General features: G+C 47.7%; 1 long non-coding RNA gene across 1 annotated transcript in view; it reads left to right on the forward strand.

Annotated features, from left to right (window-relative positions):
* Positions 1 to 70,364: 70,364 nt before the first annotated feature.
* LOC127673383 (uncharacterized) overlaps positions 70,365 to 72,089 on the forward strand; it is a 4,646-nt gene continuing 2,921 nt past the window's right edge. Inside the window, exons 1-2 of the long non-coding RNA XR_007975148.1 lie at positions 70,365 to 70,454; positions 72,031 to 72,089. The exon at positions 72,031 to 72,089 is cut by the window's right edge and continues 744 nt beyond it. This is a non-coding gene — a long non-coding RNA (uncharacterized LOC127673383). The remainder of the gene's footprint in view (positions 70,455 to 72,030) is intronic.

A 72,089-nucleotide genomic window follows, 5' to 3' on the forward strand; every position in this document is an offset into this window, starting at 1 on the left:
TATACTGAAATAATAAACTCAAAGGCACATATATACATGTGTACATATACATATGTGTGTGTGTATATATACATATATACACATTGTCCCATCATGTGTTGTTTTATATATCAACATGTTTTTATATGTATCATCATGTTTATATATAGATATAGATATCTCCTTTAAAACATTTGCATAGATGACTGTTTTCACCAATACTTGTTAGACAAGTCCACGAGTGGCCCTTTCTGTGTGTGTATGTGTTTTTTGTTTTGTTTTTTTCTCGAGACGGGGTTTCTCTGTGTAGCCCTGGCTGTCCTGGAACTCACTCTGTAGACCAGGCTAGCCTCGAACTCAGAAATCCAGCTGCCTCTGCTTCCCAAGTGCTGGGATTAAAGGTGTGTGCCCCCACCGCCCGGCTCCTTTCTATGTTTTTTGTCTTTGGTCTGGCTTCTTAACATATGGTAACTTGGGGATATGTTCATGTCATTCACAATTTTAATGTAAAAAAAAAAAACCTTATGGTAGCATATACAATCTGCAGATAAAATTGTTTTGTTTGTTTTTTGGTTTGAAATTACGTAAACAAAAAAGCTAAACAATCCCTTGATCCCATAGTCATTTTTGTGTTTTTGTGACAGTAACGTGCAGGGATTGTGTGCAGATTTTTATGTAAAGATAAAGTTTTGGAAAAGACAATTCAGTTTTCTTTTAACCCTTAGAAGAAATAATACAAGACTGTATTTTCACTTGACAGAGCAAACTCACAAGCAAGAGAGGGAGAGGGGCCGGGCGGTGGTGGCGCACGCCTCTAATCCCAGCACTCTGGGAGGCAGAGGCAGGAGGATTTCTGAGTTCAAGGCCAGCCTGGTCTACAGAGTGAGTTCCAGGACAGCCAGGGCTATACAGAGAAACCCTGTCTTGAAACCTCCTCCCCCCAAGAAGAAAAGAAACTGATTTCAAATCTGTGAGTTTCAGTTTAAAAAAAAACAAAACAAAACAAAAAAAACCAAACAAACAACAACAACAACAACAAAAAAAAAACAAATCCAAAAAAAAAAAAAAAGAGAGAGAAAGAGGGAGAGGAAGAAGGAGAGGGAGAGGGATGTTGAGGTTTGTTCTGCTGTTGTGTATTGAAATGCTAAATACTGGCCCCCAAGGTCTGGTTGCCCCCAGGGACCAGGAATTCCTCAGGTGCACCAAGTGATGCTATGCGACCTTGCTCCTTAAGACTGTTGGTTAGATAAAGATGTCTACAGCCTAGAGCTGAGCAGAAGACAGGTAGGTGGAGTGCATTGGCTGGTTTTGTGTGTCAACTTGACACAGGCTGGAGTTATCACAGAGAAAGGAGCTTCAGGTGAGGAAATGCCTCCATGAGATCCAGCTGTAAGGCATTTTCTCAATTAGTGATCAAGGGGGGAGGGCCCCTTGTGGGTGGTACCATCCCGGGTTCTATAAGAGAGCAGGCTGAGCAAGCCAGGGGAAGCAAGCCAGTAAGGAACATCCCTCCATGGCCTCTGCATCAGCTCCTGCTTCCTGACCTGCTTGAGTTCCAGTCCTGACTTCCTTTAGTGATGAACAGCAATGCAGAACTGTAAGCTGAATAAACCCTTTCCTCCCCAACTTGCTTCTTGGTCATGACATTTTGTGTAGGAATAGAAACCCTGCCTAAGACAGTGGAGTTTCAGTGCCTGGGCTTGGGGTTGAAGGTTAAACCATGAGAGAGAAGAGAAAGAAGGTGGAGAGAGGAGAGGACACCATGAGGTAGGGGGGTCATGAGAGCGTGGTCATAAGGGCTGACCAATTGAAGTAAGAGTGGCCTAGGCTGAACATGGCAAATCATATCTCGGGGTTATTGGCAGGGAAGTAGACATGCTAGCATAGGGGTAGACATCTAGCCAGCTCTAGAACTGTCTAAGACTTGTTATAAATATAAAGAGTTTGTGTCTTTTATCTGGGAACTGAATGATCGAAGACAGAGTAAAAACCCTCACTTGAGATTTAATATTTGTAACAGTGGAGGAGGGGTGCAGGGGAGAGCACAAAGGCTGCAAAACAGACATTTGCTGCAGCCATAAAGTTCCAGGGGTGTGTGCATCCTTGTAAGGTCCCAGGGGTGTGTGCATCCTTGTAAGGCCCCAGGAGTGTGTGCATCCTTGTAAGGCCCCAGGGGTGTGTGCATCCTTGTAAGGCCCCAGGAGTGTGTGCATCATCCTTCTAAGGCTCCAGGGGTGTGTGCATCCTTGTAAGGCTCCAGGAGTGTGTGCATCATCCTTCTAAGGCTCCAGGGGTGTGTGCATCCTTGTAAGGTCCCAGGGGTGTGTGTATCCATGTAAGGTCCCGGGGTGTGTGCAGCCTGTAAGGTTCCAGGGGTGTGTGCAGCCTTGTAAGGTCCCAGGGGTGTGTGCAGCCTTCTGTGGTCCCAGGGGTGTGTGCATCCTTGTAAGGCTTCAGGGCTGTGTGCAGCCTTCTGTGGTCCCAGGGGTGTGTGCAGCCTTCTGTGGTCCCAGGGCTGTGTGCAGCCTTCTGTGGTCCCAGGGCTGTGTGCAGCCTTCTGTGGTCCCAGGGCTGTGTGCAGCCTTCTGTGGTCTCATGGGTGTGTGCAGCCTTCTGTGGTCCCAGGGCTGTGTGCAGCCTCCTGTGGTCCCAGGGCTGTGTGCAGCCTCCTGTGGTCCCAGGGCTGTGTGCAGCCTCCTGTGGTCCCAGGAGTGTTTGCAGCCTCCTGTGGTCCCAGGGCTGTGTGCAGCCTTTTGCTTGCCTCACTGGAGTGGCAGCTAGCATTAGTGACATCTCAGTGTTCTGTGCTCCCTCTTCCTCTTGGTGTGCACAGAGTACCTACATGCGTACACAAGACATACATGTAGTGCATGTGCATGCACATAGCATGCATGCATGCGTGTGGGCTCATGGGTGCATGCATACGACATGGATTATAGTGACACTTCTTTTTTTTGTTTTTTTGTTTTTTGTTTTTTGGATTTGGTTTTTTCGAGACAGGGCTTCTCTGTATAGCCCTGGCTGTCCTGGATCTCACTCTGCAGACCAGGCTATCCTTGAACTCAGAGATCCACCTGCCTCTGCCTCCCAGAGTGCTGGGATTACAGGCATGTGCCACCAGTGCCCGGCGACACTTCTTTTTTTTTTTAAGATTAATTTTGTGTTTAATCATGTGTTTGTGTGTTCTGTGCAGGTGCAAGTGGGATCCAGGAGAGGGGATTGGAGCCCTGAAGTGGAGTTACAGGTATCATGAGCCCTCTGCTGCAGGTGCTGGGAACTGAACTTGGGATCTTGGGAAGGGCAGCCTGTGCTCCTAGCCTTTGAGCCCCACCCTGAACCCTGTATATCCACTTCTTATGAACATTCACAGATCCGGGTTTCTCAGTCTTTGCTGATAAGGCATGTGAGAGAGACAGACAGATGACAGGTGATTGACAGCCAGAATGGCATTGTTACAGCACCCAGGATCCTTTGCAGGAGCCATGGCCCTTTGGAAGTACGGGCCACCCTAAAGCAAAAACAAACCTACCAAGGTCCATCTGCCTGCCTCACTGGATCCTTGGTGATTGTCCCAGTTTATGGCCAGCAACCCGCCATAGGAATCAGAGAGCATAGAATCTCGGCCTTCCTGTACTGCAGTGGAGAATAAACGTGATCAGGTAATTCATAGAAATAGAATTTCATTCTCACAGGCTTAAACTTGGGAAATTTAAAATCAAAGTCCAAGCAGTTTGGATGTTTAGAAGATTTGGTCTCTGTCTAGGATTGGGGCTCGGATTTAAGTCTTTCCCAGGAGGCCACCTCCTAACACTATTGCCTCAAGAGCTGAGTTACAAAGTAGGTCCTCCGTCTCCACACTTCTGCTGTTTGCGGCTCAATCCTCCCTGTCTGGAATATGCAGTATTCGAGCAGCCATCTTGGAAATGGAGCTCTTAAACACCAGATACCAGAACTTCTTCCATCATGGGAGGAAGCGGAGTGCCCAGCAGGGAGCTGGAGGAACTAGTTACCCCCACACCAGTCCGTCCAGGGGAGACGGTTGCCTCCGGATGGCCTTCCATCTCCTGTTGACATTGACACCACCAGCCCTTCAGCAACAACCACGTTCCTCATCTCTGCAGAATCCAGTAGGGGTGAACTCTACACAGACAATCTATGTCTGACATGTGATGACCATACTAAAATGAGCAGACTGTCACGGTGGGGCAGTAGGGACACTAAAGATGACCAGAGGAGAGGTATAGTCTAGAGCCCCTGCAACACAGCACACCCCTAGTTCAAAGATGCAAGGTTCTACCAGAAAAGTCATCGGTACTGTGACTGCTCTCTGGGGATGAGACTGCTGAAAAACATTAAAAAACAAAACAAAACAGGTTTATTTGTAGATGTGGCCGAGGCCCCACAACATTTCTAGGTATAGTGTTCATTTTCCACTGGACCTATGTAAAATCTAGAATCCTGAAGAAGTAAAGTAAAATTCCCACGTGCCAAAAATTCCCTGCTGGCTCTTGGTTCTAGGCTCTCCTACTGCTCCATGCAAGGAGATTGATTCCAAAGACTGATCTGTCTACACAAATCCATTCTCAGTAGCTGCTCAGCAGATTCTATGTACAAGTGTAGGGACAGCTCATTAGGGACTTGGAGGAAGCTAACTTCACATTAGACTAGAGCCCATGCTCCACGATGTCCCTCCTTGTCACCCGGTCCACCATGGATTCTGCCAGTCAGAATTTGATTTAGGAACATGTTGTCTTGGCTCCATGTTCAGCCTCACAACGAATGCAAACTAGTGATGGATGCCGAGTGAGGCACACCACACGTGCTTGAGAGACCAGTGCCGGGGCTGTGGGCAAATGAAGCATCAGTGGTCAAAGCCACCAGCTCTGTGAGTTACCACCTTCCCGTGAGTGCCATCTTAGGTCCAAGGCCCCTGATCCAATGCTTTAGTGTTTAAGTCATTAGCTGACATTTCCAGAGGCTTCCATACAGGCTGCTCCCTCTTGGTGGACTGTTTAGGTGTTGTGATAATTTTTAAAAAATCAATTCACGCTACAGTGATTATGGAAATAATCTGGCTGATACAAAATCCCCAAATTGTTATCTGTCAGTGTTCTCAAGAGAAACGGGACAGACCAAGGAGTTATCGGACTGGCTTCAGGATGTGGTCCAACAATGGCTGCTTCACACTGGAGAGGTGTGAATCTGATCATAGCTTGGCCGCGACGTGCCAGCACTCCCAAGCTGGTGGCGAAGGCTCAGAAGACTCCTGGTGGTCTTCAGTCTACGTTGGAAGCCCAAGGACGTTGGTTCTGTTATCAGGAACAGGATGGATGAACCTGCCAGCGAGAGAGAGAGAGAGAGAGAGAGAGAGAGAGAGAGAGAGAGAGAGAGAGAGAGCAAGCAGGCAAACAGCAAAGCTTCCTTCTGTCTGTTTATGAGGACTGCCTGCAGCGACCAAGCCCGCTCAGTCAGTCAACAGGTCCTCCAGCGCAGGAACGAGGGCTGAAAAGAGAGTCAACTAGACACTGCTGCAGCAGGACCCCAGTCAATTCTGAGACGTTTAATTTTTTCCAATCTGCTTTTATACCATTTTAATTACATGCAAGTACTCAGGGCAATAGTAGTGCAATGAGGATCAAGCCAGACCGTAAACACAAATACTCAAGGCAATAAGCAAACTCCTGTCACTCCACAGTGTTACTCCACAGTGACAGTTGTTTCCAAGGGTATGTAAGAATGACCAAAATACCTGAGCCCACCTCCTTGTCCAAGTCCAAAATCTTGCCTGAAGTCCACTTCCTTTGTTCCACTCTAAGATTAAAATTCCTACCTTAACCTACTTCCGTAGTATAGCATAAAGTTAGATTCTTGCCTGAACTTACTTCCCTGTCATGTCATGGCCTAAAGTCAGATTCCTGCCTGAAGCCCATTTCTTTGTCCTTGGCCAATGCCCGATTCCTGCCAAGCAATACCCCAAAAAGGCTCTCCACAGATAAAGTGGATCTTCCTGCTTCAAATAATCGAAGTCCCTCACAGGAGTGGCCAGAAGCTATGTTTTAGTTGATTCCAGACTGAGTCAAGTTGACAACCAAGATTAGCCATCGAGATGTGTCAGGGAGGGAACTCTGCCCCTCTCCCAACCCTGTTGGCATCCTAACTGGCTTCCACCATTTCTGGGCCCTTTCTGGGCACCGAGGCTGTCAATCAGGTGACTATGACCATCCCATCTCCTGCTGATGCCCCAGAGAGAGCAGGACAGATGTGGGAGGCAGGACAGCCCAGTGCTGACAAACAAAAGTAAAAGAAATGGGACTCTCGTGTTCTGTCTGACTTGTATGGGATATCAGGAGAGCCTTCCTCACCTGTGGAGATTCCTTAGAATAAAATAAACGAGAATCAGCGGGCTGCTTCCCTGCATGAATTCTTGCTGTTTCTTTGTTTCTCAGTGTTCACTGCCAGACCCAGAAACTAGACTGAACAAGTTTATAATAATAATAATAATTACAACAACAACCATTACAACCACCACCACCACCATCATCATCACCACCACCACCACCACCATCATCATCATCATCAATAGCTGGGGCATGATAATGCTTTGCACTTACAGAGCATATTTCACCTTTAGTACTCCATAAATATCAAGTAACGAATCCCCTTAGTAACCAAGTACTTACTTTGCTTCTAGACAAGGAGAAGCAGTGTGGCCTGAAAGTTGAATCTCCCTGGGGAACAATTTCACCTGTTTATTTGCGAGATGTTTCTCTCTGTCTAACCCTCAAGCCTGAAATCGCTGTTCCAGAATGAGGGAACCGCCAATCTATCCTTGCGTTAGCCTCCTTTCCTGGGGGCAGGGCATGTTCCAGCCTTGACTTTCAACTAAGGCTCTCTGGAAATCTGCCCGGCCCTAGGTGCGAATCATCTCTGATGATTCAGATAGAAAATTCCAGAAACAAATGTGTTTGATTCTGTTGGTGAGTCTGTGACGATACCAACACCGATGTGGCTGTTCCCATCTCGGGCATGCTTTTCCTTTCTACTTACTGTTCTTCTCAGATCCACAGAGGTGTAAAGACTGCAGGTAAAATATTAGCTCCCTCCCTGGTCCACCCTCACCCTGTCTCTCTGAAGAGGAGTCACTGTGGGTTTACATCTAGCATCCCTGCAATAACATAGTTATCACAGAACAGACAGAACAAACAAACAGAACCTTGGAAAACCTGGAAGACGGTAACTGCATAGAGCACACACATACAAGGGAAAGCCACTTGGTTCCAAGGTAGTGGCTTTTATGATTCGATTAACCATGCCCTGCACACTCTGAGGCTCAGTTTTATATCAACCACATGTTGGCTTGTCAATGCATGGAGAAGCTATTGATTGGGGTGGGGGGGCGGATAAGAATATGTTTTCTACTCCTGCATATGTAGCTACCAGAATCAAACCATTATTCTATGTTACAACCGCCTAATAGAAATTCCTTCCTAGAACCTATAAGACTGTGAAGAAATAGAATGAGTTAAAGTTTGACTGAGGTGTATTGGTTTCTGTCTGTTTGATAAAGTTCCTACTCTTGCCTGAAACTGGAAACTACGTTTATGAATTATGGCAACAATCTGGATGAAGGTCACACTATAGACCTTAGACAAGAAAATCTAAGTCTATGGTCTTAGATTTTTCAACACCTGCTTTAATAAGGTTTCTCAAATGTTTCAACCCCTCTTTCTAGCCCACTGTCCAAAGGTAGGGGAGAAAAGATGGTAAATAGGACAAGGGGCTGTAGACCCGTTTTAGAAGTAGTTTTAGGGGTGATTCCATTCTCCTTTGTCAGGATACCAGCAGTCCAGTTCAGTAGTGTCAGGATACCAAACATGAACCAGCAGTGGCAGCAGAAACAGCCAGGCCTCAGCACAAGTCAGTGGGAATGACCAGAACCAGCCGGAAAGCCAGAAGTTCTCCACCGGGCCTCTCTCAGTGAAGTGAAGATCAGCAAAGATGCGAGACCAACGGAGCATCGCATGGTTAGCTAGGCAAGCACACTGTCACTTGGGTCCTACAAATACTCTCCCCAAACATCACATGTCCTCTCATGGGTCTTGCTTCAGCAAAGCATGACTCTGCATCATATGACACAACCAGAAATTTCCACTTCACCTGTCTGCTAAGAAAGGAATCCTTTAGTCTGCCAAAGTCTGTCTGACTTAATAGTTACTAGCAAGCATGAGTTGCCTGCAAAGCATCTACCTGGATAACATTTATTCCTACAAATTCTGTTTCTGTGAACATAACAGCCATTCCTTTTAATGAGCATAGGGCTCCTGACCTGTAAAAACTCTAAAATATAGTGGTGTGGTGCTGGACTAGTTCAGAGCATTAACTTAGGTTTCTAGCCTGCACACTAACAGGAAGTTTTCTCTGTCTCTGATGTAGGTTTGAATTCTTGATTATTGGAATGTTTTCCACAACACTGAGTTTATGTGTACCATGTGTGTGCATGCACTACCTGTGGAAGCCAGAAGAGGGCGTTTGATCCCCTTGGAAGTGAAGTTACAGAGGGTAGTGAGCTACCATATGGGTGCTGGGAACTGAACCTGGGTCCTCTGGAAGAGTAACCAGGGCTCTTAGCTACTGAGCCATGTCTCCAGGCTCCGTGTTTGTGTGTGTGTGTGTGTGTGTGTGTGTGTGTGTGTGTGTGTGTGTGAGAGAGAGAGAGAGAGAGAGAGAGAGAGAGAGAGAGAAGCATTTTCTCTGGACTTCTTTCTCTTCCAATCCCCACCATTTACTTCTCACTCATAATGTCTGCCACACCTCCTGCCCACCTCAGCTGCTTGTGATGCTCCCTGGCTACCTGCCCTGGGTCTATTCCACAGACTTCCTTTAGAGTACCTATTGTAGCTCACATCCTTTGGGGCTGATAGGAAAGATAATCCCCAATGCTTCCTAGTTAGAACAGACTCCTATCACCCAACATTTCTAGTTGTGATCCATAGTTATGACCCAAGCAACCCAGTGGGCATTGGATGGATCTAATCCATCCAGGATTAGAGCCAGGCTCAACTCCAATGTCAAGATGTCCCATAGATCAGTAAGGAGAAGTGTCTAGTTGGAAAATGTCTAGTTCTCAAAGAGGTTTCTCAGATCCAGGCTCTATAGCATCTTTGGAGGTACTGGGAAGTAATGTTTCAGGAAAAACAGAAAAGGGTGAGGGGTGGTGCCTTTGGGAAGACTTATGCCTTGGGGTTTCCATTGCTGTGAAGAGACACCACGACCAAGGCAACTCTTAGAAGGACAACATTTAATTGGGAGTGGCTTACAGGTTCAGAGGTTCAGTCCATTATCATCATGGAAGATGGCAGCATCCAGGCAGGCATGGTGCTGGAAGAGCTGAGAGTTCTACATCTTGTTCCAAAGGCAAATAGGAGACTGGCATCCTCAGGCAGCTAGGAGGAAGCTCTCAAAGCCCACCACCATAGTGACACACTTCTTCCATAAGGCCACACCTACTCTAACAAGGCCACACCTCCAAATAGCACCACTCCCTGGGCCAAGCACATTCAAACCACCACAGCCTCTTCACTTCAGATACAAGTTGGTTAGTAAGGCCAGTTATAAGCAGGCTTTCCCCACTCCACGTCCAGACAGTCTCATGTCCAAAGTGATCTTCCAGGAAGTCATGGTCTTCTGTGGCTTCTGTGCCATCCTGCCAGAAAGCCCCGCAGGCCACATTTGTTCTGTAACTCTCTGTCCTGCGTGTTGGCTGCTGCAGGAAGGGCAGACAGACGCCTGTCTCAGATGTGACTTAATGGCCTCTCCCTCAACAGTCCTTCAGATCTGGGCGTGGGCAGCCCATTCTCATATCCCGGAGGATGTTGTTGGTACCCAATGAACTATTTATGGACGGTCTCAGTATTTTTTATTTCATCTTATGGATCCATCTCCTACCTTCTCTCCCTGGCCTTGTGCCCCAGAGGCTGGATCTAAAGATCTAGACTCCCCAGGCCCCAAAGTTCTCAGACTGTTGGCTGTATTGGGTCCATGGAGATGCCAATGGGTCACAGGAAGGTAGGAGAGGAGATGCTAGGGCATTCATTCCCTTCCAGATGTTCAGGCTGCAGGCTCTGAACATCTGCAGCAGGGTGGGCCTCAACCTCCCCCACAGTCGCTGCCAACTGAAGCAATGACCACCTCTGTTTCTCACTAGTTCTGTGGAAGTAGTGTCTCCATTAGACCATGTCCTGAGAGTGCCCCCAGAGAAGATCTGATCACCTCAAGGTCCACTCTGGAACTGTGCCACTATTTTCTTGCTAACACTGACTGATTCCCTTTTTAGGCCGGAGAATGTGCAAGCCTGGAGAATCTGGCCTGGAACACAGGGACTCAATTTCTTGAGTTGCTGGAACTACAGGTGGGTTCCGCGGTACCAGGTAGAGTCCGGTGGGCTTTTACAAATGATCTGTACCTCATATTGTATCCTGTCCTGGCGCTTCAATGTGGTGACTGGTTTAGAACTGGAGCCACAGCCTGACATGGTGACACCAGCCTATATAGCCCCACCTTCTCGGGAGGTTGAGGCAAAAGGGTTGCAAGTTCAAGGCCAGCATGGGATAAATAGCATGCATTAATAGGCAGCCTAGGCCACTGGAAGGAGCCATTGCTGTGGCTAAGAGGTCAAGCACTTGCCTATATGTGATGAACTACAGACATTCTCTTACTTATAGTGAGGGGCTTACAGATCCTTACTGTCACAGCAAAGGAATGGTTCCACACTGTCCTCCTGTCTCTTGCTGGCCTCCATGTGGTCTGTGAAACCCAACGCCTGCCATGCTTCTGGAGCTGATGTGTGTTGACAACTTCTAGGTCCACCAGAGAGTCTCCCTCCCCCCCCCCCTTCTTGGCCTAAGAGCCAACATACCATTACTTAGCCTGAAGTAGGTAACGCTGACACCTTAGGGAGCCATGACATCGTGGCATTTCTCCCGCTGCAGGTCTTGCTTGCTCGGCAAGCTTTTGGGCCAAGCTAAGGTGTCCTGGCATCTCAGGGGTGGCATCTTCCAGATGTCCTTGGGAAGCTAGAGTCTGCTCGGTGTGGGGAGGTGGGGACTGGACTAGTACTCCAGTTTCCCGTGGCTTTCTGTGCCCACTTCTTTCTTCCCACCTGCCCTGACCCCTGACGCTGTAACTGGAAGTCTGTTTGTAATAAAATTCTATTTCTTCAAAGGGTTTATTCTCAGACAGTGCCTGCCTCCACCCTTGTCACACGTAGGGGACAGTATTGTCAAGCCCAAGTATCTCTGAGCCCTTCATTCAAACTGAAGCTAAGGCCCAGCTCCTTCCAGAACCCAGGCATCGCTTGGAGACAGATGTAGCTTTGGGTAGGAAAGGACAAAGGGTGTTCTGTGTCACACCCCTAACAACACTTCTTACTGATCTATGGGACATCTTGACATTGGAGTTGAGCCTGGCTCTAATCCTGGATGGATTAGATCCATCCAATGCCCACTGGGTTGCTTGGGCCATAACTATGGATCACAACTAGAAATGTAAAACCAGGCTGCTAGCACGGGAACCAGCTACTGGCCTTTTCTGAGCCTCAGTTTTATCATCTGGAAAGTGGGCTAAGAACTTAGACCTTGTGGCGTTCTATGTCCTTAGAAGGATGCGAGGACTCTCTGTATCCCAAGAGCTCAGCTTATCACTTAGTCAATATAAACGCTTCTCAGGGTGGGGTCAAGGTTGAAAATCTTCCGGATGGAGAACACATTGTAGCCACCTGGCCTCTGGAGCTCCTTAGCTCAGCAGTAAAGCTCACGGCAGAGACAGCTGTGCTCAGCCTTGTGAGAAAGGACCAGATGGGCAGTGCAGTCTGCGAGCAGAGCGAAGTGTGATTCTGAACTCCCACTGCTACTGAAGACATACACCACTCCCGTACCACTGTAAGGTTGAAAAGTCTTAAGTCTACAAAAATAAAAACCACTACTGGAGTCGCTATCATAACCAAGACTGAGACGTCCCATCTAGCTTCTTTATAGGAATGTTGGCCAAGCTCCTACCCTGCAGACCTACCAGGAGAGGGGACCTTGGGAAGATTCCACAGAGCCTCGTCACCAGCCCAGGTGCAGTGAGGTCTCACCCACACCCTCTCTGTTCAAACACATTCTATTTACCAACGGGTGTAGTACGCCACAGCCTTGTTGCCACAGACGACTGCCTGTCACCCGTTAGGGAAAATACCGCCAGCCATGTCCTTACCCCACAACAGAGAGAAAGGAGAATGTTGTAACGGAGACTGGGTATAAAGCCTCCCAGACCTCCGGACATCCTGAAGAACAAACCAGAACAGTACTCTACCCCCCAAGGAAGCATATTCAGGCCAGAGGAGCAAATGGCCCAGGTTAGCCAGCGGGCCACAGTTCCCATCCCTTCTTTCCAAGCTTGGGAATGTACCGGGAGGTTGAGGTGGAGGTTGAGGTTGCAGAAATTCAGAAGGAGGCTGGCAGCACCCAGAGCCTGCCTGTCTTAGCTAGGTTTCTACTGCGCTGATAAAAACACCATGACCATAACCAGCTTGGGGAGGCAATGGGTTTTCTCAGTTTGCAACTCTCTGGGTCACAGTCGGTTGCTGAGGGAAGTGGAGGCAGGAGGCTGGAGGCAGCAGCTGATGCAGATGCCGTAGGGAACGTTACTTTCTGGCTTACCCTTCATGGCTTGCTCAGCCTACTATTTTATAGAACCCAGGGCCACCAGCTCAGAGATAGCACCGCCCACAGTGAGCAGGGTCGGCTCACAGCAAACACGGGCCAGCAAAATGCCCCCACAGGCTTGCCCACAAGCCAGTATGGTGGGGACAGTTTTTCTCACATGGGGCAATGGTAACTTTTACCTTCAGTATTGGATAGTTCACATAAGAGAAATGGGTCTAGCGGAGATCTCGTGGTAAGGACTCAGGCATTGCCTGTTTGAAATGTAGTATGCTGTCAGTTTTTTTCAACTTGACACAAGCTAGAACATGTTGAGAAGAAAATGACCCCTTCCCATATCCCAGGGTAGCTCACTCACCAGGTCAAGTCTCCTTTGAAGGCTGGTCCCAGACATCACACAGCTGGGCAAGGGGGAAGATGGCGTTCCTTGGGTAGAATTTGGCTAGCGGGTACATCAAACCAAGGTCAGGGCCCGGACATCAGACAGATGGGAGCTATCCTAAGTCAGGCTGCACAGATGCCAATTGCAAATAGGGTTGTGTATTCAGGATTTGGGCCAGTGTCTACCCCAGATGCTGAGTAAACCCAGGACATTGTGTCCTGCTTCAGAGGGACCAAGGAGAAGAGGCCATGATGTAAGTGAGTGAGGAGAATTCGGCTGTCTGTTTTTGTCTTTTTTTTTTTTCCCCAAGGCATGGTTTCTCTGTGTAGTTCTGGCTATCCTAGAACTTGTACTGTAGACCAGGCTGGCTTTGAACTCAAGAGATACACTTGCCTCTGCCTCCCAAGTGCTGGGATTAAAGGTGTGCGCCACCACTCAGAACACAGCATACTCTCTTATTAACTCCTCCACACTCACCCAACAAGGTGATTTTCCTTCACTTTAGCAAGCTCAGAAATAGAGTGAAAAAAACCTCTGGGTCAGGCTTCACATGTGTATCCTAAAGTGGGGAAAGAAAGCAGGGACTGCGGGTGTGGGATAGATGGCACCAGCTGGGGGTCACACCTGCAGTCTAAGTCTGCCTGAAAGGTCACTTAAGGGCAGAGGAACCAAACAGTGGCCTGGCTGCTGGGGTAGGCTGTGGGTTAGGCCCATGTGGACAAAGGTGTGGCTTGCCTGTGTTTGGATCCCGTGGCTTTCCCAGGGGCCCTGAACACAGGAGTTGCCATGGAGACTCATAGCTGGACTTTGGCTACTTTGTAAGTTCTTCTTTCTTCCACCCTTCTGTACAGAGCCATATTGGGGCAGTCATGCACTTGGTTTGAATTTGACTTTGGTCAAGGACAATCCCTGGCTTCGGGCAGGAATCTGCCTTTAGGACATAATAGGGAAGTAGGTTAAAGCAGGAATTTTTATCCTTGGGTGGAGTGCTAAGAGTGTACCCGACTACGGTCAAGGTTAACTTCTCCCAGATAGCCAGGATCCTGCTCCGCCTAGGGTGGAGTGCTTGAAGTAAAGGTTAAGTTCATTGTTCCTCCAGGTCTAGGAATTCCTGAATTAAGCAGGTGACCCACCCAGCTGCTGGAGCAGTCAAGACGAGGACCTCCAAGAGAAGCTAGACAACTTCCACCGGAACTCTGCCTGGAGTCTGGGGGGAAGGGTTTGCCCAAACTGTTAAAAGGTCTGGCGGCATTAAAGTTTCCGGCCTCCATCAGTGAAACATTGTCCTGGCCCTTATTTCTTTTCGCACCTTCCCTATCTATCCCTCAGCTTCTGTTCCAGCTAACCACTTCGTAATAGCTACAGGCAGCTATGGAATCCAACACCCTTCTCCATCCTATTTCTTCCCTTTCAACCTCCTAACACTAGAGGAAAAAAAACGATAGAAAGGAAATGGGGTGACATCTTTAGACTGCTTCCTGCTGATTAGAGATGTTGAGTTCCTTGAAGGCAAATTTCATGTTCACTGTCAGGATATCTAATTTCTTCTTCTTTGTGGCAGGACTACTTAACAAACCGCAACTAACAACGAACAACAGGAACCGACCACTAGCCAACAGCCTGCACAACTTCTCAGGGACCGCGTATTTATACACCCTTTGAAAAGTCCTCAGAATTCCAAAGTCACAGAATCTCAGAAGCTACTCGACACCGACAAAATGCACGACTGCTAGAGCACGAGGCAAATCATAGTCAGCTGCTTTGGACAAGCTAAAGCAGCCCAAATCTCATGCTCGGGACAAAAACAAAAACATATTCTTATAATACTTCTCTTGTTTTGTAAAGAAACCAGAAGTCACCAGGCATTGGTGGTGCATGCCTTTTTTTTTTGGGGGGGGGGGGTTGGTTTTTTTGAGACAGGGTTTCTCTGTATAACCCTGGCTGTCCTGGAGCTCACTCTGTAGACCAGGCTGGCCTCAAACTCAGAAATCTGCCTGCCTCTGCCTCCCAGAGTGCTGGGATTACAGGTGCATGCCTTTAGGGAGGCAGAGGCAGGCAGATTTCTGAGTTCGAGGCCAGCCTGGTCTACAAAGTGAGTTCCAGGACAGTCAGGGCTACACAGAGAAACCCTGTTTCAAGAAAAAAATGTCCAAAATTGTCATTACAGAGAATGTCCTCGCTGTTGTAGTGACAAGGGCACTCCTGTGCTGTTCGGAGGAGGATGCAACACCACTAGAGATGGTGTATGGTGTGTGTATGGAAGGAGTACAGGCAGCCATGAGGAATGAATGCACACAGCATGTTTGGGGGTGTCAGATTTGAGAAAGGGAACACAGGTAGAAATCAGAGCTTCGGATTGAAAAGGACCAAAAGCCACCTCCCCCAAGCCCCAACAATTAGCACCAGAAGGAGTTCTACTTCAAACCACATTTAATCTGTGTACTGGTGAACCCAAGGTTAAATGTAAGTGGGGATAAACACGCCTTCTTCGCTGTGAACAAAGAGTGAGTCTAGCAGTACTGTTAGATGTGTCAGTTCTGCACGCCTGCTGCCATTGCTTCATATGTTACCTAAATGTCACTGTGTGTGTTACATGTTTGCAGTTATCCCGATGAAAACAAACAACAGCTACATCCACCTAGACCTTATCTTATGCTTGAAAGTATCAAATTTCAAAATTAGATATTTAAGCCTGGGCATGGCGGTACACACCTGTGGCCCTGGCACCTGGAGCTGGAACAGAAAAATCAAGGGTTCAATCGAGGCCAGCATTGGCGGTGTAATGAGAGACTGTCTTAAAGAGCAACTACACATTTGAAGAGAAAGTTGTCATTTTGGGTAAAGTGGTTCACAGGCTCAAGTTTTGCCCCTTGGCAGAGGATCAGTTCAGAACCCAGTGTGTGGGATCTTGTTCAAACTTTGCTGTCTCTTCCCTAAACATCTTCCTCTTTTAAAAAATGTCAGTTGACAACTGACTCCTCTTAGAATGGGGTTTACCTAGCACCCTACTTATCCTGTAGTTGACACATGTTTCTTTTAAAGATCCCTTTAATTTTTTGTGTATGAGTGTTTGCCTGAATGTATATATGTGCACTGTGAGTGTGCAGTACCAGTGGGGGCCGGCAGAGGGCGTCATATTCCCTGTAACTGGAGTTGCAGATGGTTATGAGCTAGGAACCAAGTCCTGTTAGAGCAGCCAAGTGCTCTTAATCTCCAAGCTGATTTCTTTAGTATCTTTCTATCATATGAGACCACCTTCCAATAAATATTATCAGGCAGCTACTGGAAGTCTCATTAGGATTCCAGCAGCCTTGATTTAGGATTTCCTTGGCAGCAACATCTAGTGTTGTTGTTGTTGTTGTGTGTGTGTGTATCTCCAAATCTATGTTTTCCTCACAGCTCTGTGTGTTCAATGTCTTTCTCTTTTCTGTTCCTAAAGTGATGTGTAGATTGCAGATTCAGGAGCCAGGAAGTCTGACCATGAGCACCCAAAGGCACTGATGGACAAACCTACAGGAGAACCCCAAGCAGGACCAGTGACCATGGCCTGTGTCAGAGGGAGGGATAGGTTTGGCTTTTATTGGGGCCCTAAGCTCTGTTGTTCATGGAATGCATCTCTCCTGTCAAAGGGGACAAGGAGAAGTTTACTCCTGAGATAAATACGCATGGCAGAGGCCTGGGAGCAGGATAAGGGTTACCCCAAATAAAATGTTTCAACACAGAAATAATTTCATTGGGTTGTCATAATTCAGAATAAAAGAAAGTCAGACATAAATCAAGGCATTCCCCAGATCTATTCATGGGAACATCAGGTAGGTGGGTTAGAACAAAGGAAGGAAATCTGCTATGGGTGTCTGGTGTGATCTGATGACATCCTTAGCATTGGATTTGTGGAAGCAAGGGTCTTGTCTTAATTCACTTTCCATTGGCATGATACAACACCATTACCAAAAGCAACTTGTGAGAGTTTATTTCAGCTCACAGCTCATTGTCCATCCCTGAGGGAAGTCAGGGCAAGAATTCTGTCAGGAACCTGGAGGCAGGAACCCAAGCCGAGGTCGCCGAGGAGTGCTGCTTGCTGCCTGGATTCCCTTGAATTGATTCCTCAGTTAACTTTTTCATATTGCCCAGGACCGCCTATCTCAGGGTTGCAGAAGGCTGGACCCTTCCACACCAATGACTAAGTAAATGTCCCCAGTCTTTCCTACAGACCAGCCTGATAGAGGCATTTAACAAAAAACTTGAGGCTCCCTCTTCCCAGATGACCCTAACGTGTGTCAAGTTGACAAATACGTAAAGAAATGCAATCTAAAGCCTGAGGGTCACACAGTGTTGCACAAGATAATATGGACAATGTCTGTAACATTTCTGCTCTGCACCACTGGGAAGTTCTAATCAGCCCATCTCCTTGCAGAATCTTTAACATGGATGTGGTGTTTTTTGTCTTGCAGCGTTGCTCTGACTTTTCAGAGGGCGTGATATAAGTACTTAGCAAACCAATGTAAGGTCTCAGATGGGATTGGTAGGGGTTCAGGATTGAGGGGTGGGGAGACCTGGGATCCTTAGAAGCCGACGAGATTGAAAGAGGCCTGAGGGATGCCATGCATGTTGGCCAGGCGTCTCTCCTAATGACACCATGGCTTTAAACTTCACCCAAACTCAAAGGTTCAGAGAAGTCACCCCAAGACTTACTCTCTGTCCCTGGAGCTGGAGATGAATCATCTGTCCTTCCATTTTTAAAATAACTGTGTGAGTAATAGTGTTAATATTTTCCATTTTAAGAGAAACCCAGAAAGGGAAAGGAGATTGTTTTTCCTTAAGCTACGTAGATGCCAATGTAATAAAAATCTTTTACATACATGTGTGCACAGAGCAGGCAAAGCATGTCCCAGTGAGTTCACCCGGGTCACACGGAAGGACACCAGGCTTTCTGACCAGGGTCATTTAAGTATCTGAGAGAAAGACAGGGGTTTAGTCTTCCCTAAACTACTGAATGCCACAGTAATAACTGGCTGCCAGGGCACTGGAAACCGGTAGGATGGGTGGCTACACAAAGCCTGCATCTGCTGGCTGCCCTTCTGTGAGGATGCAGGAGGCGGATGTGGGGGGAACCAGCTCTCTGTGGCTGCAGACCTGCACCCTGCCTTCCCTCCCCAGCTGCCAGTTTGAAGGGCATGTGGGTTGTGTGATCCCTTTGTTCCTTTGAAAGAGAAGAGAAATGTGCTTGGTGTAAAAATAGGGTTTAAAAGGCTTTAAAAACCAATCATGCCACATCAGTATGGGTGACAGAGGAGAGAGTGCTTCCTGCGGTGGCACCTGCAGGGACCCCTCCCCCCAGGTATCTCTGCCCGCCTGCCTGCTTCCCCTCTGCGCCACAGCTTGGCTGCTCACAGGATCCCATCTACTCGAGTCACTTGCTTTTGGGGTTTAAAGAGAGTTCATTCACACACTAGAGGCAGGAGACAAAGCTGGGTTTGGGACCACAACCTGAAAATGTACTTCAGCTCCCCAGTTCCCTTTCTGGCCCCCTTAATTTTACTTAAGAACTATGGGCTTTTCCATTAGAGTTCCCAGATCTTCCTCCACAAGCCTTTCTATATTTTTAGCGCCACAGTCTCTCTTATCTGGATGTGATAACCCCTTAAAGACTTTGAGGGCCATCCAAGAAGATATCCAGAGTTGTTTCTTCTTCTTCTTCTTCTTCTTCTTCTTCTTCTTCTTCTTCTTCTTCTTCTTCTTCTTCTTCTTCTTCTTTTTCTTCTTCTTGGGGGCGGGGGGGGGGGGGGGGAAGCAAAGTTTTGAGACAGGGTTTCTCTGTGTAGTCCTGGCTGTCCTGGAACTCACTTTGTAGACCAGGCTGGCCTCGAACTCAGAAATCTGCCTGCCTCTGCCTCCCAAATGCTGGGATTAAAGGTGTGAGCTCTTAAAGAGCTCTGCCCTTTAAGAAGTATCTTCTTAAAGGGCAGAGCGCCACGACCCAGCCAGGGTATCTTCTTAAAGGGCAGAGCGCCAAAGGCATTGTGCCTTACCTCGCTGGACCCTGCATCACCATTTTCTTCCTTTAAGGACTTTATTTACTCTTTAAGGGCAAGACCTGGGTCTTAGGTCACCTAAAGATCTACTCCATAAAATACAATTAAGTCCCTGGCACTCTGTAGGGATCTCTGTACACAACCAGCCGGCATGGCTCCTTCCTTGACATGACAGACTCAGTCAGGGGCTGAGGCTTATAGCTCAGCCTGCAATCAGTTGGTCTTCCCTGCTGGCCTCGAGCAATAAAAATATCATCTGCCGTGCCCGGAAGGGAGTCTTTAGAGTACTTCCACCTGCCTGGCTGGTACCCAAGGCCCCACACTGCTATGTCAGTGCCCCCTAGCCCCCACCTTGCCATCACTGTTTTACGCAGGGTGGGGGTGGGGTGCGCTCAGCCCTTTGGCATCAGACCTTCATCTAGCCTTCAATCTCAGCTCTGCCAGTGACTCTGGGCAAGCAATTAATGAGTCACTTTCCTCTGGAAAGTGGAGTTAATGGCACTTCCTTTATTTGTACAGAGAAGGCTTTTGAGCATATGTGAGATGCCTGGTGACTTGGAACAAGAGAGCTTCCCTTCTGTGTTCGCCACTGTGATTTATCAGGAAAATTACCATAACCAACCCATGGTGCTGGGCGTGGTCTGACTGGCATCTCCCTGACGGACGGATGCAGCCCTCTGAGTAGTGTGCTAGGAAGGACCCTGAAATTCCGTGTGCCCAAAGCTCGTGCTGATTGCCAAGGTGGCCTCCTTTGTCCCATTAGTCTCCTGGGACTCTTGGGATGACAGAGAGACTGGGAACCACCCACCCCCACCCTCTTTACCAGCTCTCCTATCTTCAGAACACATTCCCGGGGTCCAGAGAGATGGCTCAGCAGTTAAGAGCAGGTACTGCTCTCGAAGAGGATCTAAGTTTGATCCTGTATTAGATAACTCACAAACAACCAACCAACCACCTGTGACCCTCACTGCAAGGGATCCAATACCCTCTTCAGGCCTCTGCGGTCAGATGTGTGAGTGTGCACACATACTTTTAAATGTTTTCCTTCACGAGAAATAAAAGCTGTCCACACGCGTCAACCTTTCCTAGAAGTTGCTGAGCTTAGCTAAGCCTCGCAGTTCTTAGGAACTGGCAGGGCCAGCTCTAAGCAGGGGCCCCACAGTCCCTCTACTCTATCTGTGCCCATGACAGAGTGGCTCCGCCTATGAGTTCCTTATACAGAGATCCTAAATCAGAGACTGACACTCGTTTTTCTTGCCCACACATAGCTTCAGCTTAATTACGCATTTTTCAAAGACACCGTGAGAAAGCTCTGGGTTCCCGACGGGCAGCTCCTGCTATGGCCCTGCTGCTACCAGCGCATCATCATGGTACGCAAATGCTTTGAGGGTCTTGTCGGAGGAAGCATGTATCCTAGGAATAATAAAATTTGGCCTCAGAGGAATGAAAAGGACGTGATTCACACACACACACACACACACCCGTGCCTTGCAACGGGACTGCAGAGGAGATACCAAGGAATAGGAACCCACAGGCTAATAATGCACGTGGGATCCAGAAAAAGCAGATGGAAAGCCTCCATGTTCAGGGGGGTGACAGGGAAACACGACACATTTACAAGAGTGCCGTTTTCTTTTTCACCTTGGCCTCCTTGCTGTCTGGGTTTATGTTTAGTCTCCACAGCGTCCTGCCTGTCTAGGACAGACTCACACCATACCTGATGTGTCAGTCAACGATCCGTGATTATCCCTGTGATCTCCATCCTATAGGGTTTAAAGAATTCTGGGACATTCCTGGTGTGATACCATAGACATCACAAGGTCACAAGACATTGTATGTTAATGGGTTGCTGACATCAACACGCCGGCTACACTACCAGATGTATCTAAGCCTAGCACATATAATTACATCCAGTATACAATATTGACAGCGCTGGTAAATGGCGAGGCTGCTAGTTTATACATCTTCTATACTTTCCTACTGTTCTTCCAGAGTGTGTGTCTACTTATTAAAAGCAGTTTACTGTAAATGATAGACTGGCATTAAATACCACTCCGCTATCTACCAGTGTCTGGTGTTTACTGTCTCTTAACCACATGGGGTAATTTGCCTGGACACTTAGGCTTGCCCAGCAAGCTCTCAGGTTGAGTAGCACCGGACCGAGGCTGACTGGTGCTTTACCCCTCTTAACCTCGAGTCCCTGGAGTCAGGTCAGGCTGACCTCACCCCTTGGATCTGGGCAATGGCTGTGTGACTCAGGCCAGATAAGCACTTGATCTGCCCAGCCACCTGGACTGCTATAGAGTTTGCCAGGTAAGATGCAAGCTACTTTTAAAAATTTGAATCCAGGCGAGCAAATCATTCTTTCTACATTCCAAATAGTTGATGAGACACTGCTAAGAAATTATTTCTTGTTCATGTGAAATTCAAAAATACTTTGTATTCAAGATCATAAAAAATTAATTTTTATAATACTTAGGAATTTCAAAGTTAATGTGGCATTGTTATGGTTTGGACACATCTGAACATTTGGTCTTGGATCGGTGGCATGCTGTTTTGGGTGACTGTGGAAACCTGGGAGGTGGTACCTGGCTGGAGGACCTGGGGGGGAGGGGAAGCCTAGATGGGATAAATATCCCTGGCTGTCTTCTTCCTCTGTGTGTCCTGTCCTTCTGCAATGTTACACTGTGCTGTGCCGCAGACTCCTGCTACAACACACTCTGCCCAGTGCGCTGCAGACTCACTCCTCTGAAGAAGTGGGTCAGAATAAATCTTCCCTCCCTTGTTTTGTCAGTGACCAGTCGCCCAAGCAGACATCTTCAAATTTGTTTTGCTAAATCTGGCAGTTCGATTCAATAGCCTAATGGGAACCTCCTCTCCCTTAATCAGATGTTTTTTGGAATTCTAGCATCTTTGGGAAGCTATCCCAAGAAAGGAGTCAGTGTTAGGCCCACTGGGGAGAATGGGAGGAAATCTCTCACTCTTTCAGAGACTCCAGATGCAGCTGTTCTGATGCGCCCTCAGTCTGCCCGACAAAGCAAGTCACAAGCAACTGGAAAACCTTTCCAGTGGCCCCACCCCCACCCCAACATTCCCTCTGTATGAAGGCTCCTAAATCGAAACAATTTCTTTCACCAAAATCTTGGCCATTCCATAAGAACACCATTCCGTTATGTCTTCCGTGGGTTTTAATAGACACTTCCAGCAAGTAGCCCATTAGGCCTCCAGTATCACACATGGGTTATCTTTGTGTTCTAGAAGGTAATAATACATCTGCTCCAGAGACTCAGCCCTGAACATTGTCGAAAAGGTTGATTCAACGGATTCTGACCAAAAGGGAGCAGCAACCGGTAGGAGCCAGCAGGGTCCTCTCTTGAAGTGGTGGCACCTTGTAACATGGGCTTAGATTTCTAGCCAAGGCAGTGTCATCAGCCACCCCAGGGACTGAAATTATGAGTATGAAGGGGCTGTGTCCATCCTCGGTGGAATCCTGAGGTGTTAAAGGGTATCTGCTGTCTGCTTCCAACCCCATGACTTAACCACTCTGAAATTAAGGGATCAGTACAGACAAAGATAGCAGGGTTTTAGGAAGCAGTTTACAGTGATCTCATGATCTCCATCCAGAGGAAATAGAGGAAGAAAAATTTAGTCTCAGTGGGAGGACACAGGGTGATGTAGCTTGTCGGCTAGAATCCAGAGACTCACGCTTAGAGATAAGACATGGTCTGTAATTACCTTGTTCTTACACGCTGGGCTTTACCAACAATTTAAGGTTAGGGGAGACATTCCACCAGCTTGCCAGTGACACAGAAGGGAGAGAAATGAGCAATATATTGGAAGACAGAAATGGGGATTTAAACCAAGTTAATTTTCTGAATCAACGGTTTAATGCTAACATGCATATACAAGCCACTAATGCATATATATTTAAGCAAGAGGAAGAGAATATACTTTCAGCAGGTTAAAAAATGGCCAGGATCACAAATGGAAAAAAAAAAAGATGTTTCTGTGGAGAGGACACGGTCACTTTGATTTATGACATCACAAGTGGCAGCCAAAGATCAAACTCAATGGCCGACGTATTATTGTTATCATTTTTGAGGGGGTTTCATAACCCATGCCCCAAACCAGATCCGATCACCGATCCTAAATACGCCAACTGAAAGAGCAAAACTAATAGTGGGAAATAGAAAAGGGAGATTTACTCAATGTGAGTGCATTGGGAAGGAGGGTGAAGAAATCCAGGGAACCTACTACCACCCCCCCCCCACCACCACCACAACTACCACAACCACTACTGCCACCACCACCACCAAGTGTGTGTGTGTCCTGAAGTGAGAATAGAGGTTCAGTAGAGGGATAAAGAAGTGCACATCTAAGTGGGGCCAGCCAAGGCTCCATTTCCTTCTCCCAGGCGAGATTACTGGGGAAATTCTCATTTCTGTGGAATCCATTGTTTCAATAGTGTTGCGAGGTGCTGGCGTCTTTTTAAGAACATCTCCATGTTTGCCAGGCATGTATGACAGCAGCTCCACAGTGCCTAGTTCATGGGACAGGTAAGCCTCCTGCTCCCTGACAGGACACACTCCTTCATCGTGACTATAATTGAAGATCACCCCAAGGAAGGCATCAGGATATAAGAGAAAAGTATAGAAACAATGTACTTGCTTGCTGTTGGTTATTACTTTAGCAAAGAGATTCAGCAAAATCTTGATCAGATGAGACCTTGAATAGTCATGGAAATGAGGCAATAAATAAAGAAATGTTTAAGGTGAAACAATCACTGAGCTAGGTACCTTTTTGTTACTGTAATAAACATGAGTCGATCAACTTATAAATAGATAAGGTTTATTTTGGCTTCCGGTTTGAGGCCACAGCTTTTTGGGCTCGTAGGTAGTAGCAGATCATGGCGGAAGCATCTGAACTCATGGTGGCCAAGAAGCAAAAGTGAGATAGGAGATACCTGGATCCAATATTCTCTTCAAGGTCCCCAATGACGTCACTTCCCAACACCAGGTCCCTACCTTTCAGCTCCCTGATTCCTCCACAGTGCCACAGACTGAGGACCACATCTTTACCATGTGGGCCTTTGGGGACATTCTAGAATCAAACTATAATCAAGGTGGAGCTCCTACCTTAGAGATCTCAGCGTGAGAAGACAGAGTCCATAAGTCCGTGTTTGTGGTTGGGCGGAGTCTCCACAAAGAGCCGTGATAAGGCAGCGTGACAGGAAACCACAGGAGAGGGAGAGGAAATCCCTGAGGGGATGTCTCCAGGGTGGCTTCTGTTCAGATTCTTCACACACACACACACACACACACACACACACACACACACACAGTTTCTTTATTATTCTTTTACTCCTCCTCCTCCCAATGAAAGCCTTCTAACTTTCAGATCTTTTGTGTGACTGACTCAGAGTTCAGTAGGGTTGCTGGGGACTGGAGAGAAGGCTCAGCAGTTAAGAGCACTGGCTGTTCTTGAAGAGGACCTGGGTTTGGTTCCCAGCACCTACATGGTGGCTCACAGCCACCTGTAACTCCAGTTCCAGGGCATCTTTCTTCTTCTAACCTCTTTGGGTGGCAGGCACACATGTAGAAAGGGCACGCAAAGCCCTTTCTACATGACTGCCACATCATTTTAAAAGATTAATAGTAAATTGATAATATGAAGATAATACATTGAACAGACATACAGAGGAAACTGGATTGACCATGCACTGAACCTGGGTAATGGGGTGTGAAATTCCATTGTACTATTCCGGTTTTGTGTGCTTGTGTTCCATAGGAGAAAGAGATAATGGGCTCGATCCCTATTCGGGGTCCCAGGTCATCGCATCTTCCAAAGAGTTGATGCTTTTTGTTGTCCCTGAGCATCATAACCCAGCTTCCTCTCTCATCCTCATCACCTCCACAGCCCATGAATGGGGTCTACCATCCATGAGAGACAGAGAAAGAAAGAGATCCATTTTGAGTCCCTGTTTACTTAAAGAAACAAAGTAGAACCAGAAAACAAACAAAGGAACAGCACAGCTCCAAAACAGTGAGATGGCTCTCAGTGGGCCAAGGCTGCTGACCTGAGTCTGACCCCTGCAAGTTGTCCTTTGACCTATGACAGAATGCTCAAGTGTGCGCAGCATGCGCACGCACCAAATAAACGTAATAAAAAATATTTTTCAGAAACTGTCCTTCCATCCTCCTGGCTTCTCTCTCTTCCGGTACAGCTCAGGCGCCGCCCAACTTGGATGTAGCTTCTCTGATTCCCCGTTTACGGTGTCTGGCTGCAGATACAGCATGAGGTCCAGGATGCCTTTCACCTCCCTACCACCAACCTCCGTGGTCACATTCTGCCTTCTAGTTCCATGCACGTAGCTCTGGGTCACTCTCCTGCTGCACATTCTGGCCTTGTCCATCTGTCCTCCTCACATGGCACCCCTCCCTTACACACTGCCCCTCCCAGCACCCCCACAGGCTGTTACATCGCTGTTCCCCCCAACAGCCCCAGAGTTGTAGGTGCCCTGTCTGCTTGGGCATCCCTAGTTCTTCTGCGTTTAGCTGAGGGCAACTCCTCTCGCTCTCTCTGGTTTTCAAGATGACTGTTAGCATGTCACAGTGTGCCGATGTCCCTCCACTTCAATAGTTTCTTGTCTATGGAGCGGACTGTGAATTGCTGGCATCTAGACATCTATTTATTTCCCAGTGGACTCCTATGGCCACAGGAGGAACACCCAGTCTGTTTGGTTCACCACTGCATCCCAGCAAACAGAACACTTCCTGGCACACAGAGGTCCTTAAAATGTTTTGTTGTTGTTGAATAAAAACACTAAATGATACATTAATCAACAATTAGGCAAATTAGTACAATTAGATGATGTCAAAACTATCACGGGGGAAAATAGACAAGGAGTGGTGCTCTTGTCTGAGCAGGTCACCAGTCAGTAGAAGTCACATTTCAGCTGGAGTCCGGGGGCAGAGCGGGGCAGGGCGGGGGGGAGGGGGGGTTCTCCAGTAGAGTTACAGTGAGAAAAAGGCCAGTAGATCCTGCAAAAAGCCCCAGGGTCATTTGAAACTCTTAAAAATCAGCTCTGGTTCCAAGTCAGAGGTTTGCCCTTTCTCCTGCAGGAAGGTGAGTCTGGACATGTTAGCTGACATGAGGCAGGAAGCCCAGATCAGTGCCGGTTAGGCTATGTTGGTCCAGTTCATCAGCCTCCAAGGAATCCGATGGTCATTGTCCCTGCTCCTGAACTGAGTGTCTGATGATCAAATAATGAGAAGCCAGGGCCAAGCTAGAGCCAAGCGAGTGGGCGTGTCCCAGGGGTAGCCTCACTTCCTTCTTACCTCTCTGCCTTCCGGTGTGATCCAGAAATCAGGACACGCACAGAACCTAACATTGTCTGGCCTCTCTTCTGAGCAGCATTCCTGTTGGCTCAGACGGCTAGGTTCAACCTTAGGGGTGGGTCAAGAGTTCAGCCACAGCTTCCTGGCAGGGAGATTTTCAAAAGCAGGAATGTGAGAATCGTATGGCCAACCAGTGAAGGAACTGTACGTGTCACATGGTCCCTGAAGGAACAAAGGGGAGGAACATGGACTCATAGCCACAAAGAGAAAAGCAGCTCTTTAAATCAACAGCCTGTCCTTTGACCCGATGATGCTGTCCTCAGAAGCCAGAACCCTAAGGCAGGCAGAGCCGGGCAAAGCTCACACTTGAATGGTATCAACCACTCAGAAAATCAGGAAAAATGTATCTATCTGAAATTAGGAAAGGATGAAATGAATTATAACATAGCTCAACAAGGACGTGGGTACTGGATTGCATTTACAAATACATTCCAATTGTTTGGAAGATACAGTGTTAAATAAAATGGCTGTATAGAGTAGGGACTCAAATATTTCAAGCCCTAAATTTATATTATCAAACAATAAAGGCTTAGGAGGGAATCATATGTTGCTATTTCTGGTTAGTATAAATGAATATTTTCATTTCGATATTTTATCTTAATGAACACATCATACAACCACAAGCATCAGAAATGTTTATCTCGTCTTATATTTGCTGTATTAAAATATATGTAACTCGGCTTTACCATTTCCGGGCCATTTTAAGTGCAAAAGTGGTCATTGTAATCACACTCTGAACACTTCCATCTTCCTAAACAGAAACTCCACCCCCTCCAAACTCCCCACAGCTCACCCTTAGCAAGCATGCTCTGCCTCTTACCTCTGCTGTTACCTAAGTTGTCCACAGGAGGCAGCAGAGAGCACCTTAGCATTCTAAGAACTCTTGGGTTATATGGCCTCCAGTATGAAACAGTGAACCTGGATACTTTGTTTACAATGTAAGGATCTCTCTCACAGAGCCTAGGCTAGGACCTTGGTTCTCAACCTTCCTAATGCTGTGACCCTTTAATATTGTTCCTTATGTTGTGGTCACCCCCCAATCATAAAATTATTTTCGTTGCTGCTTCATAACTATAATTTTGCTACTGTTATGAACCATAATGTAAATGTCTGTGTTTTCTGATAATCTTAAGAGACCCCTATTAAAGGCTCCATTGACCACCCCCCAGGGGGTTACAACCCACAGGCCTAGGGCCTCTGGAATGTTGAAACTGTATTAACTGTTCTTCCTACAGTCTATCTCTAAAATGTCCTCCAAAGGACTAGAGAGATGGCTCAGACATTAAGGGCACCTATAGCTCTTGCAAAGGACCTGAGTTTGATTCCCAGAATTCACATGGCAGCTCACACCCACTGTAATTCCAGTTCCAGGGGATCCAAAACCCTCTTTTGGCTTTCTCTGTCACCAGACATGTATGTCATGCACTGACATGTATACAGACAAAACACTCATAAACATTAAATAATAAAATACACAAATTAAAAAAAAATCCAGTGCCCAAGGTCCTGATCTACACTCATTGCACCTGTGACCCTCTCTCACACAATGGGCGCACCTTTCACATCACTGTCACAGCTGGAAATAGGAAGTGCCTCAGGAGTGGATAGAGTGCTTATTTCCTGTTTCTGTGACTGCTGTCTAGGCTCAAGTTCAGCTCCTCTAACTTTTAAGTTGTTCTTATGAAACCCTTTTGCTTCCATATTCTGTTGCATGAAGTTTTTACTACCTTGCTTTAAGCTCCAAGCAGACTGTGCTACCAGCTCTTACCCTGGTTCTCTTGGATCTATGGATGAAAGACACACAAACATGCATGCATGCACGCACGCACACACGCACGCATATGCCTTTATTTTTAATATGCTTTTTAGCTCAATGGGTGGGCACTTCTAAGCCTTCTGTGGCCAACCTGCCCTAACCTTCACTCCCAGCTCAACACCTCTAAATCTGTCCTCAATTTAGTTGCCCAGTTACCTTCTCCTTGTTCAGCACCCTAAATCTGCCCTCAGCTTAGCTGCATTTCTAATCTCCCACATGCTACCCCAGGCCCACACTAGGAAGCAGCCAATGACCACTCCACCCAAGATCTCCTTCTAAGCATGGTGAATCTTTTCCCATCCTGGGTCTCCTGGCCTGACTGCGGGAACTTGGAAACCCTGCCTCTTCCACCCAGTCACTGGCCCCTAGTATATTGATCGATCAAGAACCCATTGGGGAACAGTACCTTCAGCGTTCACACGCAGATTCACAATCAAGGCATCAGAACTGCCTCCTACAACCTTCTTCCTTTTAGTTCTTATTTTTATTTGATTATTTTTTTATTCATGTGTATGTTTGAGAAGTATATACTCTGTGTGTGGAGGCCAGAGGAGGTGCTTTGTGAGCTGCCTGACATGGGTGCAGGGAACTAAACATCGCTCTTTGCAAATGCAACTTGTCCTCTTAACTGCTGAGCCATCTCGCTAGCCCCCTCTTTTTAATATTTATTTATCACTGAGGATTCAAAGTAGAGTCTTGTGTGTGCCAGACAGAGCTACACCCAAAGTCCCTTTCTTTTACTTTTTAATTTGACACAAATGCTCACTAAGTTGCTCAAGGATGCCATGAGCTTGTGGCCCTTGGGCTTCAAGGACTAAGCAGCTGAGGTGACAGCAGACCTGTGCCACCAGGCCACCTGACCCTTGGCCCTTGATGATTTCTTTCTCTTCACTCTCCCTTTAAAAACAAAACAAAGGGCTGGTGAGATGGCTCAGTGGTTAAGAACACTGACTGCTCTTCTGAAGGTCCTGAGTTCAAATCCTAGCAACCACATGATGGCTCACAACCATCCATAATGAGATTTGATGCCCTCTTCTGGGGTGTCTGAAGACAGGTACAGTGTACTTACATATGATAAATAAATAAATCTTTAAAAAAAATAAATAAAAAAAACAAAACAACAAAAAACAGAACTCTGGATTTTGCAGAGGAGAGACAGACACAGGATGAGCAGGAAAATGAGAAGGGTAATGAAGAAGGGCTTCATCCACCCCACGGTACCTGAAGAGGCCTTTGCAATGGCTGTCTCCTGATGCTCCCACTTATCCTGGTTACGACAGAGGGCTTTGAAAAACACATTTCCCTGAGCTATATGTAAATGGGAGGCAGTGGACGCCAGCGTCTCTAGACCTTTCTGTGCATTTGCCTTTTGAGATCAGTCATAACGCTCTGGATCCTCGTGCATAGCCTTTGTGTACCATCTCCTCTTCTTCCTGGGGCGTGCCTGTGGGTTCACAGTGTCCCCCACCTTCTTTCCTCTCCTTTAGAATGGTCTCCTAATCTGCCCCAGGCTGAAGAAGAGAATCACAGATTCCCTCCACTCACAAGATCTGGCAGCCAGAACCCCGAAGCCCCCAAGCCCAGTGAGCAGTTCAAGTATAAAACCATATAAGAAAAGTTAAGCACTATGAACAATTCTTTTGATTAAAAGAAGAAAAGTAAATGAAAAATAGCACCATGTAAATATTGTACTTCAACTTCACTTGTGCTAATCAAGAAATATTGGATATTTGTTTTGAATGGGCTCAAACCACTCCATTTGAGTAGAATCTTCTGGAAAGACTGGCGAGAACAGACTGGATGCCTTAAAGAGAAAGCTTGGAATATCGACAGGCATGGCTGCCAGCCCCGATCCTTTCAGATGCCCACCGCCTTCCAAGACTGTGTCTTCTAAGGCATCCATCTTTGTGAGGCAAACTGTGCCCCCAGGAGGCACCTCTTTCCCTGGGGCATCTGTACAGAGCAGAAATAGGCAGTCTCGGGGCACCGAGCGTCGTTCTGAGATGCTCAAGTGCCCTGTTCCTCTCTGAAGATGCAGTCTCCTGCACTGAGGGTGTATAGTAAATAAGGGACTGAAGAGAATTGAGCCCAAGTTTCTGCCAACACCTATTTCTCTTCCCCTGTCTGTTCTCAACGCCTCTCCTTTCTCCTTGGGAGAGCATTATCTTGACACTTTGAAAGACTTTCTCCTTGTACCCTTGGCAGACCCCCAGACTGTTAAAGATTCAGGCTGCGTGGGCTTGGCATCAGGCTGCTTCAGGCTTGGCTAAGACCACTTGGCTCTGGCTAGAACTTGGAACGATGCAATCCGGAGGAAGGAGAATCTAGTATCTCTGGGGAGAACTGCCCTTGGCCTGAATTCGTCAAACAGGATTTATTGGGATAAGATCTGAGGGGGCAGAAAAAGTAAAGAATATATTCTTAAAGCTAAGTTAAAATCTAAGTCTATGTTGTGGGTATGACAGTAAAAATAAGATTCCAGGCTCATTTAACACAGCATGCTGCAAAGCAGGCCACACAGGGTCACACTGTTCTGGGGTCTCTGGATCCTTCCTAAAATGTTCCTAAAACAAACCCGGAAGGAGTTGATAGAACCCCAGGTATTGAAGTTCCTAAGAAAAGCCTCTGGCTGTATTCCCAGAATTTACCCACACACCACAGGAAAAAGCCATTGTTAAGGAAGTTACTGGGCAACATAACCAACTACAGTAAGGCAGATACTCATGTTGGGGACACTCTTCATAAACCAAACTATGCCCAACTTAAAGGCTTATTTTAAAGAAGTAGGACACAATGTGGTAGTGTAAATGCCTCAAAAGATACTCAATGCAGATAACTTCTGTCCACCTGCTACTTTGTCCAGCCCTAAACTGTGGCAATATTTGGGTGTCCAACTGCTTAGAATCGAACATTCACTCAACACTGCTAGAGACAGACAGACACACGCACTGTAGCTCACACTCACATACTAGATCACACTCAACACACTAGTTCACACATACACGCACACTTGTGCATACACACACTCATGCACATACACATGCACCAGGAAGGAAAGAGAGAAAATATGGAAATGTCATGAGACCAAATTTAGACTGGGTCAAGGATGACTCTTCAGAAAATAATGTGTCCCCATTTTAACTTACTGACCTGTAAGTATTTTAATGAATTATGGAAATGAAACTGTCAAATGTTAAAGTTGCTGGTGATCCTCTTTATTCTGTGTTTGTCATTAAATGTTTAATTACAAATTATAATCTACAGCATACACACACACACACACACACACACACACACTCAGTGTCTTAAAATGTGATCATCTTGGAGACACGTGCGATTTCAGGGAAGAAGGTTTCCTGAAGTCAAGGAGATTGAGTCTGAACCCCAAACCCCAACAACAGGCTATCTAGCTCCTCACTGTGGCTGATTAGCTCACAGTCTGTTTACTTCAGTCTTCATGAGTAAATGAAGGCTATCTTGTCTATTTTATAGGACCCTAAGAATTAGTATTCATGAATACTAACAGTGTAAATTAATGATTAAATATGATTAAGATGGAATGGCCATGCCTAATTTAGTGGGAGAAAGCAGGAGGAACGTTGCTAAGGAGAAGAATTACTACTGAGCACCCCTGCAGAACCTGTGCTTCCGGGCAGTGGAGGACAGGGTGGGTGCTGGGTACCAAACAGACCTAGATGATGCTACCTCTCCTCTGGGTCAGATATGATGCTTAGAGCTGGGAGCATCCTGCTGAGGAAACCATTACTAAAATACCCTCCCTTGTCCCAAGGTCCCAACAACAGACTAGAGGTGTGATTCCATCATAGTTCACTCTGGGGACCAGCGAGATAATGGGGCTTCCTTACAGAGCAGTGGGTGAGGGATTACAGACAGATGCATGGATGGGTAGAAGCAAGGGGAGCCTTAAGTCTGCACCCAGCATGGATGAGGGCTGCATGGACAGAGCACCCTTCTCCAAATTTTTCCTTACCTATAGACTCTAGCCCAGTGGTTCTCAGCCTGTGGATCACATGATCCCTTTGGAGGATGAACAAACGTTTTACACAGGGTTTGCCTAAGACCATTTGGAAAACACAGATACTTATATTACGATTCATAACAGTAGCAAAATTACAGTTATGAAGTAGCAACAAAATTAGTTTTATGGTTGGAGACAACCATAACATGAGGGACTGTATAAAAGGTGTCTTAGTCAATGTTTCTATTCCTGCACAAACATCATGACCAAGAAGCAAGTTGGGAAGGGTTTATTCCGTTTACACTTCCACATTGCTATTGATCACCAAAGGAAGTCAGGACTGGAACTCAAGCAGGTCAGGAAGCAGGAGCTGATGCAGAGGCCATGGAGGGATGTTTCTTACTGGCTTGCTTCCCCTGACTCGCTCAGCCTGCTCTCTTACAGAACCCAGGACTACCAGCCCAGGGATGGCCCCACCCACAAGGGGCCCTCCCCTCTTGATCACTAATTGAGAAAATGCCCCACAGCTGGATCTCATGGAGGCACTTCCTCATCTGAAGCTCCTTTGTGATAACTCCAGCCTGTGTCAAGTTGACACACAAAACCAGCAGGTACAAAAGGTTTGCAACATTAGGAAGGATAAGAAGTGCTGCTCTAGTCCCTCCCCAAGACTGAGGCATTGTACAGTTAGGGTAGGTTTGCTTACAACTGGTTGGAAGAAGCAGCTGGATAGGTAAGGGTCCCTCGAACCTCCGCAACCCCTCCCCTTCCAAGATGGAAAGTAAATGGTCAGCAAACCCAACTGGGACAATCTTCGGTGAGCAGGTGTAGCTGGTCTTTGCTACTTTGTGGGTACTTCTTTTTGAAGGAAGAATAGAGGGAAAAGAGATAGAAAGCCCTGAATCTTATTTCCTTTGTTTTTTTTTTCTTTGAACACAACTACTAACAAATCACAACCAACACAATGGAACAACCAACAACCATCAGCAACACCTCTCAGTGCTCTAGCATGTATATACCCTCTGAAAAGTTCTCAGAATTCCAAACATCACATAATCGAAGATACTACCTACAATGGGCAAAACCTTGCCTCTGCTAGAGCACGAGGCAAATCATAGTCAGCTGCTGCATATAGGCCAAAGCAGCCCCATGCCTCTACACCTGGGATTAAAATGAAACCATATTCTTATAATATTTCCATGTTTACACACACACACACACACACACACACACACACACACACACACACACACAAATTCCAGCTGAAGTCCTAAAGGTCATAGTTTGGCTTGGAGGACAGTCCTTGTACAACAGGCCTATAAGGTCCTAGAGGGGCAAGCAGAGGTTAGAATTGTGACACACTTTGTCAGCTGGCTTTGAAACTTAAGCTTGCAGGTGCAGGGCTGTATCTCAGCTGCTCTGGAGTCTGAGGCAGTCTGTCTGGGTGACTTAGCAAGAGACGCAGCCTCAAGATAAAGAACAAAGTCCTGGCTGGGACTGTAGTTAGTAATAGGGCTCTTGCCTAGCTCCTGAGGTCCTTGGTTTAAGTCCCACAAAGGAGAGAAAAGCCTACCTAGCTTTTACAGAGTGGCAGGCAGCCGGCATGCTGGATAAGGGGGTGATATAGTCAGGGGGAAGGAAGCTCTGGGGTTCACACACAGGAGGCAACTAGGCTGAGACCCGCCCCCTCTTGAAATACACTCTCCCTCCGCTCTTACAGGGCCCACCAACCTTTTAATTAGCAGTCCATATACTCAGCTGCTGGCTTTAGGGTCTCATTAAATCTGCCTCACAGCTGAGCAAGGCAAAGGCAGGTAACCAGCCAGAATGACTTGGCCAGGGTCATCTGCTCCCTTTGTGGGGGTGACCTGCACAAAGCTCTGTCTTTCATTCACTTGACATCTTTTTCTTATTCTCTCAGTGTTCAGAAAATATCAGGATGGTTGTGGGGCATCTGTGCAGGCATGCAGCGATGACCTCTTATGTCACTGTGTGTGTGTGTGTGTGTGTGTGTGTGCGTAGCAGGGTCGAGGTAGATCAGTGGTTCCCAAAACTAGCCTCAACTTGTATTTGAGAACAGATACAGGTCTGTGGAAAAGGCTCAGGAAACAAAGGTGCTTCCTGCCAAGTGGGATGAGCAGAACCTGGGATCCAGATTCCAGATGGTGAGAGGAGAGAATCCCCGTCACCCTCTCTCTGTCCAGTAGGCTGTGATGTGTTCAGTCACATATGCAACAGGAAAAGCCAATAAATAAAAATATAATTGAAAAATTAAAGAGTTGCAAAGACTCCGTGGGTTGAGCCCCATATTAGGATTGGATGATACCCTTTCACTGGGTTTGCCTAAAACCACTGGAAAACGGATATTTACATTAGGATTAACAATAGTAACAAAATTAGTTATGAGGTAGCAATGGAAATAATTTTATGGTTGGGGGTAACCACAGGGTGAGGAGCTGGATTAAAAGGCATTAGGAAGCCTGAGACCCACTGGCCCAAAAGTCTTATGTCTTAGTCGGGGTTTCTATTCCTGTACAAACATCATGACCAAGAAGCAAGTTGGGGAGGAAAGGGTTTATTCAGCTTACACTTCCACATTGCTGTTCATCACCAAAGGAAGTCAGGACTGGAACTCAAGCAGGTCAGGAAGCAGGAGCTGATGCAGAGGCCATGGAGGGATGTTCCTTACTGGCTTGCTTCCCCTGGCTTGCTCAGCTTGTTTTCTTATAGAGCCCAAGACTACCAGCCCAGGGATGGCCCCACCCACAAGGGGCCCTCCTCACTTGATCACTAATTGAGAAAATGCCCCACAGCTGGATCTCATGGAGGCACTTCCTCACCTGAAGCTCCTTGCTCTGTGATAACTCCAGCTTGTGTTAAGTTGACACAAACCAGCCAGTACCCTCTAGCTTCTGGGGTTGTTTTCTCCCCTAACATAGACACCAAGCCCACCCCTGCATGATTCTCTGTCTTTTGTTAGCAGCAACCAGAACACTCCCTTGCCCTCCTGGACACAGTTTTTTTTTCTATGCATAATAGCTTCAGAACTTGGTTCACCCACAGTTGCCTGACATGGAGTATGATTTTTAAAAAAATCCCCCTTTGTCATGTCTGTCCAAGTTCTAATCTGAGAGGTCACAGGGAAGTCCTTGGAGTCCTGCTGCAGACCTCCCAGGTCAGAACTGCATGCTTATTGAAGAACTGGCTTCTTGTAACAGGGGCTCCTCCCAGGAGTCGGGAAGATGGTTCATTCGTGAGGGGCTGTGGGTCCAAGCCCCCTGGCTGTGCATGTGAGTACACTGCACTCGTAGAATTTCAACTGCTTTGTACAGTGGAATCCGTTCTATGCATCTGAGAACAATGGGTGTGAATATAAATGCCCTGGGCATTGTTTTCAACTCCCTGGGCAACTCTAATGAGCCTCAAAACAACAGATGAATGAGTGGGCTAAAATTAAAAGCCAGAGGAACCCCTGGGGGTGGGCAAGGTGGGGGAGGGAGTAGTTGGAGCAGAATCTAACTTTAGCCCTGTTTTAACCAGCGGTCCCCCTCCCACGGCACTGACATCAGATCTGGAAGCAGGAAGAACTACAGACTCCCATCATTGAATGGCCCTAAGGCCCTCTGCTCAGCACCAGGGAGGATGGCTGTGCCTTGGCTGTGACCTCTCCATGTAATGGGGCCTTTCAGCTTCCTCCTTCAGGATCTCTCCGGCAGACTAGTTTCTTGCCTGAGTACACCCGGTCCCAGGAGAACACACCCATGCCACCCAGACCTTTTGGTGTCTCCAGCAGAAAACTGCCTGTTCTGTTCCAGTCCTGGCACATTCTCTTTCTCAGAAGCTAGATTTGTTTTGTGTACCTACTGGGGCTATAGTAGCAATCCACTTGGGGGGAAAAATAACAGTTGGCTCTAGATAGTAACCAACTCTAGATAGAACTTGAACTCTGAATTTTGGGTCAACTTGGTGCTTGCTGCTGTAGGGCACCCACAAAGCCCTTGCCTCCCCTAAAATCAGCCTGACAGCACCCAGGAGTGGACAGGCTTGCCCTCGTCCGTCCATTCACACACAGGGAGGGGCAGGCTGAGTTGCACAGCCAGGAGGGTTTGGGTTGGGAGCTAAGTGCAAGTACCCCAATCAGCAGATGCAACCCTTGTGCCCACTGAAGTTGTGTGTGGCATTTAGTTACAGAGACTTAGAGGAGGCCTGCAGGCAGTCTTTCCCAGTCAGCCGCAGGACCCTGCAGACCCACAGGCTTCTCCATTGAGCCTGGATGTTCTGGATGCAGAGAACAGATTTCTCCTGGCTTCGTTTGGTGCAGAAGTTGTAGGGGAAACCCGTAGCTGCTCTCAACTCTGTGTTGAAGATGTGCTGCTAAAAAAATCCCTTCCCTGGAGAAGATGAAGACATCCTCCCCCCACCCAGGATGTCTGATGGCTTCCCCCATACTTGTGTATGTGGCCCCCTCCCCTAGACCTTCCCTGCCCATGTAGCCTCTAGTCCGTCAGTTCTCAACCTGTGGGTCTCAACTCTCCCCGCCCCCGCCCCCCCCCCCCGCCGCCCCACCCCGCCCGGCCCCCACAGGTCACATATCAGATATTTATGTTACAATTCATAACAGTAGCTAAATCACAGTTATGAAGTAGCAACAAAACTAATTTTATGGTTGGGGTGGGGTCATCACAACATGAAGATCTGTATTAAAGGGCTGCAGCATTAGGAACGTTGAGAACCACTGCTCTAATCCTTGCCCAAACCCCCGGACCTCTCGCTAGTAAGGCAGAATTGAATGGTGCTGGTTAGAAAGAGTGGCTGGACACTCAGTGAGGTCCCCTGGCCCTCCCCACGTCATCCCTTTAGAGGGTGAGTTCTCAAGCATAGCTGTGATCTTTTGAGAGTGGGCCCAGTAGAGCACCCGAAAGTAGTGGCTGTTTGGCGCAGAGGACAGTCCTGTCCCACAAAGTTGCATCCTCTGAGCTTCCTGCCTCCACGTGGGCTATCCTCTTTCCAGGGCTCTCAGAGGTCCTCTAAGTCCCATCCAGAGCTGGGTTAAAACCTGAACCCACAATAACTAGGAAATGATCCCCTGCTGGGGGCAGAGGGTAGGGAAAGCCACTAGGCAGTGTTTAGAACTTGTCGCCCACGGGGGGACTTTTATCCTATCCATTTTTTTTTTTAAGTTATGTGTATGTGAGTGGGTGCAGGCACAGAGGAGGCCAGAGGATTCCTAGGAACTGGAATTACAGGTCGTTGCGAATCAACTAAAGTGGGTACTGGGAACTTGGGTCATCTTCAAGAGCAGTGGGCACCCTAATCTGCTGCTGAGCTGTCTCTCCAGCCCTGATGCTGGGGACTTTTTAGATAAAATGGAGATAAGGAATCTAGGAAACACGAGCAGGCCTCTACCCGGCATGTGGGCTTCTCTGGCTTGAGGCTGTCTTGCTAACACCAGATGGGCAAGGGGCAGGCTACCTACCCACAGGGTCCCTGCTCCCTGGGCTGCCCTGTGCCCTCCACAGGGGCCAAAGAAAGGTCTCTGCTTCTGCATCTCCCGAGCTTCCAGACTGGGCTGGGCTGTCTCTGGGGATGCTGCAACAGACTGTGGCTTTTTAGAATTTTCCACCCAGGAACAGGAGAGAAACGTTAAAGTGCTAGTGGGACCGTGCGGCGACGCTATTTCAGGATAAGAGGCGGTATTTCGGGAGACTCGAGGAGCTCATTTGGGAGGGTTTGGGTGGGGGAAGCGGGGACAGAAAAATCCTCAAGGGCTGGCAATCTGGGATAGCTGGAGAGGTTGGCCTGGGACTCTCCCCAGAAGCCCGAGGAAGTGAGAAAGCACAAAGCAGTGAGCTCAGGCCGCCCAGACAGAGGCCAGGGGGAACCGACTGGCCTTGTGCCACCGTAGCAGCAGCGAGGGGAGGACCGGAGGAACTCAACAGAAGCTCTGGGAAGAATTCTGCTCTGTGTCCATTACCACTGTGTGCCAGGCACGTGCAAGGAGCTGCCAGAGCCTGGGACAATGAGACATTCTAATTTTGACAGCCAAGAGCTACATTTTGAGTATAATAGGAACAGCCAACTATGTGGAATGTCTCCTCAGCCGCAGCCCTGGCCTAACTACTAGGCAGCACCGGATTTCTAATTTAATCCCTGTGACCCAAAACACAAACTAAGCACCACGGGGGGAGGACGTGGACCTTGGAGCCAGATTTCAGATCCTGCCTTGGGAACTAATGGGCTGTGCAACTTTGAGGGCTTCGCTTCACCTCTCTGTGCATTCATTTATAACATAGGCATGACAATTGGGCTTATCTCAGAAAAGCAACGTGGATATTGTTCATATGTATGTATGTGTTATATATGTAGCACGTATGTGTATATATGTTGCAGAGGTGATCCGAATGGCTGGAGGCTGGGCTCAGAGCTCAGGTCTCTGCCTTGAGCTTCCCACTGCTTTTGTCTCCAGCCAGCTGGCTTCCCCGAGTTCTGTCATCTGGGTCACTTGTTATGGTGGAGGTATATGCAGAACTCCTGATTACCACAGGCATGGAGCCCAGCAAGCCCCAAGAGGGGAGTCTATCCGAATGGGGGTTAAGCACCTGGGCTGTGCACTGACTCCCCAGACAGTGTCTTAGACAGATCAATGGCTGGCAGTGGGATTTAGCATCCTCACGTCTACACATCACTTAAGAAAACTCCAGTCCTCGGAGTCTACCTTCCCAGGAGCATCCTTCAGTTCTACTGGGTAAGAGGCGTCTCTGCCGCTCCCAGGTCTCCCAACTGTAGATAATATGTTAAGAGTACTGAGGGAGCCTGGAACTTGGAACTTCTGAGGCAGCTGGTCTGGGCCAGAGCAGGAAGAACAATTGCTTTTGTTTTTGTTTTTATCTCTCTACGATCATCTATGCAACTCTTACTGTGTGCCTGCGATCCACTCTTCCCAGGTGAGCCCAGGGATCACTGGCTCATGGACACAGACAGACAGACAGACAGACAGAAGTGTCCCTTGTAGCAGTGTGGCCACCAATTCATTTCTCTGAGGGGGCAGCATGTTTCTCTCTCCTTCCAATCTCTTCTGGATGGGCCAAAGAGAGGATTCTGAGGACATCTGGCCTTGGACCCTGGACCGAGGCCTCCTTTTATTTGAGAGAGCCTGCTACCCTGGCCCACCACAAGCAACTAAATTATCTGCTTGTCCAATGCCCACCTCAGTAGATTGCTTTCAAGGAGGCATGAGTGACTCAGGGTCCTGGGGAACTTCCAGAAATAAGCACGTGTAAGATAGAGACCCAGCAACTTAAAACATCTGGGAACAAGGCAAGGGCATTTTAAAGCTTCCCACATGAGCCTCTAGTGAAGGGAAGGGAAGTGATGCTAAGGGGAACAGCCAAGATTCCGCTGCTCAACTACCCCAGCCTCAGGCCCTGCTGACGCCCTGCTGAGGCTGGGGGAGCCTGGCTTGGATGTCTTTGTCCTGGCAGGGAGCACAGCTACACTTTTCTACTGTTCTGCTTGGTATCTAGCTACTCCTGCACAGCACTAAAGTCCAGTCTCCAAGTGAACGGTGCATTCAGTTGATTGTGACCGCTATGACTATTTAGTTCTGCGTCTCCTAGAAGGACACAGGGCCACCATGGGGAGCACGGTGCACATTTGCCTAGGGATTTGGGCAAGTCGACAAATGAGGACCACAACGAGAGAAGGGAGGACAATGATAGAGTACTCTAGCTTTCACTCCAAGCAATATCTCGGGGATGCCAAGGTAATAGTTCTCCAAAGGCTAATACACTGAGGCATAAAGGAGACCTGCAAAATGCGTATTTGCTGATGTCCTTCTTTCTGTGTAAAAAGGTTGCCATGGAGACCAAAGAGCGGGCTACTGCTGTCCGATATAAGATCAGGCCAGGTTGGTGCACCGAGGCAAGCGTCACCTGGTGCAGCTGGATGTTTTAGGAGACACACCCATGGGAGCTTATGAATAAAAGGGCGAATTAGATCCTTAGGCCCAGAAACTCGAGATTCTGAGGTTGTTAAAATTCTCTTTCAACGCGGATAATCATGCAAGGCACGCAGCATTCCCGTCTGCAGTTCAAACCCTCGTTATCTCTAAGCCCTCCATATGCGAGCCACCCGGATCCCAAACTGGCTTTGGCCGACAGGACTTGGCCTCTTGGGCTTCAAAGCTCAGTTCACCCTCCAACTTCAGAAAAACAGGAGGAGCTCCCAGGCCTCCGGCCAGCTCTGTGTCTACTCAAAGAAACAACCTAATTAGCAAGCCCGCGGGCACTGCTGCCGCTTGCAGGAGGCGTCTGTGATACTGCTAATTAATTGTGCATTAATTGCATGAGCCTTTTCCTACATCAGGAAGACTAGCGCTGCATCTGTGTTTTCTCTCTCTCTCTCTCTCTCTCTCTCTCTCTCTCTCTCTCTCTCTCTCTCTCTCTCTCACCTGCATTTTCTGAGTTCAGATTTTAAAGACAAAAACCATAGTAAAGGTTAAATATTGCAGAGGGGGTACCAGAGCCTAAGGTATCCCTTTGGTTACATGAAAATATTTGCTGGGCTCTGAGGCCCAGAGAGAGTCTGCTATGAGCTCCGAAGAACCTGGCTGGGGATGTAGAAGGGTCCTTATCCTGTGCTGGGCCTATAGGTTACAATATAACTTTATCAAAAATAAGAATCTGATCTCCCTTCCTCCCTTTCTGCCTCCTTTCCCCCTTCTTATCTCCCTCTGCTCTTTTCCCCACTGGGGATGAATCCAGTATCGATGGCCTTCTCCCCCTGTGCTATCTACCAGTGATCCCATCTCAAGGATTGCATCTTTCGTTTCTTTTGTAAGTGACTGAGCAGAAATGAGTCTCGGAAATGAGCGGCATGGTATTCAGACTGAGCGTCTTCTGTTCTGAGACTGTGAATACTGTATCAAGGTGTTTGCAGACTGGGTACCTCTCTGTCCCCTAGAGCCCCTCTTTCAAAAATTGCCCACTGCCAGCACAGCAGGGTACAGTTAAGCATTCACCCTAGATGTTAATGTTTTGGGGCTTGTTGATGTCCCGTTTCACGTTCCTCTGCTCTGCCTTGAAATCAGCCAGGATAGCTGGGCAACAGTGGCTCTGAGCCAGACTGCCGCCATCTTCATCAGATCAGCTGTGCCTGGCTGCACATGATCATCAAAGCTGGGTCTGTTGGTTTCCCTCACAGAAGGTGAGATGGGGAGGATCATGGGACTGTCACCTGAGCCACCCTTCCCGACCAGCTATATGCAGTTGTGTCCTATTTGCACATGGCCCTGGGATGGGTGTCTTAGTTAGGGTTTACTTCTGTGAACAGACACCATGACCAAGGCAACTCTTAGAAGGACAACATTTAATTGGGGCTGGCTCACAGGTTCAGAGATTCAGTCCATTATCATCAAGGCAGGAGCACGGCAGCATCCCGGCAGGCATGGGGCAGGAGGTGCTGAGAGTGCTACATCTTCATCTGAAGGCTACGAGTAGAATACTGGCCTCTAGGCAGCTAGGATGAGGGTCTTAAAGCCCACACCCACAGTGACACACCTACTCCAACAAGGCCACACCTACTCCAACAGGGCCATACCCTCTAATAGTGCCACTCCCTGGGCCACACCTATACAAATCGTCATGTCGAGGTTAGACAATATAAAAAGGGAGGGCCTAGGAGAGGGGTTTCCATCTTCAGAGCTATGAGGGGGTTGTCATCCATACTGGGTGTGGACCTTCTATGTGGCTACTTTAATGTCACCCATGCTCCTGCCTGTAACCCTTCACCCGTTGTGGTTTGTTATGCTTGGTCCAGGAAATGGCACTATTTGGACATGTGGCCTTGTGGGAGTAGGTGTGTCACCTTGGGCATGGGCTTCAAGACCCTCATCCTAGCTGCTTAGAAGCCAGTATTCTCCTAGCTGCCTTTGGAACAAGAGGTGGCACCCTTAGCTCCTCAGGCCCATGCCTACCTGGACGCTGCCATGCTCCTGCCTTGATGATATTGGACTGAACCTCTGAACCTGTAAGCCAACCCCAAATAAATGTTGTCCTTATAAGAGTTACCTTGGTCATGGTGTCTGTTCACAGGAATAAAACCCTAACTAAGTCACCCATTGACCTATAAGTCAGACCCCCAAACTCACTGGCTCTCTAGAGTGAACTTTGGTATAATCATGGTTGGGTCCTTAGGAGGAAAGGGCAGAAATCATTTGTATCTCCTCCAAGGAAGATGGTTAGCAACAGGCATATAGGCTGAGAACTAGCTGAAGTTCCCAGCAGGCCCAGAGTTACCTAAAAGTACCTGGCAAGCATCAACTCCAAGCTTCCCTTACGTCCTGGTTCCCCCCGGCAGTCCAAACCTTCTGAGGCCCCATCTCCACTGGAGGACACTGAAGCCTCATGCTTCTTCACAGGGTCGTGTCCTTTGTAGAGGAGCAAGGTGGTCTGTAGGGTACCTTCTCAGCTAAGAAAGCAGGGAAGGGGATGGACTTTGAGTGACAGCTCAGGGCGTCAGCCCTCAGTGGGTGGCCCCACACATGCTTGCTTTGAATGGAAGTGTTTTGTCAATTTCCAGCAGGCAGTAACTCTTGGATCAGCCAAGGGTTTTTATTTTCTGAGGCAGCAGCTAATGCTGTTGACCAGGGACAGTGCCCTGCCAGAAATTCCTCTTGAAGCTCAACTTATTCATGGTGTTACCTATTGCTCCTGTGAGCGGGTGGATGTCAGCAGACAGGGGTGACACAAAGAGCTCTGAGTTCTCCCAGAAGTGGAATGAGTTGCGTATTCCACAGCACGCCACTTGGGTGACCTCTTCAGACCTTTCTCTAAAGTTATTCCTATGTTGTGGAATTCCCTTCGGAGCTAGTCAAGGTTTTGTAAGTACTGTGATAGCACAGTCCCTTGCCATATAACTTCGTTATGGTTAAGAACTAGGGTGTGGGCATTCAGGGAACTTTAATTCATTAAAACATTGTTCACAAGCACAGCAACACCCTAGTCCTTCCCTACCTAGCTGTCCTGGGACCAGCCATTTTTATCTGTCTGATTTCTGTCTCCTTCTTTAGTTTCTTAATGCTGATGTTCATTTACATAGTCACTTAACCAGTGTGTTTGCTGATGGCCCAGGTAGAGTGTGTGCTTGCCATGTGTGAGGCCCGGGACCCAATCCCTGGCAATGTACACACGACATATCTGTACATGTGTGTGTGTGTGTGGGGGGGGGTTCATTGCTTAACCTTCCCCTCGGATTTACATTTTATAAAAAGTGTGTGCTGTCTCTGTGACATTTTCTGATGCTTGTTTTGGCCACTGCTACACCGTGTTGACCAATATAACTGTGATCCATTTGTTTTTCATTATATCTATTGTCCAATATAGATATTGCACAATAATATCCCATTGTGTGAATACAGTATTCTGTGTGCATCCGTCTATTTCATAGACATTGGAGGATTTTATTGTTTGGTGGCAAAGAGCTTTTATTTTATTTTTTTTTAAATTCATATTCTGTCTTAGTTCCTTTTCATGTTGCTGTAATAAAAATATTCAGACAAGCTGAGCCTGGTGGCACACACCTTTAATTCCAGCACTCAGAAGGCAGAAGCAGATGGATCTCTGATTTCAAGGATGACCGGGTTTACAGAGTCAGTTCCAGGACAGCAAGAGCTACACATAGAAACCCTGTCTTGAAGAACAAAACCAGGGGGCTGGAGAGATGGCTCAGTGGTTAAGATCACCGACTGTTCTTCTGAAGGTCCTGAGTTCAAATCCCAGCAACCACATGGTGGCTCACAACCATCCATAATGAAATCTGGTGCCCTCTTCTGGCGCATTTGAAGTACAACTACAGTGTACTTAAATATAATAAATAAATAAATCTATAAAGAAAAAGAAAACCAAACAAAAATGTTCAGACAAAAGCAATTTAAGGGAGAGGAGAAAGGATTTACTTAGTTCACAGTTTCAGGGTAGAAGTTACAGTCTGTTCTGGTTGCCTCTCTGATGCTGTGACAAACACCTCGATCAAAAGCCTCTTGGGGAAGAGAGGGGTTACTTCATCTTACAGATCATTGTCCATCAAGGGAAGCCATGGCAGGAACCGAGAGGCAGGAACTGAAGCAGAGACTGTGGAGGAATGCTGCTTACAAGTTTGTTTATACAGCCCAGTCCCACCGCACATGAGTCCTGGCATGGGTTAAGGTTGGCCCCGCCCATGGTGGGCTGGGCTGCTGTCCATCATTATAGTTCATTATAATGCTCATTAGCATTCATGAAAATGCTGCCCAGCCGGACATGCCAATCTGAGGGAGGCAAGTCCTGGACTAAGGTTCCCCTCTTCCCAGGTGTGTCAAGTTGACAACCCAGCCTAGTCCACCATGGCCGGAGCTGGAGGAAGCTGGTCACACTGCTTCTCTGAAGAAGAGGGGAACCAGCCCATGCTTGCTGATGCTTGGCTGTCTCTCTCCATCTCTACGGTCCAGGACCCTCGTCAGAACGGTGCCATTCCCAGAGAGCAGGATTTCCCGCTTCGATTAATGTAATCAAGATGATTCCCCCATAGGCGAGCCCAGAAGGCCACCTATCTGCCAGGTGGTACATCAAGCTGCCAATACTGGTCATCACATGCACTGTATACTAGTTACCTGTTTATAATGTGTTGTTCGGTGTTTTGTAGTACATTCACAGACTGGGGAACCATTGCAACATTTGTATTAATTTGTATCAACCTAAGAAGAAACCTTAAATACCCATTAACACTGATGTCCCCCCAACTGCTCCCCATTCTTTTCATCCTCCAGCAACTACCCACTCTGTATAGATCCCCCCTGTACAGAGTACTCACAAGCACAGAATCATAGTGTCTTCAGGGTTTTTTTTTTTTTTTGGTTTTTATGCCTGGCTCCTGTCACTCAGAATAACATCTTTGAGGTTCGTCCACACTGTGGATGCTTCTGTAGTTTATTGCTAAGTCAGCTCCCGTTTTCTATTTATGTATTCATTAGTTTATGGGCATTGAGCTGTTTGTTTATAGCTTTCTGCTCTTGCTAAGAGTGTTATTACAAACATCATGCCACGTTATTTCCTGGGCACATGTGCAAGAGTTTTCTCCGGGGTGTATTCTTGGAGCTGTCGAAACATACGGAAAGCAAATGCTCAGCTCCAGAAGATAATGCCAAATGCTTCGCAAACGGCTCAAACGCTTCCCTCCCTCGCCAGCAAAACAGAAGCTAGCTTTGACCTACTCACTCCCTCACTTCATGCTTGGCCTGGTCCGGATTCCTAGTTTCTGTAAAGGTTGTTTACGTTTTCTTTTTAAGTAGACCAGCATGGGCTCTGCACTTGACCCATTGCCTGCTAATTAGGTTCTAATGGAGATCCGGACAGAAGCCCGGTGCCTCCTTCCATAATTAGCAAGTCTTCTGTGTAATATTTCTAGCTTTAGCTTCCTGACCCAGAATTCCAGTGTGAGTGTTAAGGCTACTTCCTGCCCGGGGCCAGCTCTGTGTTCTGCATGTGGGCTTGGGCTAGCATTCCAACCACGTCCCTCTAGGTAGATACAGACATGCTGCCTGTGTCCTTGGTCTCAGTGCCTCCTGGTCCTGCAATAAAATCACTCCCCTGCCTCTGTTCCACGCCCACCTCCAGGAACATCCACCATCCGTGCAATGGCTAGGCTCAGTTGTCAACTTGACATACCTGGGAAGAGGGGAACCTTAGTCCAGGACTTGCCTCCTTCAGATTGGCATGTCTGGGCAGCATTTTCATGAATGCTAATTGATGGAGAACAGCCCAACTAGGAATCCCTACCGGGTCAAGCATGAAGCGAGCGAGTAAGTCAAGCTAGCTTCTGTTTTGCTGGCGAGGGGAGGGAGGGATTCCTGTGACCATCAGTCACGTAGGGCAATGCCTGCCCCAAGCCCCTGGTATTCTGACTAAACTCCACCCCCACAGTTACCAGGCTACAGCTAGGTATGCCCCGCCCCATAGTTACCTGGCACCAGCTTGGCCCACTATCAAAGGGTCTTCGTGCGTGGCCCCTCCCCTCTCTCTCGTCCTCGTTTCTTCTCTTACTCCCTCCCCTTTCTCTCCCCCCTCTCTCCATGTGGCCATGGCCGGCTCCGACCTCTCTACCTCCCCTTTCTCATTCTACTTTTCTACCTCTTCTCTTTCCCCCTACTTTTCTACAATAAAGTTTTAAAATCACGGGCTATCTCCTCTTATCTAAACCCGCCGTGTTGGGGCAATGGAACAGGCCTTTCAGAGTTTCCAGCGGACAGAAAGGATCAAGGACCCCGCCCCAAGTCAGGTCTCCCTCAACAGGTACCCGGGCCGCATCAGAATGGGCCCGTGCACATCCAGGCAGCAGAACCGGCCATGAAGGAAGGATGCCTCCCAACCGTGAGAGAGAACTCCCTTCTCCATTCGAGCATCCTGGGAGGGCACAAGGTCAGGCTCAGGGAGTGTCTTCCCACTGCCCGTCAGTTATGAGGCCATCGAATCCGAGTTACCAGGAGCATGGCTTCAATTCCTGTGTGCCGTGTTCTCTGCAGAATCCTTTTTCTTTATTTACTGTCTTTCCCATTAATTAAATTTCAATAGCATTCCACCCTGAGAGGGCTCTCCAAATAACTTCTACAACAAACACTACAGAAAAGGCTAGCTCTGAAAATCAGCGGGAACAGGAAAACCAGGAGGCAGTGTGATATTATATTGCATTGTACGTTTGTCTTCGTTCTCAGATGGAACCTTGCTATGTAGCTCAGGTTGGCCCCTGGCTGGTGCTCTTCCTGGTTTAGGTCTTTTGAGTGCTGGGGTTATAGGTACTGACAACCACGCCCATCTTGCAGAGGGCGTTTAGACCTCTGGTAGACAGGGAGACATTTGCCATCCACATCAATGCACCGTTCAGTTGGCCGTAGTCCGCGTCACCAGCTCTGCTCCCATGGGGAGGGCGGAGCTGTGGAAGGTTAGCGGGCTTCGCTCAGATGCTCAGGCTCCCGGCAGCACGGGTGCCACAGGAGCGTGTCAGAAAGCCTGGTCCTTTCTGCCTCCAACTCCCTTGGGTCTTCCAAAGGCTCTGTGGGGCCTGCGTGGCTGGTCGCGCATGTGAGTGCATTAACTACTTAGCCAGTCTTAACTGATTTGGCTTACAGAGCTCCCCTCTTAATCTGCAGAGATGTGTCTTAAGACTTCTGCAGTGGGTAGCTGTAGTCATAAACAGTACTAACCCCATTCTCTCTCTCTCTCTCTCTCTCTCTCTCTCTCTCTCTCTCTCTGTTTCTCCATATCTCCTTCCTTCCCTTTCTCTGTCTCTCTCTGTTCCTCTGTCTCTGTCTTTATGTCTCTCCGTGTGTCTATCTCCCTGTGTCTCTCTCTTTTTCTTCTCTCCCTATCTGCCTCCCTCTCTCTGTCTCTTTCTCCTTTCTCTATTTCCCTCCCCTCCCTCTCTGTCTCTGTCCCTATGTCTTTCTGTCTCTCTCTCTCTCTCTCTCTCTCTCTCTCTCTCTCTCTCTCTCGTGTGTCTCTGTGTGTGTGTGTGTGTGTGTGTGTGTGAGAGTGTGCATGTGTGTATGATATATCTGAACAAAACTACTTCAGGAAATTTTATTTTTAGTGTAGCTCACCTGCACGCATGTCTGTACCATGTGTGTGCGGTGCCCATGAGGGCCTGCAGAGGGCACCAGATCCCCTGGGACTAAGTTGTAGACAGCAGTGAGCTGCCACCAGGTCTTTTACAAGAGTAGCCAGTGTTGTTAACCACTGAGTCATCTCTTCAACCCAAGGAAGAACTTATTTCGACCCAGGGTTTGGGACATTATGACAGAGATGAGGGGGGTTCTGTGGGAGGGAGCCACTCCCATCATGGCTGCCATGAGCAGAGGGAGGCCTAGACCAGTTGGCTCCTTCCTTCTTTTCCCTTTCATTGAACTTGAACTGCCCATATTCAGGTCTCCCCTGCCCCTTAATCCTCTCTGAGCTCACCCTCACAGACACAGCCAGAGGCATCCTTCAATAATCTAAGTATTTCTCAATCTAATCAAATTAATCATCACAATGAGCCACCATGTCATACATGCCCATAGTAAACTTGATACTTTAAGCTCAGTAAAATATTAACATACTATTGATCTAAGCTACGTCAGTGTGTTCACAATCTTTCCTTACTGAGCCCATACAGCAAGGTGCCCTGACCACCCGCCCAGTAGCACGGGCAGCCGTTGTGTGACTTGTGGGTAGAGAGCTTATATAACCGCATGGACTGAACATGAAGATGGTGTGTGCCCCAGAGGGAATGGGACAGGCAGTCTGACTCTGCTGTGTTATCAGAACGGCATGCAGTGTTCTGGTGGTTTGAATAGGAATGGCCCCCATAGGCCCATAGACGCGGGTGTTTGGGGATGGGCCCCAGGGAGTGACGCCATTTGGAGGAAGAAGGAGCTATGGCCTTGTTGGAAGAAGTGCGTCATTGGGGATGGGCTTTGAGGTTTCAGAACCCTCAGCCAGGCCCAGAGGTCCTCTCTCTTCCTGCTGCCCGTGGGTCCGGATGCAGAACTCTCAACTCCTCCAGCACCATATCTGCCTGTGTGGCGCCATGCTCCTTGCCATGACAAGGGACTAAACCTCTGAAACTACAAACCAGCCCCAATTCAATGCCCTCTTTTATAAGAGCCATGGTCATGGTGTCTCTTCACTGCAATAGAAGACCAACTAAGACAATGGAAAACTTATTATTTCTGAGATATTTGCAGTTAATATTTTGTACCATGGTTGGCCCTTAGGAGGCCATGTCACAAGCGTTAGTCACCACTGTGCAGGTAAATTTAACTTTTTCTTTTTTCAAATAAGAACAATACTAAGTGTACTCTTGAAGCCCTTTCTTGATGCTAAAATAGGCAGTATCCTCAGACTGGGTCAAAATGCCACACACACACACACACACACACACACGAAGACTTAATAACTTCCATACTTATTAGCAGATTACCATCAGAAAAGTCAAGCCAATTATTTCTCTCAACAAAAGCAAAAGTGTAGGAGAATCTACCCACGTCTGATTTGGCATTTTGTGTTTGTAAAGCTTTTCCAGAGGTGTGTGTGTGGGGGGTGGGGGGGAGATTTAATCTTCGGCTTAACTGGTACCTCTTTGATTACTTGTGAACCTTATCATTTTTAAGTACGTGTGGCTCTGGCACGTGAAAACAAAAGATGTTACAAGAATGGATATGTTTTTAAACAGCACTATTAAAGACAATTGACCTACGGTGATCCGTACCTGCTTAAGGTATACATTGGAATGTTCTGGAACATGTGGGCTCATTAACAGTAAGGGCAGAAGGAAGCTTCCACTTCACCCTCCAAAGGTTTACAAGAGTGAACTGCCCATCGACAGGCGAACGTAAGAGAAAGGTGTAGAGAGAGTCTCTCACACGCAACACCTGTCAATAAAAAAAGATGGCCAATGAGCTGAGGCAGGAAGTACGGGGTGGGACATTGGCAGGAAGAGAGGATTCTGGGAAATGGTGAAAGAGTAAAAGGAAACATGGTTCCCTGTCAATAAAAAAGATGGCCAATGAGCTGAGGCAGGAAGTAGGGGCTGGAACACTGACAGGAAGCGAGAGGGTTTTGGGAAACAGTGAGAGAATAAAAGGAGACAGTCGTATTAGATACTGAGGGAGCCATTAAGGAAGACTCAAGGGAGGAAGCAGGCGGAGACGAAGGAGAAGTGTCTAACCACATGGTAGATATAGAATAGTTTGAATGGGTTAAATAAGTTATGAGCTAGTCAGGCAATGAACCAAAGCTTATGGCCAAGGCACTTATTAATAGATAATTAGTCTCAGCACAGGGGATAGAAAAGAGAAAACAATGGATTTTTTTTTTTAATAGAAAGGCAAATGGGTTCATTTAACATGTGCCGGGGAATCACAGGATCATGATTCCCCAGGAAGCCAATGCGCTCTAGATGTTTATCTGCTCCTCCTCTTAGAGAAGAAAGGGCTAGTGCCCAAGGCTACACCATGGCTTGACATAAGTCCCTCCCTCCGACTCTCTCAGCTGCTTTTCCTTTACGGCCTGCTAACCTACCTAGGGACAGCACTGCCCACAGTGGGCTGGGCCATCCTGTATCAGTCATTCATAAAGAAAATGGTGGCCATCTGCTGTGTGACACTCTCTTTCCTGGTGTGCCAAGCTGACAACTTCAGGTAACTATGACAACTGTACAAGGAGGAAACCTAGAGGACCTTGAATGTTACAAAATACATATCTATTTATTTATTTGGAACACAATATTTCTATTGATCCTCTGGGAGTTTCACTTTACTTCTCAGTCTTTCCTTGTCTGACCCGCTTTGTGACCTAACCCACCCACCCACGCCCCAGCAAAAAAAGTCAAAATAAGAATTTTTTAAAAATCCAATTTGTGTTATCTATATTCTGATTGGACTGGAGCAAAGTCAATCTCCCAGTGGTCTGCCCCTTAAATAGAACTGAGCCCTCCCCTCCCACACCTCCGCCAGAAGCCATCAGCTGTGGAGAGCTACACTCCAGCATCCCTATCACACTGTTTAGGAATTCTCGTCAGTGGCTTCCTGACTAGCTGTTACTTCCGGGACTGGGGCAGAAGGAGTGTGAGGTTGTCACAGAAACCTTCCATTTCCCTTCCTCCCAACTGTGCATCTCCAGTCATCAGTATCACAGCAAATGTAGCCTCCTGGTTCTTCAGAGTGCAGGAGCACAGATCATGGGCCTCTACGTGGTTTCTGGTGACAGCACAGACCATGAACACAGCCCCTGGTTACAGAGGACTGCAGACCCAAAGAAGACCAGACTGTGGGCATCACCACGGCCTCAGGTGGCCACACAGATCAGTATGTCCCACGACAACTGCACAGCTTTGGTAGTAACATAAGCCATGGTCATCAACACCGCAGAAGGACCTCAGACCCAGATATGGCCTCCAGGGGCAGCACGGATCCACACATCACCATGGCCTTAGATGGCAGTGCAGACCACACAGATCAGAATGGCCCCCAACAGCAGCACAGCTTACAGACATCATCATGGCCACAGATGGCAGCTCGCAGGTTCCTCACATCATTACGGCCCGTGGGGGAGGCACAGCCTATGGACAGCAACGTGGTTCAGGCTGCAGCGCAGACCACTGACATCCACCCACTTGGCTCTTGGTGGTAACATGGGCCGCAGACATCAACACTGTCCCAGTCCTCCATGCCTACCTCATGTTATAAACCTTAAACATAGCAGATTTTATTTAAGATGAAAAGCACAAACCATGAAAGAATGGATAAAGTGGGCTTCATTAAAATCAAACTCTGCAAGACTGTTCAGAGGATAAAAGGAGAAACTACCAGGAGAAAGCACTCGTGATTCGTAATGCCCGATAAACAACTTGCATCCAAAATATACGATATATACTTTAAAGTTTATTTGTTTTATGTGTGTGTTTCCCTGCATGTCTGTCTGCGTACCACAGGGGTACAGTGCACACAGAGGCCAGAAGAGGGCGTCAGATCCCCTAAAACTGTAATTACGTATGGTTGTGAGGCCCTGTGTGGATACTGGGAACTGAACCTGAGTCATCTACAAAAGCAGCCCGTGCTCTTAACCACGGAATTTTCTCTCCAGCCCTCAACAAAATTTACTCTTAAATAAAATTTCACTTACAAAAAGAAAATTAAATTAAAATTTACACTTAAAACACAAAAACTAAGAAACATCCCAAGTTTAATAATGAACAAAAGGTCTGAATGAACAGTGTACAAAAAAAGACTCATAGACAGCAGGAAAGTATCCAAAAAAGATGCCCAAAGAAGAAGAGGAAGAAGAACAAAAAAAAGAAGAGGGGGGAAGAAGAAGCAGAGAGGGGAGGGGAGGGGAGGAGGGGAGGGGAGAGGAGAGGAGAAGAAGGAGAAGGAGAAGGAGAAGGAGAAGGAGAAGGAGAAGGAGAAGGAGAAGGAGAAGGAGGAGACAGAAAGGAGAGGAGAAGAAGGGCAGGAGAGGAGAGGGGAAGGAGAAGGAGAAGGAGAGGGGAGGGGAGGGGAGGGGAGGGGAGGGGAGGGGTAGGGGAGGGGAGGGGAGGGGAGGGGAGGGGAGGGGAGGAGAGGAGAGGAGAGGAGAGGAGAGGGAGAGGAGAGGAGAGGAGAGGAGAGGAGAGGAGAGGAGAGGAGAGGAGAGGAGTCAGAACTTGTTCCAGTTCTATGGCTCGGAAGTTTGGGATGCTCTTGACGGACAGCCAGTTTACTTAAAGTGTAAAATCCAGGGGCAGAACAGGAGTCAAGAATCCATCTTTCTTTTGTGATTGTTTCCTGGTGAGTTTGAGGTGCTCGGTGAAGATGGCATCTCTGCTGAAGCGTGCAGTCTATTGAGGCAACCTCTTCTGGTTTACAAAGAGAGCCTATATTTAAAAAGTCCTGTCACGTCTCTCCATGTCCTGCCATGTCTTTCTAGGCTTACGGAAACCAAGTGAGTAGTCCAGCTCTTTGGGAACTAAACTTTATCCTTCTCCTTTGCTGATCATGCTTAATTCCCATCATGCTTTGCATCTAGACTTGTACAAATGATGACGTTTGTCTAGTAATAGATTGGTCCTGCTAATGAGTGTCAGGTAGGACCTGGGTGCTAGACATCCATTCCTTTCATTGTGGCCCAGGGAGAGCCACAGACTGGTTCTGTGAATACAGTGATGAGTGTGACATTTTTCGCTTGCCCTCATGGAAAGAAATTTGTGCACGAAGCCAACAATTGAGCACCAGCCTGTGATGAGTGTCTGGCCACGAGCGTGCCTGATGCTGTGGGATCACGTACAGGATGTGAACTAATTCTGGAGGCAAAGATTCTGGGACAAAACTCAGTGGCAGGTGGTGGGCAGCGCTCACGCCAAAGACAAGGAAGATGGCGGCAGGTGGTGAGAGAGGCAAGAACACAGAGTGCTGCTCACAAGGCCAGAAGGGGAGAGGGTGGAGGACTGCCCTGGGAGGAGGACAGAGAAGAGCAGTGGGGAGCCAGGCAGCTGGGAATAGGGAGACCAACACATCCAAAAGCCCTGGTACAGTAAAAGGGATTTTGGATCCCAGGAGGACCAGGAGATGGAGCTATAGGAACTGGGTTGAACTCTGGACCGGATCCATGGAGAAGGTCATAAGGCCAAGCGGAAGCAGGCCTCAGTGCTGGGGTTCACTGAGTTCTCACCTGAGGCCCTGGCCCAGGACTCCCAGCTCTGCTCACCCCGTGCCTCCCCCTACCCCTCCACCCCCACCCCTGCTTGGCTTTGGTCCCTCTTCAGCCCTCTGTCTTGACACTCCTTGAGCCACTGAGCCCCCTTAGCCCCAGCCACACTCCCAATTCCCTCTCTCAGCGAGGTGCTTGTAGATGAGATCTCCCAGCTTCCTGCCACCCACCACCGCCCCAATGGATTCTTGCCTCTGTAAGTTGCCTTGGTCTCGGTGCTTTGTCATGACAACAGGGACGTGCCTGATGCATGGCTGACCGTGTTAAAGTTCTGCAATCGTCCTCTGAAGTAAAAAGCATTCTCAAGGAAAGAAAAGGGTCCGGGTTTGGCCTAAATATAAAGCCTCTGACAGCTACTCATGCAGACGCAGATGACGGCTGGGCCTTGGGATCCGAAGAGCTGGCTTTCAGTATGTAATGTTTGCTGCTTCCACCACACTTCCTTTCGGGTTGACAAAACAGCTTCCGTTTCAGATCACACCAGGCAGGAAGTTGTCTGTTATGCAGCATGGAGGCCAAGTCCACCGCACCTGCTACTCAGTCAGGCATGGGAGCGATCGCCTGCTGGAGGTTTAATGTAATGACACAAAATGCCCAAAGGCTGCAAGAAAGGGACCCGATGATTGTCAGCACAAGAACTTAGCAGTTCAGGAAAGCAAACCCTGATGATTGTCAGCACAAGAACTTATCAGTTCAGGAAAGCAAATCCTGCTGCCTTTATTCCAGCTGGGAGCAGTAGAGCTTCAAATGCAAAGTAAGATCAAGCTGTGACCAGAGTCAGGGCACACTGGAGAAAGCTAGCACACTGTAGTGACCTCGCATTGATCTTGCCCAGGTTGTAACCTCAAGGGCTGTGGCTTCTGAACCTCTCTCAGGTTTTCTGGGCTGCTCCCTAACCAGCCCAGCCTAGGTCAACAACCCTTGCAGCTAGGAGTCAGAGGATCTGGAAAACAATTTGTTTCAGAAGAAAAAAAAACAAAAACAAAAACATGATGCTGGAATTAAATAATGTGTGGATAATTGTATATATCAGAAGCAAATGATGCCTGTGACCTTCCTGATTGTGTAGCTTCTGCTGAGGCTGCTGGGAAAATTGACGTTCTACAGAATATCTTGAAGGAACAGAGTAAGGAGACGAACTTCCCAATTCATTTTATGAAGCTAGAGTTACCCTGATCCTGAAATAGATACAGACAATACAGGAAAGGAATCCACATGTCAGTGGCACTCAGGAGCATAGAAATGCTCTTGAAATGCCAATAAGATTCAGTGGCACGTCAAAGGAATTAATCATAACCCACAACCAAAGGAGGGTTTATCTCAGGTTGATTTAGTATTGCAAACCCACAGTGTAATCCACTAAAGTAACAGGAAAAATTAAAAAAAAAATGGTTTGATAAGTCAGTAAAGGAAAAGCACGTGATAAAATTTAGTAGTGGCCACTGGGCTTTAAAAAAAAAAAAGGAAAACACACACACACACACACACAAAACCTCAGAAAAATAAAAACAGAGTAGAAACACCTCAAGCTGATAAAAAATAAAGGATCACAGTTGCCCTTGTTTGGAAAGACAGCTTGCCTTCATCTTAGATAGAGACAGACAGTCCAGCAAGGGTCCGAGGCCACTCAAAAGTCTGCTAGAAACAAGTTCCTCTCAGTACCTTGTGAAAAAGTAAAAACAGTTTCCCGGTCAACTGTTTTCTGTTCAGCAATGGAGGAAGCTACTATTGAATGACAGGGGCCTTGGATGCTCTCACAGTCAACTTCCTCTTTTGTGATGTGAGGGACAGGGGAGGGGTCCACAGACCTCTAGCAGGAAATACAACTGAGTGTTTATTCAGGATCCCACCCCTGCTTTGGACATTGCCACCGGCGTTTGGAGCTGCTGCTTATCATACCCAAGTTGAGTTCTGAAACACCTGCTTTTTTTAAAGACCTCTGCTCCGTGATCTTAACTCTTGCAGATGTCATCACATCTGTCTGAGAGGGCTTGTATGGCATGCTACAGTTTGAAAATAAATGGTCGCTACCAAAACTCTTCTGGAGGCTCGAGACATTACAAGTACAATGTAATAATCTGGGTAGGTGGTGAACTTTTAAGAGGCAGTTTGTGGGACTGCTCCCCTCAAGAAGGGATTAATATGCTTGCTTCCTTTGAAACCAGGTTAGTTATCAGCGCAATGAACTTTATTGCCATAAAGTGAGCCCAGCAGGGGCCAGAGAGATGGTTCGGTGGTTAAGAGCACTGGCTGAGTTTCCAAAAGTCCTAGGTTTGGTTCCCAGCTCCTACATGGTAGCATTTAACAGTCTGTAACGCTCATTACTGAGAGTCTGGCGCCCTCTACTGGCCATTGTGGCTATTGCACACATGCAGTATGTAAATATACATGTGAGCAAAACACCCATACACATGGAGGAGGAGGAGGAGGAGGAGGAGGAGGAGGAGGAGGAGGAGGAGGAGGAGGAGGAGGAGGAGGAGGAAGAAGTGTGCCAGACACTTATCTCCAGAGATGGGGTAGCCTGAAGCTCATACCAGAAGCCAAGCAGAGACTGTCACAGCAAGGTGGGCGGGGAGAGAGAAGAAAAAGTGTCCAAAGACAGCTACAGTGTATTTACATATAATAAATAAATAAATCTTTAAACAAAAAAGAGCACAGCCAACTCAGGGCTTGGGGGGTGTCGGATCCTGCAGCTCACCTCTTGCAGTCCTTACCTGATTGCTTTCTGGGAACTTGGCTCTAGCTGAGATACTACGCCCAGAAGTTAGATAACTGCCTGATATTTTCCTAGTGCATCCAAGGCCAAGTGGATCAATGCTGGAGGACCCCCACCTGGCCCCACTGGCTCTGGGCATTACACAGCCACCCTGACCTTATGGGGCAGGATTTGAACCCCGGGTCCTCTTAACCGCTGAGCCATCTCTCCAGTCCCCCCGCCTCTCAGGAGCTCAAACACGGCAGGGGACAGATGGAGTGGCCTGTCCTGAAGCTTGGCTGTGAAGATGAGTTCCTTGAAAGAGGGAAAAATAAATACTCATTTTAGTTATAAAAGGCCAAGGCAGTTTGCACGGAGCTCAAGGTAACTTCTCAATAGGTCATTGTGTTACATTAGGCTATTAATAAATCATCTGCTACTTAAAGAATAAGCCTGGGCCACAGCCACTCTGGGGAAATGGGAAAGCGAAGCAAGGGAAATGACATCCTGGACCCCAGACACCCTGAACCCCAGATATCCTGAACCCTAGATACACTGAGCCCCAGATACCCTGAACCCCAGATATCCTGAACCCCAGACACCCTGAACCCCAGATATCCTGAACCCCAGATACACTGAGCCCCAGATACCCTGAATCCCAGACACTCTGAGCCCTAGACACTCTGAGCCCCAGACACCCTGAGCCCCAGACACCCTGGGCCCCAGACACCCTGAACCCCAGACACCCTGAGCCCCACATCTCCCTCGAACCTGTATAAACCACTCTGCTGGTGGTGACAGATCCAACAGGGTAAGTGTGCATGTCGGTGGGCTGTCGACTTCTCTACTTCCTGTATCAAGAATGGAGGCCCTCAGAGTCGGGTAGGCAATGCACACACTCTCAATGGCTGCACACTAGACTCCTCTGGAGAGTTCAAAGCATCCTGACCTCAAAAATGCCAGGTGTGCTGAAGTTGTATATCACTGTGATTGTGTAGGAAAACCCTTCACCATGGTGATATAGGAAAACCCTTCACCATGGTGGTGTAGGAAAACCCTTCTGTTTTGAGGGATTGCACATGGAATACTTGGAGGTAAAAGATCATGGTCTAATTAACCTTAAAAGGGTTCAGAAATTATCTTAAAATATTGTCTATGGGGGGGGTATGTCTATATAGAAAACAAATAAATAAGGAAGTAGGTTAAAGTCGTTTATTGGTTCCTGGTATCAAGTACACGTGGGTATTCTTTGCATTTGGCTAAGTCGTACAACTTTTTATTAAGTTTGAGATTATTTCCAAATACATTTTATAATGTCTTAATCTAATTCTTGAGCAGAACTCTCTGTAGTTCTGTTTTAGTGAGTCTGGGGAGTTTCAAGTGCAGGTGACACCAAAGGTTGGGGACAGCCCAGAGGCAAGGCTGAGAGATTTGGGCTCCCCTCTTAAGCATTCAGCCACCTTTGCTGGGAAGGTTGGCCTCTCTGCCTCCAGGCCTGAGGCAGTCTCCGTGCTCCTGAGGCAGTCTCCGTGCTCCTGAGGCAAGAGGTGCTCCTGAGGCAAGAGCCCTTGGGGAGTAGCATCTCCAGCAGAGACTGCCCCGCACAGAGAGTGCCTGGCATCTGTCACCCTTTCCTGCATATAGAGGTCACCATGCTGATTGCATAACCCCTGAGCACCCTTTCCTGCCAGCTGGGGATGACCGGTGAGCAGGCATGAACTTCCTGCCTTTCTCCTCCTGGAAGGCAATGGTGTGGAAGCAGGAGTGGGTATGGCTAGTTTTATGTGTCAACTTGACACAGGCTGGAGTTATCACAGAGAAAGGAGCTTCAGTTGGGGAAGTGCCTCCATGAGATCCAGCTGTGGGGCATTTTCTCAATTAGTGATCAAGTGGTGAGGGCCCTTTGTGGGTGGTGCCATCCCTGGGCTGGTGCTCTTGGGTTCTATAAGAGTGCAGGCTGAGCAAGCCAGGGGAAGCAAGCCAGTAAGAAACATCCCTCCATGGCCTCTGCATCAGTTCCTGCTTCCTGACCTGCTTGAGTTCCAGTCCTGACTTACTTTGGTGATGAACTGCAACATGGAAGTGTAAGCTCAATAAACCCTTTCCTCCCCAACTTGTTTCTTGGTCATGATGTTTGTGCAGGAATAGAAACCCTGACTAAGACAAATTGGTACCAGGAGTGGGGTATTCCTGTGACAACCTGACCATGTTTTGGGGAGGATTGTGGAAGGACTTTGGAACTTTGAGCTAGAAAAGCTGTGGAAAGTTCTGTAGGAGCTTGGAAGACAATGTTACAAACAGTGCAGAAGATGGAGGCCTGGCTTGTGAAATTTCAGAGGAAAGATTAAAGACTCTTAAAGTGGCCATGTTTTGATTGTGAAGATTCTGTGATTTTGGTTAGCTGGGGCTGAAGAATCAGCTGTAAGTAACAAGATACCAGAACCACTAAAGCAAACCTTTGTGTTACTGGGACTATTGATGCTGGTTAGCTGGAGCTAAGAAACCAGCGGTGATTAAGAAGAGACCAGCATCACTGAGATGAAATCTTCTTGGAAGTGTTTTCTGAGAGCACAGAGAGTGTGTTCCAGAGATAGCCACAGTTGTATTTTGTGCTGTGGCTGGACTTGGTACTGTGTAAGAGTCACCCAGATGGTACTGGTTTTGAAGGCATGAAGGGGTCATGAAGAGCAGCTGAGGCTCTTGGCACAGTGAGAGGCCACGGAAGGCCATTGGTGAAGGTGCAGCCTCAGTTGCAATTGATGGCCCAGGACTTGAAGGGGTCATGTATAGGAGCAGAGGCTTGTCACCATGAAGAGAGCCTATGAGAGGCTATTGGTGAAGCCTAATTACAGTGGAAGATAGCAGCGTTTTGGAGATGCCAGTACCATGCGATGACCACCAAGAACAGCAGCAGTAGTGGAGTATAGGCAGCTGGAGCCTAGAAGACAAGCTGTGTGCTACAAAGGGCAGAGCTGGAGAAGTGACCCAAGCCCTTGGAGGAACCCAGAAGATCGTGAGTTGGATCCCAGACATTGGACATTTGCAGTTTGAGTTTTGCTTTTGGTTGTGACTGTGCCCTGATATGTTTCCCTCTTGAAGGAAGAAGGTATTTTAGTGGAGCCCACAGTTAAAAGACTTTGAACTTTTAAAAGACTTTGAATTTTAAAGATATTGGACATTTTAAGGTGATTGAACTTTTAATATGTTAAGACTGTGGGATTTTTAAAGTAATTTAGATCTTGGGGATGAATAAGAAAGTAAGGGTTGAGGCTTAATAGTGATGTGTTTGTCAAGTTGACAAGGAGTCAATTGTACAGGCTAGTTTTATGTGTCAACTTGACACAGGCTGGAGTTATCACAGAGAAAGGAGCTTCAGTTAGGGAAGTGCCTCCATGAGATCCAGCTGTGGGGCATATTTTCAATTAGTGGTCAAGTGGTGAGGGCCCCTTATGGGTGGTGGCATCCCTGGGCTGGTAGTCTTGGGTTTTATAAGAAAGCAAGCTGAGCAAGCCAGGGGAAGCAAGCCAGTAAGGAACATCCCTCATGGCCTCTGCATCAGCTCCTGCTTCCTGACCTGCTTGAGTTCCAGTCCTGACTTCCTTTAGTGATGAACTGCAACATGGAAGTGTAAGCTGAATAAACCCTTTCCTCCCCAACTTGCTTCTTGGTCATGATGTTTGTGCAGGAACAGAAACCCTGACTAAGACAGGTGGTGACTTGAGAAAGAATCCCTGGGGAAGCCTTGATCTGCTTAGCAGCTTTAGCTGAGAACTAAATTCTAGAACTCTCTGCTGACAGAAACACAGCCTTGTCTCTCCATCACTTCTCTCCTGTCTTTTGGGACCTCTGGTGACCATTTGAGAGGTAGCAAGGTCAGGGGTCAGAGGCCTTGGTAACAACATACAGCCTTCCCTATGGATGCTACTGGGAACCCTGTGGACTCACCTGGAGCTCGCTCACACCTTTTAAAGCCCTGGAAGCAGAGGTTGAGGCTTCTTGCCTGTGGTCGGATGAGAGCTTTGTCTGCCTCATCCTCTTAGTGCTATTTGTGTGATGTGATTCCTTCCCTAAGCATATATACCCTTAGGCTCTCTCTCTCTCTCTCTCTCTCTCTCTCTCTCTCTCTCTCCTCTCCTCTCCTCTCCTCTCCTCTCCTCTCCTCTCCTCCTCCTCCCTCCCTCCCTCCCTCCTCTCCTCCATTCCTTCCCTCCCCTCCCCTCCCCTCCTCTTCCCTCCCCTCCCTCCCCTCTCCTCCCTCCCCTCCCCTTCCCTTCCCTCTCCTCCCCTCCCCTCTCTTCACCTCCCCTCCCCTCCCCTCCCTTCCCTTCCCCTCCCTTCCCTTCCCTTTCCTTTCCTATAAGATTGAATTTCTCTGCTCAGCAACTTGAAACTGCTTTCTGGAGCCCGGTGGTCTCAGTGTGGTCCAGTTCTATTTCCTCCCCTAAAGAGCAGGCAGGGGGTATTAGTAATCTATTACCCAGGCAGACTTGGACACAAAGAGGAAGGGTGACAGAGGAAGAGCCGGGGGAGCAGGGCAGCAGTATAGCTATATGGAGGACAGAGAAGTGGAAAGTCACCCCTGGGGACAGGCTTTGGAAAACACAGTGGCAGGCAGGCGGTGAGGACTGTAGGGACAACCCAGTCCTGAAGTGCTCTGGTTAAGGGATGCTCTTGAAAGCACAGGCCGTCAATTGGGTGTGAAGGGCAGATGAGAGGAACTGGGGGGAGGGGCTGGCGGCTGGGTCTGAGCTGGTTCTCAGAGCTCTCGGCCTGACCTTTAGATGGGAGTGTAGTCTGTGAGTGCGATTCCTTTTTACAGTTCCAGGAGAAATCTCAGACTTGACCAAGGAGGCAGAACCTGTCAATGGCCCTGTTAGGGGAATATGCACTCATTTAAGGGCCTTTTGCTCCTGCCTATAAAATTACTCTCATTGGGAATAGAATCGGGGGTGGGGGGGTGTCTTTGCTAACAAAAATTTTTTAAAAAAGATTTATTTATTTTATATATGTTCTTATACTGATACCATCTTCAGACACACCAGAAGAGGGCATCAGATCCCATTACAAATGTGTGAGCCACCATGTGGTTGCTGGGAATCGAACTCAAGACCTCTAGAAAAGCAGTCAGTGCTCTTAACCATTGAGCCATCTCTCCAGCTAACAAAACCTTTTTAAAAAACATTTTCCTCCAGGGTTCATTCCCTAGAGGCCTCTTGGGGACTATGGACAAGTGGGGCCCAGGTTCATGACACCCTGCAGGGATACCCAGTGGGTGAGGCGGGAATAGGAGGATGCTCACAGCCTGGCCCTGGAAAGTGTCCTGGATCTGGCTTTCAGGCAAAGATAGCCCCTATCCTGTGATAGCTCTGGAGAGCCCAGGGTGTTCATGGGTCTTCTCCAGTGGCTGGAAACTGGGCTAATCCTGAAGCCAATCTTTGAAGGCCTCACCCCCTTTTATTTGACCTAGTGTCTTAGTCACTGTTCTATTGCTATGAGGAGACACCACAACCAAGGTGACTTTAAAAGGGAGACATTTATCTGGGGCTTACTTGCATGTCAAGACACATGGAGGCTGGAGCAGAAGCTGGGAGCTTATGTGTTGATCTGAAGACAGGAAGTGGGGGGAGGGGAGGGAGAGGGAGAGAGAGAGACTGGGTCTTCCGTGAGCTTTTAAAACCTCAAAGCTCATCTCCAGTGACACACTTCCTCCAGCAAGGCCACGCCTCCTAATCCTTCCCAAACAGTTCTGCCAACTGGAACCAGAATATGCAAAGATATGAGGCCAGTAGAGACTGGCCTCACTGGAGATACCTCTCAATGCCCTCCCAACCCTGGATATTGTATCCTGATGTGTCCTATTTAGACTTTGTATCTTGTGCTCCTTGTTTAAACTTCTCAGGGAGCCTGCAACCTGAGCTGATGTTCACACCCTCCTGTGTCACTGTATCCATTCTCTTGTGAACTTCAGGTGTCCTGGGAGTGAAATGGAAACCATGAGTCCAGCGCCCCAGCCTTGGGAGGGGAGAAAGCCTGAGAGCCCATGTCTGCTTCAGCAGGAGAATGAGGGAGTGGGGCAGATTCTGGGTGCCTGGAGATGCTCAAGGTGATTCCCCCCCTTTCTTTCTTTTTTTCCCCCTAAGCAACTCAGCCCAGTAGCCATGTACACACTCACAGTGAACTAAGCTTCCCTGGTCAACCACAGTTGCTTCAGTGACCAGAGGTCTTAAGCTGACTCAATGCAAGTATCATGTTGTGTCCTGATCCTCAGGAAGCCAGGCACCAACTCCTGCAGACACCAAGAGATGGTTGTATTGCAAAGCTCAAGCTCAAGTTGTTTGTCTTTTTACAAAGACCAGGTATTGAACCCGGCATGCTAGGTGGAACTCAAGCATGGAGCTGCCTCCCCATCCTTTCAAGGTCAGTTGCTTAGAATCAAGGTGGAACTTTCCTGTAAGTGGGTGGGTACCAGGCTTGGTGTCTTAGTCAGGGTTTCTATTCCTGCGCAAAACATCATGAGCAAGAAGCAAGTTGGGGAGGAAAGGGTTTATTCAGCTTACACTTCCACATTGCTGTTCATCATCAAAGAATTCAGGACAGGAACTCAAGCAGGTCAGGAAGCAGGAGCTGATGCAGAGGCCATGGAGGGATGTTCCTTACTGGCTTGCTTCCCCTGGCTTGCTCAGCTTACTTTCTTATAGAACCCAAGAGCACCAGCCCAGGGATGGCACCACCCACAAGGGGTCCTCCACCTTGATCACTAATTGAGAAAATGTCCCACAGCTGGATCTCATGGAGGCATTTCCTCACCTGACTCTCCATTCTCTGTGATAACTCCAACTTGTGTCAAGTTGACACAAAACCAGCCAGTGCACTCAGTGAGCATCCTGGGGTTATTACTTGGCATTTACATCCATAAACTTGCACCTCAGTTTCCCTATATTCTCAAGAAAGTGAAAATGATATTAAAACAAAAAGAAAATGGACTTAGTTGCAGTTTGGCCAAATTAAAGAAAAAAAAGATGATCCCATCCCTACTACCCCCAGTTTCTTTCCACCTTTCCTGTAGCAGTGTTAGAATCTTCCAGAAAAGATGGAAACAGGCCAAGAAACAGGTGTTCTTGTGTGAGGGGCTAGGATGTCGCTGAGCAGCAGGTGCTGGCCTCCTATACAGGAGGCTCTGGATGTAATGTTAGTATCGCAAAACAATAATAACTTCCTCTGGGAAATCTCTTCCTCTGGGATGGGTTCCTCTCTGGAGCCAAGGCTTTTCTCGTATCCCAGGATGGGACTCCCCCGGGTCTGCTGTTTTAGGATCACTGTTGCAATGGTCTGGTGGCTCCAGGGTGGGTGCAGAATGCCTTGGTAAAATCTTGTCTCCTGCCAAGGCTTCCGCGTGGGCTCTGATACAGAGTGATGATGGGGAGGGGGAGGGGGGAGGACTCCATGGGAATCCTCTGGCTTTTGCGCCTTGAAAAGCCACATCTGCCCTCTGCATCTCTCGGTGCACCAGATCCCAATTCCTCAGTTCAGCAGCTCCAATCTTTCCATGTAGTCCAGCAAGTCTGCAAGCTCCTTCCCAAGCAGCATAAATAACATTTCAGCTTTCTGAGACCGGCCATGTTTTGGTGGGCTCTGGGTAAAATACAAATTGTGCTGGTTTAAATATGAGGCACTGGAAGAAAGGTACCAGATCCAGATCAGGGGAGCGAGCTCTCCTGCTGACCAGTGTCTGCCTGAGGAAGGAAACTAGATATCGTTCTTTCTCACCCTGGGGTCACTATTCAATGGTCGCCATGACAGTGAGCTAAGGACTATACACAGGGAACTCCTCACCTTGTATCATATCTCTAAGTGCCCATCCTTCCTTTCTTCCTGGGTTTCTAGCTTCTCCTAGTGCTCCAAACCCAACCATGAGTCTTCCATTTATTCTTCTGCCTGGAGTAGGAGGGGCTTCCCCTCTTTCATGCATCCCAGGACACCTGTCTCCTATCCCCCACTAAATATTAGTTAGTACAGCATCCAGCATCGGGCTGCCCATAGCTGCCTCTGTACTTCAAACAAGAGTGGATTATTCAAAGGAAAGGCCCCTGAGAGGAACAGGATGTGTGGACAACAAGCAGTTTTAATAAACCTTCCTTCTCTTTTATTTCTCCAGGGTGTTAAGACCAAGGTATGATTTGATTTTCTTTCTCCAGCTATTGCGATGCCCCTCATCCCACCCCAACACCCACCCCCGCCCCAGCGCAGCGGGCTTGGCTGTGTTTTATTAAGAGGGAACTCCAACTTGGAGGGCGCAGACTTCCTGGGCTTAAGTTCCTCTTTACTGGTTCAACTGTCCTGCTCCCGCAAATCTCACTGAGGCAGTCAGGTTGCGTTTAAGGAACTTTCTCTTCTCCTCTGAAGTATCTGAGCCAGTGGTGGTAAAGGACCATATTTTTCACACACAGAAACCCAAGCTGCTGGTGCCCAGCACAGAAGGAACACGAGGGTGAAATTACAGCCCTCAGGAGCTTGTAGTTTCCCCCCAACAGTAAGCGCACACCGTGTTATGAATAATAAAGCCGTATCCTTGCAGCGCTCTTTCTCTGCGGAATATGGAGCAGTTTGCCAACACAATTATATCAATGCTTACAATATTTATATAAGGCAGGCACGAGGCGCCACATCTCTCCGGGACTTTGCCAGCCCTCGTGTGCGGGAGGGATACAGGCGTTTCCCTGTCGCAGCAGCGCTTGGCTCGGTAAATCCTCGCCTCATCCCTGCTTCGTGTCTGTCTTTTTTGAAAAATACACCACGTGGATGGAGAGAATGGAGAATATTGAGATGTTTTGCTTTGCCAGCTGAGAAAGAAGAAACTAGTGTGTCTCAGAGATATATCTGAGAAGGGTCGAATGTGTTCCAGACACTCGGGGCACCCGAGCTATCTACTCCGGGCTCTGTCTCCTCTGGCTATCCAAGATCCTTGTGCTGGGCAGAGTCCAGCCGGTCTCAACGCCAGGGGCTCATCCCCAGCAACTCGGGCGAGCCAGACGGCAGGGGCTCCAGGCTGATCCACAACAGAGTCACATGATGATTCATGTGTTGGTACCAGAGCTGAGGACCTACTGAGGTCAGAGGACCTACTGAGGCCTCTCGTCCTTTCTAGTCTCCCTAGCATCCTTTCCTTTGTGAGCCTGAGAGTCTTTTCTTCAGCTTCTTCAAAAGCCACACTGCTGAGATTCTCTTATTCACATTTTTTCTTACCATTTTGTGTGTGTGTATGTGTGTGTGTGTGTGTGTTTTCAGTCTAAGGCAGAGAAAATCCTTTAGTAAAAGGTGGTCCAGCTTTTCAATAGTGTGACTGCACAGAGCCTCATAAACCTTCTTGGTTTGACAACCCATAGAAAATCAAAGACAAGTAGGCAAGGAATCAGTGGACGGTATGGTCTCTACAGTGATGTTTACTGCACTCATGTATTTGTGTAAGGCATGGTTTCTGGTGATATTTATTGCAATAATGTTGGTCAAGACAGGTAAAAGTGCTGCTTCATTTTATAGTTTTACATGTGGGGCGGGGGGGTGCATACTGGGCACATGAGTGTGATAGTGTGCACGTGGAGGGTAGAGGGCATTCTCTTCACCTTCTACCTCCTTTGAGTCAAGGTTTCTTTATTGTTCAGCGCTGCATATACCAGGCTAGCTGGCCTATGAGCTTCTGGGAACTCTGCTGTCTCCAGCTTCTATCTCATCTTCGGAGCACTGGAATTACAAACATGGTCACATCTGGCTTTTCTTGGGTTCTGCGATTCCGACTTTCTTCCCCGAGTCAATCTCCCAGGCCTCATTTTACTGTTTTGAAAAAGGTGGGTTAAACCTTGGAATAAATCCTGTGTTTGCTCATTACTCTTAGATAAAGTGTTTATGTTTATTCTTGTTTTTATCACTTTACTTTATGTGTATGATACATACATGCATACTTTGCATGTCTGTATGCGAATCATGTGCATGCAGTACCTGGACATACCAGAAGAGGGCGTCAGATACCCTGGAACTGGACTCACAAATGGCAGTGAGCTGCCGTGTGGATGCTGGGAACTGAAGCCAGGTCTTCTGCAAGGGCAGCCAGCGTTCTTAACCACTGATTCACTTCTCCAGCCCCACTGCTTGTTTTTTCTTGTTCAAGGGGTTTAAGAAATTGGTAGAAGGCGTATAGACTTTGTTTAATTCACTCATTCATTCATCTTAGGTGGTGCTGGGGGTAGAATCCGGGGCCTCAATCATGCTCGGCAAACCCTCTGCATTGAAATCAACCACCAGCCAGGGACATATTTTGGAGTCAAAAAAAAAAAAAAAGTCACAGAGGTTCACAAACTGTCCTTATTTTCAGTTAAAGTGTCACCAAACCTCTTCCTGGGGGGGGGGGGGAGGCGGGGCTCTAAGAGTAGTTTTGCTGGTGTTCTCTTTGGCTGATTTTGCTACTGAGCCAGTCCCGGAGTCCCGGGAGGCTGGGACACCACTGCCCTATGTGTTACTGTACCCCAGCTCCTACACCCTGCCTAGCACACCGTGGGGACCAGGTGAGCTTTTGTTGAATGATGGAGATGCAGGCTACCTGAGTTGCTGTGTCTTAGTTACTGTCCTATTGCTGTGAAGAGACACCGTGACCAAGCCAACTTATAAAAAGAAGCTTTTTAGCTGGGGGCGGGGGATGGGGGTGGGGGTGGGTGGTGGTGGTTGCAGCGTCAGAGGGTTAGTCCACAATCATCGATGGTGCAAAGCATGGTGGCAGGCAGGCAGGCAGGCAGGCAGGCAGGCATGGTGCTGGAGCAGTAACCGAGTGCTTACATCAGATCTGCAGCATGTAGGCAGAGACCTATCTTGGGCTTTTGAAACCTCAAAGGCTACACCGCCAATGACACGCCTTCTCCAACAAGGTTACATCTCCTAATGCTTCCTAAATAACCCACCAACTAGGAACCTAATATTCAAATATATGAGCCCATGGGGGTCATTCTTACCCGAGTCGTGTATGGAAGGTGTCTAAATCTGGAGAGCAGGAAGGATTAGCTGGGGCAAAAGAGGACCAGAGGAAATGGACATCTCTGTGTTCTTGCCCAGGTGCCTCCGCCTATCTTCGATCGAGCATTCAGCACGCCCACTCACTGTTTCCAGAAATGTTTGCTGTGTATCAGACACAGCTAAATTCCAGGAACACCAGAAGCACAGGTTATGCTGTGTGTTCCTGAGAGTTCACTACACCACAGAAGCAGTTTTCTGAACTAAAAGATGTGTTAAAGACTGAACCTTTAAAAAATTCTTTGTTATTGTGTGCATGCTGTGAAGTGTGTGTGTGTGTGGGGGGGGGGGTCAAAGGACAACATTGTGGAGTCTGTTATCTCCTTCCACCTTCACATGGGTTCCAGGATTTGAACTCAAGTCGCCAGGCTTGCATGCAAGTGCCTTTACCCGCTGAACTCCAATGTTTTATTCTTCAGAAGTAGTCAGTATGAATTACTTCAGAAGTAGTCAGTATGAATTACTGTCTGCCTGTCTGTGTGTGTGTGTTGTGTATGCACTGCATGTGTGTGGTGTATATGTGTGCTGTCTAACAGGATCCCCCCTTCTTCTGCCTTCCTCTTTCAGCTGTTCTTTCCACGTTACAGCAACTCCTTCCTGGGATCCGCCCTAGTCTGTGGTGGGCATGGGCACCAGGAACTGCAGGCTTTTTTATTCACTTTGTCACAAAAGAAACTTAACTTCTGACAAAACTTGGTTTATATCACTTTAGGGAAAAGCTTCCTCTCAAATAGTGTCCCCAAGAGAAGCACAAGGCTTAGGGGAATGCACCAGAGGGGACTTTTGTTTAAAAGCACTCAGTCTGCAGAGCCCAGGAACTAAGCTCCGTTTCCGGCCCTGCTGCCAGGGTGTCTCAGCAGGACACAGTCTGGCCCATTACAGGACATAGAATCTTGATTGCAAATGAAACCTGAGATACAGATAGCCTTCCACCTAATGGTGGAAAGTTCTCAGGGTCTTTTACCAATGCTTGTAGAACCTTCTAGAGCCAGACAAAGGGCTCGCTATCTCTGCAAAGTGCCTGCTCCCATACTGAACACTCAGAGTATTTATAGAAGGTTGTGTTTGCGTGGTATGTTCAAATCTCTCTCCCAGCCACCTTCAATTTTACTTCCTCCTCTCTTCCTCCTTTTCACTCATTCCTCCTCAAACTCTCTAAGACGGGAAGACATACAACTTCTCTTCACCACCCTCCTTCCAAGCCGAACACCCCCACAGTGTGGTTTCCAGAGCCTTCAGCATCTGGATCCTTCCTCTCTGCTCTCTAGATGGTGAGTTTTGAAACATCTTGAGCAAAAAGCCTTGAGGTGGGTATCCCTTTCCAGCTGTCATTGAGCATATGACACACCTGCTTTGATTTGCGCATGACAGGTACCCTACCTCTAAAACTCAAGCCCCAGTTTGGCTGCCTTGTGTGGTAATGGGGGGAGGGAGGCTTGCAAGAGACAGAGAGACATGTCCCTTTCCAGCCTGAGTGAGTGCTCTCTCTTTGGAGGCTGCATTGATTACTGTACTGGCTGGGTTTTTGTGTCAACTTGACACAAGCTGGAGTTATAGAGAAAGGAGTCTCAGCTGAGGAAATGCCTCCATGAGATCCAGCTGTGGGGCATTTTCTCAATTAGTGATCAGGGGGGGGTACGTGGTGGGTGGTGCCATCCCTGGGCTGGTAGTCTTGGGTTCTATAAGAGAGCAGGCTGAGCAAGCCAGGGGAAGCAAGCCAGTAAATTAACATCCCTCCATGGCCTCTGCATCAGCTCCTGCTTCCTGACCTGCTTGAGTTCCAGTCCTGACTTCCTTTGGTGATTGAACAGCAATGTGGAAGTGTAAGCTGAATAAACCCTTTCCTCCCCAACTTGCTTCTTGGTCATGATGTTTGTGCAGGAATAGAAACCCCGACTAAGATACTTACCAAGAGGAGTATTGTAACCTAAATCCTCCTCTCAGACTGTGCCAGCTCTCCAGTCACTGCGTTCTTTTTGACTGTCTACCACGAGTGGAACCCAAGACCCTCAATGGAGGCTTTCTGAATACCAGCAATATGGCGTCACACTGCCCTGCCCCAGCACCAGGGGCCCCAAAAAAACCCAAAACAACAACAACAAAAAAAAGACTGGAAGACACACCTCATCTCTTCACCACCAGAGTGTCTCTGATACTCTTTTAGCCTTGGATTTAGACTAAGGATTTAGACTAAGGCAGTTGCAACTGCTTATTAGCTGAACACAATATTTTTTGTTTAATGCAAAATGTAATTGTTTGAGGATTTTAAAGCAACCATATCTATTTATTGACTCATAGAAGCTTTGCCTTAAAAAAAAAAATCCAGATACTTTGAAAAGAAGAGTTTCAATTAAGCCAGGTCTCCCTTGTTACACTTTCTGTGCAGTCAATTTATCGACTCCAGTGTGTTGGCACAATATCAGCTACATTGACTCAAGGCCATGGTTTTCTTCAGATTAGTCCCAACTAGGTTTTGGCTTGCCCTTCCAACCCAAATGGCTTAGCCTGCCAAAGAGAATGTGAGGTGCAGCTTCAGCAGTGGCACAACCTGGGCTAAGACAATGCCTTTGCCTCTTGTTATCCCACTGGATAACAAACAATGATGGTGGGTAAAGGCATCCCCTTAGTGGTTGCTGTTGAATAACCTTGAAAACATTTTATTGCAATTAACTAAATTAGAATCTAATATGTCCATGAGTTTGACTATCTGACTATTAACTTGCATTACTTAATTGCTTAGAACAGTTTGTAATAGCAGCTATTAAATGAGTTGTATAGGCATGATGCCTAACAAAATGAATTTTAAATTTTGTATCAACATATAAAGATTTATACACATGAAAACCTTAAATTTGTATCAACAGATGTTGGGGATTGGTCTTGCTGTCTACTGTAATGCTAAATGTGGGCCCTCAAGACTTAGAGTCTGCACGGAGACCTGTGACCCTGCCCCCAAGTAATTTCTGATTGGTAAATAAAGATGCCAACTGCCAATAGCTGGGCACAAGAGACATGGGTGGGGTTTAGGTTTCCTGGGCTTGTGATTGAGGGTAAGAGCACAGAGGAAGGTGTGGAGGGAGAAGGTGGTGGGTTGTGTGAGTTCAAAAGAACACGGCCCCCAAGGACTGGCCAATTGGAGTTAAGAGAAGCCCAGATGAAACATAGTAAGTAATAACTCAAGGTTATCAATAGGGACATGGATTCTAACAGCATGGAGGGCAGCCAGCTTCCCATCTATTGAGCTGTTTAAGGCTTATTATAAATATAAAAGTTGTGTGTGTGTGTGTGTGTGTGTGTGTTTCATCTGGGTACTAAATGGTCTAAGATGGAGTAGAAACCCCCAGTAAGGATTAAATGATTTCTACAACAGCACTGTGTGGGACTTGACCAGCAATATTGTTTGCCAGAACAATCCAAAGCTGTCACTTAATGATTATCCTCCTTGATGGTCCCTTCCTGCTGCAGATCTCTGTCAGACAAAGACCACTAATTCATTTAATCATGCTAAATTCCCATGCTTCCCAGAGAACGTGGAGCAAATGTCTCATTAAAGAAAGAGTTGGGGGATGGAAAGATCAGCTCAGTGGTTAAGAACAGTTTATCCTTGTAGGAGACTGGGATAAGGTTCCTACACCCACACTGGCAGCTCACAACAACCTGAAACTCCAGCACCAGGGGATCTTATGCCCTCTTCTAGCCTCTGTGGGCACTCGACTCATGTGCACGCGCACCACACACACACACACACACACACACACACACACACACACAAATCTTAAAGGAGACACACGCACACATATATACACACATAAATCTTAAAGGAGCCACAGAGAGACCCCCCACACACACACCTATACACACACACACATATACTCGCACACACACACACAAATCTTAAAGGAAACACACACACACTTTTTTTTTTTTTTTTTTTTTTTTGGTTTTTTGGATTTGGTTTTTTTGGAGACAGGGTTTCTCTGTATAGTGCTGGCTGTCCTGGAACTCACTCTGTAGACCAGGCTGGCCTCGAATTCAGAAATCCGCCTGCCTCTGCCTCCCAGAGTGCTGGGATTACAGGCGTGTGCCACCACTGCCTGGCACACACAAATCTTAAAAGAGATACACACACATAAGTCTTAAAGGAGCCACAGAGAGGCACCACACACACATACACACACACAAACACACATCTTAAAGGAGACACACGCACACATATATACACACATAAATCTTAAAGGAGCCACAGAGAGACACCACACACACACACACACACACACACACACACACACACACACACACCTATACACACACACATACACACACAAATCTTAAAGGAAACACGCACACATATACATACACATAAATCTTAAAGGAGCCACAGAGAGACACCACACACACACACACATACACACATACACACACACACACACACACACATACACAAATCTTATTTTTTTGGGGGGGGGGGGGGGTTGGATTTGTTTTTTTTCAAGACAGGGTTTCTCTGTATAGCACTGGCTGTCCTGGAACTCACTCTGTAGACCAGGCTGGCCTCGAACTCAGAAATCTGCCTGCCTCTGCCTCCCAGAGTGCTGGGATTACAGGCGTGCGCCACCACTGCCTGACACACACATAAATCTTAAAGGAGCCACAGACACACACACACACACATACACACACATCTACACATCTTAAAGGAACTGGGTGACCCATTTGCTCCCATTCTAACCTAACTGCCAGATCTGCTTCCGGAGGAGCTTAGCATTACAACATTACCTTCCCAATGACCGGCATAAACA

This window comes from Apodemus sylvaticus, chromosome 22, assembly GCF_947179515.1.
Source record: "Apodemus sylvaticus chromosome 22, mApoSyl1.1, whole genome shotgun sequence".
Classification (NCBI taxonomy): Eukaryota; Metazoa; Chordata; class Mammalia; order Rodentia; family Muridae; genus Apodemus; species Apodemus sylvaticus.